This window comes from Pituophis catenifer, unplaced genomic scaffold, assembly GCF_029215685.1.
Source record: "Pituophis catenifer annectens isolate HBS135680 unplaced genomic scaffold, rPitCat1.0.hap2 SCAF_18, whole genome shotgun sequence".
Lineage (NCBI taxonomy): Eukaryota > Metazoa > Chordata > Lepidosauria > Squamata > Colubridae > Pituophis > Pituophis catenifer.
Genome location: NW_027256898.1, coordinates 4,294,323 through 4,366,411, shown reverse-complemented (window position 1 = coordinate 4,366,411; position 72,089 = coordinate 4,294,323). Strand labels below are relative to the sequence as shown.

Genomic DNA, 72,089 nt, shown 5'->3' with positions numbered 1-72,089 from the left:
CACATTCTAGCATCCGTTGTTACATTTGAGTCAAAAAAAATTTTTTGGTCCTGGGCAGTTTTTTTTCTGACCCCGGCATCACGCGTTTTCTTCCTCGGGCAGCAAAAACACTCAATTTTTAAAAACAGCTAATAATAACATTTTTAAGCATGGAATTCCACCCCGAATCACATTCTAGCATCCCTTATTAAATTTGAGTCAAAAGAAATTTTTTGGTCCTGGGCAGTTTTTTTTCTGACCCCGGCATCACGCGTTTTCTTCCTCGGGCAGCAAAAACACTCAATTTTTAAAAACAGCTAATAATAACATTTTTAAGCATGGAATTCCACCCCGAATCACATTCTAGCATCCGTTGTTACATTTGAGTCAAAAAAAATTTTTTGGTCCTCGGCAGTTTTTTTTCTGACCCCGGCATCACGCGTTTTCTTCCTCGGGCAGCAAAAACACTCAATTTTTAAAAACAGCTAATAATAACATTTTTAAGCATGGAATTCCACCCCGAATCACATTCTAGCATCCGTTGTTACATTTGAGTCAAAAAAAATTTTTTGGTCCTGGGAAGCTTTTTTTCTGACCCCGGCATCACGCGTTTTCTTCCTCGGGCAGCAAAAACACTCAATTTTTAAAAACAGCTAATAATAACATTTTTAAGGATGGAATTCCACCCCGAATCACATTCTAGCATCCGTTGTTACATTTGAGTCAAAAAAATTTTTTTGGTCCTGGGCAGTTTTTTTTCTGACCCCGGCATCACCCGTTTTCTTCCTCGGGCAGCAAAAACACTCAATTTTTAAAAATAGCTAATAATAACATTTTTAAGCATGGAATTCCACCCCGACTCACATTCTAGCATCCGTTGTTACATTTGAGTCAAAAAAAATTTTTTGGTCCTGGGCAGTTTTTTTTCTGACCCCGGCATCACGCGATTTCTTCCTCGGGCAGCAAAAACACTCAATTTTTAAAAACAGCTAATAATAACATTTTTAAGCATGGAATTCCACCCCGAATCACATTCTAACATCCCTTATTAAGTTTGAGTCAAAAGAAATTTTTTGGTCCTGGGCAGTTTTTTTTCTGACCCCGGCATCACGCGTTTTCTTCCTCGGGCAGCAAAAACACTCAATTTTGAAAAACAGCTAATAATAACATTTTTAAGCATGGAATTCCACCCCGAATCACATTCTAGCATCCGTTATTACATTTGAGTCAAAAAAAATTTTTTGGTCCTGGGCAGTTTTTTTTCTGACCCCGGCATCACGCGTTTTCTTCCTCGGGCAGCAAAAACACTCAATTTTTAAAAACAGCTAATAATAACATTTTTAAGCATGGAATTCCACCCCGAATCACATTCTAGCATCCGTTGTTACATTTGAGTCAAAAAAAAAATTTTGGTCCTGGGCAGTTTTTTTTCTGACCCCGGCATCACGCGTTTTCTTCCTCGGGCAGCAAAAACACTCAATTTTTAAAAACAGCTAATAATAACATTTTTAAGGATGGAATTCCACCCCGAATCACATTCTAGCATCCGTTGTTACATTTGAGTCAAAAAAAATTTTTTGCTCCTGGGCAGTTTTTTTTCTGACCCCGGCATCACGCGTTTTCTTCCTCGGGCAGCAAAAACACTCAATTTTTAAAAACAGCTAATAATAACATTTTTAAGCATGGAATTCCACCCCGAATCACATTCTCGCATCCGTTGTTACATTTGAGTCAAAAAAATTTTTTTGGTCCTGGGCAGTTTTTTTTCTGACCCCGGCATCACGCGTTTTCTTCCTCGGGCAGCAAAAACACTCAATTTTGAAAAACAGCTAATAATAACATTTTTAAGGATGGAATTCCACCCCGAATCACATTCTAGCATCCGTTGTTACATTTGAGTCAAAAAAAAAATTTTGGTCCTGGGCAGTTTTTTTTCTGACCCCGGCATCACGCGTTTTTTTCCTCGGGCTGCAAAAACACTCAATTTTTAAAAACAGCTAATAATAACATTTTTAAGCATGGAATTCCACCCCGAATCACATTCTAGCATCCGTTGTTACATTTGAGTCAAAAAAATTTTTTTGCTCCTGGGCAGTTTTTTTTCTGACCCCGGCATCACGCGTTTTCTTCCTCGGGCAGCAAAAACACTCAATTTTTAAAAACAGCTAATAATAACATTTTTAAGCATGGAATTCCACCCCGAATCACATTCTAGCATCCGTTGTTACATTTGAGTCAAAAAAATTTTTTTGGTCCTGGGCAGTTTTTTTTCTGACCCCGGCATCACGCGTTTTCTTCCTCGGGCAGCAAAAACACTCAATTTTGAAAAACAGCTAATAATAACATTTTTAAGGATGGAATTCCACCCCGAATCACATTCTAGCATCCGTTGTTACATTTGATTCAAAAAAAATTTTTTGGTCCTCGGCAGTTTTTTTTCTGACCCCGGCATCACGTGTTTTCTTCCTCGGGCAGCAAAAACACTCAATTTTGAAAAACAGCTAATAATAACATTTTTAAGCATGGAATTCCACCCCGAATCACATTCTAGCATCCGTTGTTACATTTGAGTCAAAAAAAATTTTTTGGTCCTTGGCAGTTTTTTTTCTGACCCCGGCATCACGCGTTTTCTTCCTCGGGCAGCAAAAACACTCAATTTTGAAAAACAGCTAATAATAACATTTTTAAGCATGGAATTCCACCCCGAATCACATTCTAGCATCCGTTGTTACATTTGAGTCAAAAAAATTTTTTTGGTCCTGGGCAGTTTTTTTTCTGACCCCGGCATCACGCGTTTTCTTCCTCGGGCAGCAAAAACACTCAATTTTGAAAAACAGCTAATAATAACATTTTTAAGGATGGAATTCCACCCCGAATCACATTCTAGCATCCGTTGTTACATTTGAGTCAAAAAAAATTTTTTGGTCCTGGGCAGTTTTTTTTCTGACCCCGGCATCACGCGTTTTCTTCCTCGGGCAGCAAAAACACTCAATTTTTAAAAACAGCTAATAATAACATTTTTAAGCATGGAATTCCACCCCGAATCATATTCTAGCATCCGTTGTTACATTTGAGTCAAAAAAATTTTTTTGGTCCTGGGCAGTTTTTTTTCTGACCCCGGCATCACGCGTTTTCTTCCTCGGGCAGCAAAAACACTCAATTTTTAAAAACAGCTACTAATAATAATATTTTTAAGGATGGAATTCCACCCCGAATCACATTCTAGCATCCGTTGTTACATTTGAGTCAAAAAAATTTTTTTGGTCCTGGGCAGTTTTTTTTCTGACCCCGGCATCAAGCGTTTTCTTCCTCGGGCAGCAAAAACACTCAATTTTTAAAAACAGCTAATAATAACATTTTTAAGCATGGAATTCCACCCCGAATCACATTCTAGCATCCGTTGTTACATTTGAGTCAAAAAAATTTTTTTGCTCCTGGGCAGTTTTTTTTCTGACCCCGGCATCACGCGTTTTCTTCCTCGGGCAGCAAAAACACTCAATTTTTAAAAACAGCTAATAATAACATTTTTAAGCATGGAATTCCACCCCGAATCACATTCTAGCATCCGTTGTTACATTTGAGTCAAAAAAATTTTTTTGGTCCTGGGCAGTTTTTTTTCTGACCCCGGCATCAAGCGTTTTCTTCCTCGGGCAGCAAAAACACTCAATTTTGAAAAACAGCTAATAATAACATTTTTAAGCATGGAATTCCACCCCGAATCACATTCTAGCATCCGTTGTTACATTTGAGTCAAAAAAAATTTTTTGATCCTGGGCAGTTTTTTTTCTGACCCCGGCATCACGCGTTTTCTTCCTCGGGCAGCAAAAACACTCAATTTTTAAAAACAGCTAATAATAACATTTTTAAGGATGGAATTCCACCCCGAATCACATTCTAGCATCCGTTGTTACATTTGAGTCAAAAAAATTTTTTTGGTCCTGGGCAGTTTTTTTTTCTGACCCCGGCATCACGCGTTTTCTTCCTCGGGCAGCAAAAACACTCAATTTTTAAAAACAGCTAATAATAACATTTTTAAGCATGGAATTCCACCCCGAATCACATTCTAGCATCCCTTATTAAATTTGAGTCAAAAGAAATTTTTTGGTCCTGGGCAGTTTTTTTTTCTGACCCCGGCATCACGCGTTTTCTTCCTCGGGCAGCAAAAACACTCAATTTTTAAAAACAGCTAATAATAACATTTTTAAGGATGGAATTCCACCCCGAATCACATTCTAGCATCCGTTGTTACATTTGAGTCAAAAAAAATTTTTTGGTCCTGGGCAGTTTTTTTTCTGACCCCGGCATCACGCGTTTTCTTCCTCGGGCAGCAAAAACACTCAATTTTGAAAATCAGCTAATAATAACATTTTTAAGGATGGAATTCCACCCCCGAATCACATTCTAGCATCCGTTGTTACATTTGAGTCAAAAAAAATTTTTTGGTCCTGGGCAGTTTTTTTTCTGACCCCGGCATCACGCGTTTTCTTCCTCGGGCAGCAAAAACACTCAATTTTGAAAAACAGCTAATAATAACATTTTTAAGGATGGAATTCCACCCCGAATCACATTCTAGCATCCGTTGTTACATTTGAGTCAAAAAAATTTTTTTGGTCCTGGGCAGTTTTTTTTCTGACCCCGGCATCACGCGTTTTCTTCCTCGGGCAGCAAAAACACTCAATTTTTAAAAACAGCTAATAATAACATTTTTAAGCATGGAATTCCACCCCGAATCACATTCTAGCATCCCTTATTAAATTTGAGTCAAAAGAAATTTTTTGGTCCTGGGCAGTTTTTTTTCTGACCCCGGCATCACGCGTTTTCTTCCTCGGGCAGCAAAAACACTCAATTTTTAAAAACAGCTAATAATAACATTTTTAAGCATGGAATTCCACCCCGAATCACATTCTAGCATCCGTTGTTACATTTGAGTCAAAAAAAATTTTTTGGTCCTGGGCAGTTTTTTTTTCTGACCCCGGCATCACGCGTTTTCTTCCTCGGGCAGCAAAAACACTCAATTTTGAAAAACAGCTAATAATAACATTTTTAAGGATGGAATTCCACCCCGAATCACATTCTAGCATCCGTTGTTACATTTGAGTCAAAAAAATTTTTTTGGTCCTGGGCAGTTTTTTTTCTGACCCCGGCATCACGCGTTTTCTTCCTCGGGCAGCAAAAACACTCAATTTTTAAAAACAGCTAATAATAACATTTTTAAGCATGGAATTCCACCCCGAATCACATTCTAGCATCCCTTATTAAATTTGAGTCAAAAGAAATTTTTTGGTCTTGGGCAGCTTTTTTTCTGACCCCGGCATCACCCGTTTTCTTCCTCGGGCAGCAAAAACACTCAATTTTTAAAAACAGCTAATAATAACATTTTTAAGCATGGAATTCCACCCCGAATCACATTCTAGCATCCGTTGTTACATTTGAGTCAAAAAAAATTTTTTGGTCCTGGGCAGTTTTTTTTCTGACCCCCGGCATCACGCGTTTTCTTCCTCGGGCAGCAAAAACACTCAATTTTTAAAAACAGCTAATAATAACATTTTTAAGCATGGAATTCCACCCCGAATCACATTCTAGCATCCGTTGTTACATTTGAGTCAAAAAAATTTTTTTGGTCCTGGGCAGTTTTTTTTCTGACCCCGGCATCACGCGTTTTCTTCCTAGGGCAGCAAAAACACTCAATTTTGAAAAACAGCTAATAATAACATTTTTCAGGATGGAATTCCACCCCGAATCACATTCTAGCATCTGTTGTTACATTTGAGTCAAAAAAAAATTTTTGGTCCTGGGCAGTTTTTTTTCTGACCCCGGCATCACGCGTTTTCTTCCTCGGGCAGCAAAAACACTCAATTTTTAAAAACAGCTAATAATAACATTTTTAAGCATGGAATTCCACCCCGAATCACATTCTAGCATCCCTTATTAAATTTGAGTCAAAAGAAATTTTTTGGTCCTGGGCAGCTTTTTTTCTGACCCCGGCATCACCCGTTTTCTTCCTCGGGCAGCAAAAACACTCAATTTTTAAAAACAGCTAATAATAACATTTTTAAGCATGGAATTCCACCCCGAATCACATTCTAGCATCCGTTGTTACATTTGAGTCAAAAAAAATTTTTTGGTCCTGGGCAGTTTTTTTTTCTGACCCCGGCATCACGCGTTTTCTTCCTCGGGCAGCAAAAACACTCAATTTTTAAAAACAGCTAATAATAACATTTTTAAGGATGGAATTCCACCCCGAATCACATTCTAGCATCCGTTGTTACATTTGAGTCAAAAAAAATTTTTTGGTCCTGGGCAGTTTTTTTTCTGACCCCGGCATCACGCGTTTTCTTCCTAGGGCAGCAAAAACACTCAATTTTGAAAAACAGCTAATAATAACATTTTTCAGGATGGAATTCCACCCCGAATCACATTCTAGCATCCGTTGTTACATTTGAGTCAAAAAAAATTTTTTGGTCCTGGGCAGTTTTTTTTCTGACCCCGGCATCACGCGTTTTCTTCCTCGGGCAGCAAAAACACTCAATTTTTAAAAACAGCTAATAATAACATTTTTAAGGATGGAATTCCACCCCGAATCACATTCTAGCATCCGTTGTTACATTTGAGTCAAAAAATTTTTTTTGGTCCTGGGCAGTTTTTTTTTCTGACCCCGGCATCACGCGTTTTCTTCCTAGGGCAGCAAAAACACTCAATTTTGAAAAACAGCTAATAATAACATTTTTCAGGATGGAATTCCACCCCGAATCACATTCTAGCATCCCTTATTAAATTTGAGTCAAAAGAAATTTTTTGGTCCTGGGCAGCTTTTTTTCTGACCCCGGCATCACCCGTTTTCTTCCTCGGGCAGCAAAAACACTCAATTTTTAAAAACAGCTAATAATAACATTTTTAAGCATGGAATTCCACCCCGAATCACATTCTAGCATCCGTTGTTACATTTGAGTCAAAAAAAATTTTTTGGTCCTGGGCAGTTTTTTTTCTGACCCCGGCATCACGCGTTTTCTTCCTCGGGCAGCAAAAACACTCAATTTTTAAAAACAGCTAATAATAACATTTTTAAGGATGGAATTCCACCCCGAATCACATTCTAGCATCCGTTGTTACATTTGAGTCAAAAAAAATTTTTTGGTCCTGGGCAGTTTTTTTTCTGACCCCGGCATCACGCGTTTTCTTCCTAGGGCAGCAAAAACACTCAATTTTGAAAAACAGCTAATAATAACATTTTTCAGGATGGAATTCCACCCCGAATCACATTCTAGCATCCGTTGTTACATTTGAGTCAAAAAAAATTTTTTGGTCCTGGGCAGTTTTTTTTCTGACCCCGGCATCACGCGTTTTCTTCCTCGGGCAGCAAAAACACTCAATTTTTAAAAACAGCTAATAATAACATTTTTAAGGATGGAATTCCACCCCGAATCACATTCTAGCATCCGTTGTTACATTTGAGTCAAAAAATTTTTTTTGGTCCTGGGCAGTTTTTTTTCTGACCCCGGCATCACGCGTTTTCTTCCTAGGGCAGCAAAAACACTCAATTTTGAAAAACAGCTAATAATAACATTTTTCAGGATGGAATTCCACCCCGAATCACATTCTAGCATCCGTTGGTACATTTGAGTCAAAAAAAAATTTTTGGTCCTGGGCAGTTTTTTTTCTGACCCCGGCATCACGCGTTTTCTTCCTCGGGCAGCAAAAACACTCAATTTTTAAAAACAGCTAATAATAACATTTTTAAGGATGGAATTCCACCCCGAATCACATTCTAGCATCCGTTGTTACATTTGAGTCCAAAAAAATTTTTTGGTCCTGGGCAGTTTTTTTTCTGACCCCGGCATCACGCGTTTTCTTCCTCGGGCAGCAAAAACACTCAATTTTTAAAAACAGCTAATAATAACATTTTTAAGGATGGAATTCCACCCCGAATCACATTCTAGCATCCGATGTTACATTTGAGTCAAAAAAAAATTTTTGGTCCTGGGCAGTTTTTTTTCTGACCCCGGCATCACGCGTTTTCTTCCTCGGGCAGCAAAAACACTCAATTTTTAAAAACAGCTAATAATAACATTTTTAAGGATGGAATTCCACCCCGAATCACATTCTAGCATCCGTTGTTACATTTGAGTCAAAAAAAAATTTTTTGGTCCTGGGCAGTTTTTTTTCTGACCCCGGCATCAAGCGTTTTCTTCCTCGGGCAGCAAAAACACTCAATTTTGAAAAACAGCTAATAATAACATTTTTAAGCATGGAATTCCACCCCGAATCACATTCTAGCATCCGTTGTTACATTTGAGTCAAAAAAATTTTTTTGGTCCTGGGCAGTTTTTTTTCTGACCCCGGCATCACGCGTTTTCTTCCTCGGGCAGCAAAAACACTCAATTTTTAAAAACAGCTAATAATAACATTTTTAAGCATGGAATTCCACCCCGAATCACATTCTAGCATCCGTTGTTACATTTGAGTCAAAAAAAATTTTTTGGTCCTGGGCAGTTTTTTTTCTGACCCCGGCATCACGCGTTTTCTTCCTCGGGCAGCAAAAACACTCAATTTTTAAAAACAGCTAATAATAACATTTTTAAGCATGGAATTCCACCCCGAATCACATTCTAGCATCCCTTATTAAATTTGAGTCAAAAGAAATTTTTTGGTCCTGGGCAGCTTTTTTTCTGACCCCGGCATCACCCGTTTTCTTCCTCGGGCAGCAAAAACACTCAATTTTTAAAAACAGCTAATAATAACATTTTTAAGCATGGAATTCCACCCCGAATCACATTCTAGCATCCGTTGTTACATTTGAGTCAAAAAAAATTTTTTGCTCCTGGGCAGTTTTTTTTCTGACCCCGGCATCACGCGTTTTCTTCCTCGGGCAGCAAAAACACTCAATTTTGAAAAACAGCTAATAATAACATTTTTAAGCATGGAATTCCACCCTGAATCACATTCTAGCATCCGTTGTTACATTTGAGTCAAAAAAAATTTTTTGGTCCTGGGCAGTTTTTTTTCTGACCCCGGCATCACGCGTTTTCTTCCTCGGGCAGCAAAAACACTCAATTTTTAAAAACAGCTAATAATAACATTTTTAAGGATGGAATTCCACCCCGAATCACATTCTAGCATCCGTTGTTACATTTGAGTCAAAAAATTTTTTTTGGTCCTGGGCAGTTTTTTTTCTGACCCCGGCATCACGCGTTTTCTTCCTAGGGCAGCAAAAACACTCAATTTTGAAAAACAGCTAATAATAACATTTTTCAGGATGGAATTCCACCCCGAATCACATTCTAGCATCCGTTGTTACATTTGAGTCAAAAAAAATTTTTTGGTCCTGGGCAGTTTTTTTTCTGACCCCGGCATCACGCGTTTTCTTCCTCGGGCAGCAAAAACACTCAATTTTGAAAAACAGCTAATAATAACATTTTTAAGGATGGAATTCCACCCCGAATCACATTCTAGCATCCGTTGTTACATTTGAGTCAAAAAAAATTTTTTGGTCCTGGGCAGTTTTTTTTCTGACCCCGGCATCACGCGTTTTCTTCCTCGGGCAGCAAAAACACTCAATTTTGAAAATCAGCTAATAATAACATTTTTAAGGATGGAATTCCACCCCGAATCACATTCTAGCATCCGTTGTTACATTTGAGTCAAAAAAAATTTTTTGGTCCTGGGCAGTTTTTTTTCTGACCCCGGCATCACGCGTTTTCTTCCTCGGGCAGCAAAAACACTCAATTTTGAAAAACAGCTAATAATAACATTTTTAAGCATGGAATTCCACCCCGAATCACATTCTAGCATCCGTTGTTACATTTGAGTCAAAAAAAATTTTTTGGTCCTGGGCAGTTCTTTTTCTGACCCCGGCATCACGCGTTTTCTTCCTCGGGCAGCAAAAACACTCAATTTTGAAAAACAGCTAATAATAACATTTTTAAGCATGGAATTCCACCCCGAATCACATTCTAGCATCCCTTATTAAATTTGAGTCAAAAGAAATTTTTTGGTCCTGGGCAGCTTTTTTTCTGACCCCGGCATCACCCGTTTTCTTCCTCGGGCAGCAAAAACACTCAATTTTTAAAAACAGCTAATAATAACATTTTTAAGCATGGAATTCCACCCCGAATCACATTCTAGCATCCGTTGTTACATTTGAGTCAAAAAAAATTTTTTGGTCCTGGGCAGTTTTTTTTCTGACCCCGGCATCACGCGTTTTCTTCCTCGGGCAGCAAAAACACTCAATTTTTAAAAACAGCTAATAATAACATTTTTAAGCATGGAATTCCACCCCGAATCACATTCTAGCATCCGTTGTTACATTTGAGTCAAAAAAAATTTTTTGGTCCTGGGCAGTTTTTTTTCTGACCCCGGCATCACGCGTTTTCTTCCTCGGGCAGCAAAAACACTCAATTTTTAAAAACAGCTAATAATAACATTTTTAAGCATGGAATTCCACCCCGAATCACATTCTAGCATCCCTTATTAAATTTGAGTCAAAAGAAATTTTTTGGTCCTGGGCAGCTTTTTTTCTGACCCCGGCATCACCCGTTTTCTTCCTCGGGCAGCAAAAACACTCAATTTTTAAAAACAGCTAATAATAACATTTTTAAGCATGGAATTCCACCCCGAATCACATTCTAGCATCCGTTGTTACATTTGAGTCAAAAAAAATTTTTTGCTCCTGGGCAGTTTTTTTTCTGACCCCAGCATCACGCGTTTTCTTCCTCGGGCAGCAAAAACACTCAATTTTTAAAAACAGCTAATAATAACATTTTTCAGGATGGAATTCCACCCCGAATCACATTCTAGCATCCGTTGGTACATTTGAGTCAAAAAAAAATTTTTGGTCCTGGGCAGTTTTTTTTCTGACCCCGGCATCACGCGTTTTCTTCCTCGGGCAGCAAAAACACTCAATTTTTAAAAACAGCTAATAATAACATTTTTAAGGATGGAATTCCACCCCGAATCACATTCTAGCATCCGTTGTTACATTTGAGTCCAAAAAAATTTTTTGGTCCTGGGCAGTTTTTTTTCTGACCCCGGCATCACGCGTTTTCTTCCTCGGGCAGCAAAAACACTCAATTTTTAAAAACAGCTAATAATAACATTTTTAAGGATGGAATTCCACCCCGAATCACATTCTAGCATCCGATGTTACATTTGAGTCAAAAAAAAATTTTTGGTCCTGGGCAGTTTTTTTTCTGACCCCGGCATCACGCGTTTTCTTCCTCGGGCAGCAAAAACACTCAATTTTTAAAAACAGCTAATAATAACATTTTTAAGGATGGAATTCCACCCCGAATCACATTCTAGCATCCGTTGTTACATTTGAGTCCAAAAAAATTTTTTGGTCCTGGGCAGTTTTTTTTTCTGACCCCGGCATCACGCGTTTTCTTCCTCGGGCAGCAAAAACACTCAATTTTTAAAAACAGCTAATAATAACATTTTTAAGGATGGAATTCCACCCCGAATCACATTCTAGCATCCGATGTTACATTTGAGTCAAAAAAAAATTTTTGGTCCTGGGCAGTTTTTTTTCTGACCCCGGCATCACGCGTTTTCTTCCTCGGGCAGCAAAAACACTCAATTTTTAAAAACAGCTAATAATAACATTTTTAAGGATGGAATTCCACCCCGAATCACATTCTAGCATCCGTTGTTACATTTGAGTCAAAAAAAAATTTTTGGTCCTGGGCAGTTTTTTTTCTGACCCCGGCATCAAGCGTTTTCTTCCTCGGGCAGCAAAAACACTCAATTTTGAAAAACAGCTAATAATAACATTTTTAAGCATGGAATTCCACCCCGAATCACATTCTAGCATCCGTTGTTACATTTGAGTCAAAAAAATTTTTTTGGTCCTGGGCAGTTTTTTTTCTGACCCCGGCATCACGCGTTTTCTTCCTCGGGCAGCAAAAACACTCAATTTTTAAAAACAGCTAATAATAACATTTTTAAGCATGGAATTCCACCCCGAATCACATTCTAGCATCCGTTGTTACATTTGAGTCAAAAAAAATTTTTTGGTCCTGGGCAGTTTTTTTTCTGACCCCGGCATCACGCGTTTTCTTCCTCGGGCAGCAAAAACACTCAATTTTTAAAAACAGCTAATAATAACATTTTTAAGCATGGAATTCCACCCCGAATCACATTCTAGCATCCCTTATTAAATTTGAGTCAAAAGAAATTTTTTGGTCCTGGGCAGCTTTTTTTCTGACCCCCGGCATCACCCGTTTTCTTCCTCGGGCAGCAAAAACACTCAATTTTTAAAAACAGCTAATAATAACATTTTTAAGCATGGAATTCCACCCCGAATCACATTCTAGCATCCGTTGTTACATTTGAGTCAAAAAAAATTTTTTGCTCCTGGGCAGTTTTTTTTCTGACCCCGGCATCACGCGTTTTCTTCCTCGGGCAGCAAAAACACTCAATTTTGAAAAACAGCTAATAATAACATTTTTAAGCATGGAATTCCACCCTGAATCACATTCTAGCATCCGTTGTTACATTTGAGTCAAAAAAAATTTTTTGGTCCTGGGCAGTTTTTTTTCTGACCCCGGCATCACGCGTTTTCTTCCTCGGGCAGCAAAAACACTCAATTTTTAAAAACAGCTAATAATAACATTTTTAAGGATGGAATTCCACCCCGAATCACATTCTAGCATCCGTTGTTACATTTGAGTCAAAAAATTTTTTTTGGTCCTGGGCAGTTTTTTTTCTGACCCCGGCATCACGCGTTTTCTTCCTAGGGCAGCAAAAACACTCAATTTTGAAAAACAGCTAATAATAACATTTTTCAGGATGGAATTCCACCCCGAATCACATTCTAGCATCCGTTGTTACATTTGAGTCAAAAAAAATTTTTTGGTCCTGGGCAGTTTTTTTTCTGACCCCGGCATCACGCGTTTTCTTCCTCGGGCAGCAAAAACACTCAATTTTGAAAAACAGCTAATAATAACATTTTTAAGGATGGAATTCCACCCCGAATCACATTCTAGCATCCGTTGTTACATTTGAGTCAAAAAAAATTTTTTGGTCCTGGGCAGTTTTTTTTCTGACCCCGGCATCACGCGTTTTCTTCCTCGGGCAGCAAAAACACTCAATTTTGAAAATCAGCTAATAATAACATTTTTAAGGATGGAATTCCACCCCGAATCACATTCTAGCATCCGTTGTTACATTTGAGTCAAAAAAAATTTTTTGGTCCTGGGCAGTTTTTTTTCTGACCCCGGCATCACGCGTTTTCTTCCTCGGGCAGCAAAAACACTCAATTTTGAAAAACAGCTAATAATAACATTTTTAAGCATGGAATTCCACCCCGAATCACATTCTAGCATCCGTTGTTACATTTGAGTCAAAAAAAATTTTTTGGTCCTGGGCAGTTCTTTTTCTGACCCCGGCATCACGCGTTTTCTTCCTCGGGCAGCAAAAACACTCAATTTTGAAAAACAGCTAATAATAACATTTTTAAGCATGGAATTCCACCCCGAATCACATTCTAGCATCCCTTATTAAATTTGAGTCAAAAGAAATTTTTTGGTCCTGGGCAGCTTTTTTTCTGACCCCGGCATCACCCGTTTTCTTCCTCGGGCAGCAAAAACACTCAATTTTTAAAAACAGCTAATAATAACATTTTTAAGCATGGAATTCCACCCCGAATCACATTCTAGCATCCGTTGTTACATTTGAGTCAAAAAAAATTTTTTGGTCCTGGGCAGTTTTTTTTCTGACCCCGGCATCACGCGTTTTCTTCCTCGGGCAGCAAAAACACTCAATTTTTAAAAACAGCTAATAATAACATTTTTAAGCATGGAATTCCACCCCGAATCACATTCTAGCATCCGTTGTTACATTTGAGTCAAAAAAAATTTTTTGGTCCTGGGCAGTTTTTTTTCTGACCCCGGCATCACGCGTTTTCTTCCTCGGGCAGCAAAAACACTCAATTTTTAAAAACAGCTAATAATAACATTTTTAAGCATGGAATTCCACCCCGAATCACATTCTAGCATCCCTTATTAAATTTGAGTCAAAAGAAATTTTTTGGTCCTGGGCAGCTTTTTTTCTGACCCCGGCATCACCCGTTTTCTTCCTCGGGCAGCAAAAACACTCAATTTTTAAAAACAGCTAATAATAACATTTTTAAGCATGGAATTCCACCCCGAATCACATTCTAGCATCCGTTGTTACATTTGAGTCAAAAAAAATTTTTTGCTCCTGGGCAGTTTTTTTTCTGACCCCAGCATCACGCGTTTTCTTCCTCGGGCAGCAAAAACACTCAATTTTTAAAAACAGCTAATAATAACATTTTTAAGCATGGAATTCCACCCCGAATCACATTCTAGCATCCGTTGTTACATTTGAGTCAAAAAAATTTTTTTGGTCCTGGGCAGTTTTTTTTCTGACCCCGGCATCACGCGTTTTCTTCCTCGGGCAGCAAAAACACTCAATTTTGAAAAACAGCTAATAATAACATTTTTAAGCATGGAATTCCACCCTGAATCACATTCTAGCATCCGTTGTTACATTTGAGTCAAAAAAAATTTTTTGGTCCTGGGCAGTTTTTTTTCTGACCCCGGCATCACGCGTTTTCTTCCTCGGGCAGCAAAAACACTCAATTTTTAAAAACAGCTAATAATAACATTTTTAAGGATGGAATTCCACCCCGAATCACATTCTAGCATCCGTTGTTACATTTGAGTCAAAAAATTTTTTTTGGTCCTGGGCAGTTTTTTTTCTGACCCCGGCATCACGCGTTTTCTTCCTAGGGCAGCAAAAACACTCAATTTTGAAAAACAGCTAATAATAACATTTTTCAGGATGGAATTCCACCCCGAATCACATTCTAGCATCCGTTGTTACATTTGAGTCAAAAAAAATTTTTTGGTCCTGGGCAGTTTTTTTTCTGACCCCGGCATCACGCGTTTTCTTCCTCGGGCAGCAAAAACACTCAATTTTGAAAAACAGCTAATAATAACATTTTTAAGGATGGAATTCCACCCCGAATCACATTCTAGCATCCGTTGTTACATTTGAGTCAAAAAAAATTTTTTGGTCCTGGGCAGTTTTTTTTCTGACCCCGGCATCACGCGTTTTCTTCCTCGGGCAGCAAAAACACTCAATTTTGAAAAACAGCTAATAATAACATTTTTAAGGATGGAATTCCACCCCGAATCACATTCTAGCATCCGTTGTTACATTTGAGTCAAAAAAAATTTTTTGGTCCTGGGCAGTTTTTTTTTCTGACCCCGGCATCACGCGTTTTCTTCCTCGGGCAGCAAAAACACTCAATTTTGAAAAACAGCTAATAATAACATTTTTAAGCATGGAATTCCACCCCGAATCACATTCTAGCATCCGTTGTTACATTTGAGTCAAAAAAATTTTTTTGGTCCTGGGCAGTTTTTTTTCTGACCCCGGCATCACGCGTTTTCTTCCTCGGGCAGCAAAAACACTCAATTTTGAAAAACAGCTAATAATAACATTTTTAAGCATGGAATTCCACCCCGAATCACATTCTAGCATCCGTTGTTACATTTGAGTCAAAAAATTTTTTTTGGTCCTGGGCAGTTTTTTTTCTGACCCCCGGCATCACGCGTTTTCTTCCTCGGGCAGCAAAAACACTCAATTTTTAAAAACAGCTAATAATAACATTTTTAAGGATGGAATTCCACCCCGAATCACATTCTAGCATCCGTTGTTACATTTGAGTCAAAAAAATTTTTTTGCTCCTGGGCAGTTTTTTTTCTGACCCCGGCATCACGCGTTTTCTTCCTCGGGCAGCAAAAACACTCAATTTTTAAAAACAGCTAATAATAACATTTTTAAGGATGGAATTCCACCCCGAATCACATTCTAGCATCCGTTGTTACATTTGAGTCAAAAAAAATTTTTTGGTCCTGGGCAGTTTTTTTTCTGACCCCCGGCATCACGCGTTTTCTTCCTCGGGCAGCAAAAACACTCAATTTTGAAAAACAGCTAATAATAACATTTTTAAGGATGGAATTCCACCCCGAATCACATTCTAGCATCCGTTGTTACATTTGAGTCAAAAAAAATTTTTTGGTCCTGGGCAGTTTTTTTTCTGACCCCGGCATCACGCGTTTTCTTCCTCGGGCAGCAAAAACACTCAATTTTGAAAAACAGCTAATAATAACATTTTTAAGCATGGAATTCCACACCGAATCACATTCTAGCATCCGTTGTTACATTTGAGTCAAAAAAATTTTTTTGGTCCTGGGCAGTTTTTTTTCTGACCCCGGCATCACGCGTTTTCTTCCTCGGGCAGCAAAAACACTCAATTTTGAAAAACAGCTAATAATAACATTTTTAAGCATGGAATTCCACCCCGAATCACATTCTAGCATCCGTTGTTACATTTGAGTCAAAAAAATTTTTTTGGTCCTGGGCAGTTTTTTTTCTGACCCCGGCATCACGCGTTTTCTTCCTCGGGCAGCAAAAACACTCAATTTTGAAAAACAGCTAATAATAACATTTTTCAGGATGGAATTCCACCCCGAATCACATTCTAGCATCCGTTGTTACATTTGAGTCAAAAAAAATTTTTTGGTCCTGGGCAGTTTTTTTTTCTGACCCCCGGCATCACGCGTTTTCTTCCTCGGGCAGCAAAAACACTCAATTTTTAAAAACAGCTAATAATAACATTTTTAAGGATGGAATTCCACCCCGAATCACATTCTAGCATCCGTTGTTACATTTGAGTCAAAAAAAATTTTTTGGTCCTGGGCAGTTTTTTTTCTGACCCCGGCATCACGCGTTTTCTTCCTCGGGCAGCAAAAACACTCAATTTTGAAAAACAGCTAATAATAACATTTTTAAGGATGGAATTCCACCCCGAATCACATTCTAGCATCCGTTGTTACATTTGAGTCAAAAAAAATTTTTTGGTCCTGGGCAGTTTTTTTTCTGACCCCGGCATCACGCGTTTTCTTCCTAGGGCAGCAAAAACACTCAATTTTGAAAAACAGCTAATAATAACATTTTTCAGGATGGAATTCCACCCCGAATCACATTCTAGCATCCGTTGTTACATTTGAGTCAAAAAAAATTTTTTGGTCCTGGGCAGTTTTTTTTCTGACCCCGGCATCACGCGTTTTCTTCCTCGGGCAGCAAAAACACTCAATTTTGAAAAACAGCTAATAATAACATTTTTAAGCATGGAATTCCACCCCGAATCACATTCTAGCATCCGTTGTTACATTTGAGTCAAAAAAAATTTTTTGGTCCTGGGCAGTTTTTTTTCTGACCCCGGCATCAGTTGACCTCACCAGTTCCAGTATTCACATCTGAGATGGTCTAACACTCACTTATGAGTAGTTACATTTAATAAACCTACTTTGCAGTAAGTACATTCTAGTTTGCAGTTTTCTTTGCAAGATTTTTCAAAAGTGGTTCTCATTGTCTCCTTCCGGGGGCTTGAAAAAGAGTGACTGGCCTAAGGTCACCCACTTGGCTTTGTGCTTAAGGCATGAATAGAACTCGTGGTCTCCTGGTTTCAGCTTGGTGCCTTAACAACTACACCAAAGTGGCTCAATATTTATTGTGTTAGAGATTAAAACTGAGAATGTTTATTATATTTATTTCAATTGACGCACCTCCTGAAAGGATCTCAGGGTTCCTCAAAACACACTTTAACAACTGCTGCTATAATATGTAATGCTTCTAAGGAATCACAAGGTACTCTTCAGTTGCCAACACAAACCTTAGAATGTCATTCCAGATTTCTCACCGAGATAATAACAAATGTGTGGATCAAAATAGTCCATCCAGGAAATCCTCTTTACTGATGAACAACCTTTCTTCCTCGGGCAGCAAAAACACTCAATTTTTAAAAACAGCTAATAATAACATTTTTAAGCATGGAATTCCACCCCGAATCACATTCTAGCATCCGTTGTTACATTTGAGTCAAAAAAAAAATTTTGGTCCTGGGCAGTTTTTTTTCTGACCCCGGCATCACGCGTTTTCTTCCTCGGGCAGCAAAAACACTCAATTTTTAAAAACAGCTAATAATAACATTTTTAAGCATGGAATTCCACCCCGAATCACATTCTAGCATCCGTTGTTACATTTGAGTCAAAAAAAATTTTTTGGTCCTGGGCAGTTTTTTTTCTGACCCCGGCATCACGCGTTTTCTTCCTCGGGCAGCAAAAACACTCAATTTTGAAAAACAGCTAATAATAACATTTTTAAGGATGGAATTCCACCCCGAATCACATTCTAGCATCCGTTGTTACATTTGAGTCAAAAATTTTTTTTTGGTCCTGGGCAGTTTTTTTTCTGACCCCGGCATCACGCGTTTTCTTCCTAGGGCAGCAAAAACACTCAATTTTGAAAAACAGCTAATAATAACATTTTTCAGGATGGAATTCCACCCCGAATCACATTCTAGCATCCGTTGTTACATTTGAGTCAAAAAAAATTTTTTGGTCCTGGGCAGTTTTTTTTCTGACCCCGGCATCACGCGTTTTCTTCCTCGGGCAGCAAAAACACTCAATTTTTAAAAACAGCTAATAATAACATTTTTAAGGATGGAATTCCACCCCGAATCACATTCTAGCATCCGTTGTTACATTTGAGTCAAAAAAATTTTTTTGGTCCTGGGCAGTTTTTTTTCTGACCCCGGCATCACGCGTTTTCTTCCTCGGGCAGCAAAAACACTCAATTTTGAAAAACAGCTAATAATAACATTTTTAAGCATGGAATTCCACCCCGAATCACATTCTAGCATCCGTTGTTACATTTGAGTCAAAAAAAATTTTTTGGTCCTGGGCAGTTTTTTTTCTGACCCCGGCATCACGCGTTTTCTTCCTCGGGCAGCAAAAACACTCAATTTTTAAAAACAGCTAATAATAACATTTTTAAGCATGGAATTCCACCCCGAATCACATTCTAGCATCCGTTGTTACATTTGAGTCAAAAAAAATTTTTTGGTCCTGGGCAGTTTTTTTTCTGACCCCGGCATCACGCGTTTTCTTCCTCTGGCAGCAAAAACACTCGATTTTGAAAACAGCTAATAATATCATTTTTAAGCATGGAATTCCACCCCGAATCACATTCTAGCATCCCTCATTAAATTTGAGTCAAAAAAATTTTTTTGGTCCTTGGCAGTTTTTTTTCTGACCCCGGCATCACGCGTTTTCTTCCTCGGGCAGCAAAAACACTCAATTTTGAAAAACAGCTAATAATAACATTTTTAAGGATGGAATTCCACCCCGAATCACATTCTAGCATCCGTTGTTACATTTGAGTCAAAAAAATTTTTTTGCTCCTGGGCAGTTTTTTTTCTGACCCCGGCATCACGCGTTTTCTTCCTCGGGCAGCAAAAACACTCAATTTTTAAAAACAGCTAATAATAACATTTTTAAGCATGGAATTCCACCCCGAATCACATTCTAGCATCCGTTGTTACATTTGAGTCAAAAAATTTTTTTTGGTCCTGGGCAGTTTTTTTTCTGACCCCGGCATCACGCGTTTTCTTCCTCGGGCAGCAAAAACACTCAATTTTTAAAAACAGCTAATAATAACATTTTTCAGGATGGAATTCCACCCCGAATCACATTCTAGCATCCGTTGTTACATTTGAGTCAAAAAAAATTTTTTGGTCCTGGGCAGTTTTTTTTCTGACCCCGGCATCACGTGTTTTCTTCCTCGGGCAGCAAAAACACTCAATTTTTAAAAACAGCTAATAATAACATTTTTAAGGATGGAATTCCACCCCGAATCACATTCTAGCATCCGTTGTTACATTTGAGTCAAAAAAATTTTTTTGGTCCTGGGCACTTTTTTTTCTGACCCCGGCATCACACGTTTTCTTCCTCGGGCAGCAAAAACACTCAATTTTGAAAAACAGCTAATAATAACATTTTTAAGGATGGAATTCCACCCCGAATCACATTCTAGCATCCGTTGTTACATTTGAGTCAAAAAAAATTTTTTGGTCCTGGGCAGTTTTTTTTCTGACCCCGGCATCACGCGTTTTCTTCCTCGGGCAGCAAAAACACTCAATTTTTAAAAACAGCTAATAATAACATTTTTAAGCATGGAATTCCACCCCGAATCACATTCTAGCATCCGTTGTTACATTTGAGTCAAAAAAATTTTTTTGGTCCTGGGCAGTTTTTTTTCTGACCCCGGCATCACGCGTTTTCTTCCTCGGGCAGCAAAAACACTCAATTTTGAAAAACAGCTAATAATAACATTTTTAAGGATGGAATTCCACCCCGAATCACATTCTAGCATCCGTTGTTACATTTGAGTCAAAAAAAATTTTTTGGTCCTGGGCAGTTTTTTTTCTGACCCCGGCATCACGCGTTTTCTTCCTCGGGCAGCAAAAACACTCAATTTTTAAAAACAGCTAATAATAACATTTTTAAGGATGGAATTCCACCCCGAATCACATTCTAGCATCCGTTGTTACATTTGAGTCAAAAAAAAAATTTTGGTCCTGGGCAGTTTTTTTTCTGACCCCGGCATCACGGGTTTTCTTCCTCGGGCAGCAAAAACACTCAATTTTTAAAAACAGCTAATAATAACATTTTTAAGGATGGAATTCCACCCCGAATCACATTCTAGCATCCGTTGTTACATTTGAGTCAAAAAAATTTTTTTGGTCCTGGGCAGTTTTTTTTCTGACCCCGGCATCACGCGTTTTCTTCCTCGGGCAGCAAAAACACTCAATTTTTAAAAACAGCTAATAATAACATTTTTAAGGATGGAATTCCACCCCGAATCACATTCTAGCATCCGTTGTTACATTTGAGTCAAAAAATTTTTTTTGGTCCTGGGCAGTTTTTTTTCTGACCCCGGCATCACGCGTTTTCTTCCTCGGGCAGCAAAAACACTCAATTTTGAAAAACAGCTAATAATAACATTTTTCAGGATGGAATTCCACCCCGAATCATATTCTAGCATCCGTTGTTACATTTGAGTCAAAAAAAATTTTTTGGTCCTGGGCAGTTTTTTTTCTGACCCCGGCATCACGCGTTTTCTTCCTCGGGCAGCAAAAACACTCAATTTTTAAAAACAGCTAATAATAACATTTTTAAGGATGGAATTCCACCCCGAATCACATTCTAGCATCCGTTGTTACATTTGAGTCAAAAAAAATTTTTTGGTCCTGGGCAGTTTTTTTTCTGACCCCGGCATCACGCGTTTTCTTCCTCGGGCAGCAAAAACACTCAATTTTGAAAAACAGCTAATAATAACATTTTTAAGGATGGAATTCCACCCCGAATCACATTCTAGCATCCGTTGTTACATTTGAGTCAAAAAAAATTTTTTGGTCCTGGGCAGTTTTTTTTCTGACCCCGGCATCACGCGTTTTCTTCCTCGGGCAGCAAAAACACTCAATTTTGAAAAACAGCTAATAATAACATTTTTAAGGATGGAATTCCACCCCGAATCACATTCTAGCATCCGTTGTTACATTTGAGTCAAAAAAAATTTTTTGGTCCTGGGCAGTTTTTTTTCTGACCCCGGCATCAGTTGACCTCACCAGTTCCAGTATTCACATCTGAGATGGTCTAACACTCACTTATGAGTAGTTACATTTAATAAACCTACTTTGCAGTAAGTACATTCTAGTTTGCAGTTTTCTTTGCAAGATTTTTCAAAAGTGGTTCTCATTGTCTCCTTCCGGGGGCTTGAAAAAGAGTGACTGGCCTAAGGTCACCCACTTGGCTTTGTGCTTAAGGCATGAATAGAACTCGTGGTCTCCTGGTTTCAGCTTGGTGCCTTAACAACTACACCAAAGTGGCTCAATATTTATTGTGTTAGAGATTAAAACTGAGAATGTTTATTATATTTATTTCAATTGACGCACCTCCTGAAAGGATCTCAGGGTTCCTCAAAACACACTTTAACAACTGCTGCTATAATATGTAATGCTTCTAAGGAATCACAAGGTACTCTTCAGTTGCCAACACAAACCTTAGAATGTCATTCCAGATTTCTCACCGAGATAATAACAAATGTGTGGATCAAAATAGTCCATCCAGGAAATCCTCTTTACTGATGAACAACCTTTCTTCCTCGGGCAGCAAAAACACTCAATTTTTAAAAACAGCTAATAATAACATTTTTAAGCATGGAATTCCACCCCGAATCACATTCTAGCATCCGTTGTTACATTTGAGTCAAAAAAAAAATTTTGGTCCTGGGCAGTTTTTTTTCTGACCCCGGCATCACGCGTTTTCTTCCTCGGGCAGCAAAAACACTCAATTTTTAAAAACAGCTAATAATAACATTTTTAAGCATGGAATTCCACCCCGAATCACATTCTAGCATCCGTTGTTACATTTGAGTCAAAAAAAATTTTTTGGTCCTGGGCAGTTTTTTTTCTGACCCCGGCATCACGCGTTTTCTTCCTCGGGCAGCAAAAACACTCAATTTTGAAAAACAGCTAATAATAACATTTTTAAGGATGGAATTCCACCCCGAATCACATTCTAGCATCCGTTGTTACATTTGAGTCAAAAAAAATTTTTTGCTCCTGGGCAGTTTTTTTTCTGACCCCGGCATCACGCGTTTTCTTCCTCGGGCAGCAAAAACACTCAATTTTTAAAAACAGCTAATAATAACATTTTTAAGCATGGAATTCCACCCCGAATCACATTCTAGCATCCGTTGTTACATTTGAGTCAAAAAAATTTTTTTGGTCCTGGGCAGTTTTTTTTCTGACCCCGGCATCACGCGTTTTCTTCCTCGGGCAGCAAAAACACTCAATTTTGAAAAACAGCTAATAATAACATTTTTAAGCATGGAATTCCACCCCGAATCACATTCTAGCATCCGTTGTTACATTTGAGTCAAAAAAAATTTTTTGGTCCTGGGCAGTTTTTTTTCTGACCCCGGCATCACGCGTTTTCTTCCTCGGGCAGCAAAAACACTCAATTTTTAAAAACAGCTAATAATAACATTTTTAAGGATGGAATTCCACCCCGAATCACATTCTAGCATCCATTGTTACATTTGAGTCAAAAAAATTTTTTTGGTCCTGGGCAGTTTTTTTTCTGACCCCGGCATCACGCGTTTTCTTCCTCGGGCAGCAAAAACACTCAATTTTGAAAAACAGCTAATAATAACATTTTTAAGCATGGAATTCCACCCCGAATCACATTCTAGCATCCGTTGTTACATTTGAGTCAAAAAAAATTTTTTGGTCCTGGGCAGTTTTTTTTCTGACCCCGGCATCACGCGTTTTCTTCCTCGGGCAGCAAAAACACTCAATTTTTAAAAACAGCTAATAATAACATTTTTAAGCATGGAATTCCACCCCGAATCACATTCTAGCATCCATTGTTACATTTGAGTCAAAAAATTTTTTTTGGTCCTGGGCAGTTTTTTTTCTGACCCCGGCATCACGCGTTTTCTTCCTCGGGCAGCAAAAACACTCAATTTTGAAAAACAGCTAATAATAACATTTTTCAGGATGGAATTCCACCCCGAATCACATTCTAGCATCCGTTGTTACATTTGAGTCAAAAAAAATTTTTTGGTCCTGGGCATTTTTTTTTCTGACCCCGGCATCACGTGTTTTCTTCCTCGGGCAGCAAAAACACTCAATTTTTAAAAACAGCTAATAATAACATTTTTAAGGATGGAATTCCACCCCGAATCACATTCTAGCATCCGTTGTTACATTTGAGTCAAAAAAATTTTTTTGGTCCTGGGCAGTTTTTTTTCTGACCCCGGCATCACACGTTTTCTTCCTCGGGCAGCAAAAACACTCAATTTTGAAAAACAGCTAATAATAACATTTTTAAGGATGGAATTCCACCCCGAATCACATTCTAGCATCCGTTGTTACATTTGAGTCAAAAAAAATTTTTTGGTCCTGGGCAGTTTTTTTTCTGACCCCGGCATCACGCGTTTTCTTCCTCGGGCAGCAAAAACACTCAATTTTTAAAAACAGCTAATAATAACATTTTTAAGCATGGAATTCCACCCCGAATCACATTCTAGCATCCGTTGTTACATTTGAGTCAAAAAAAATTTTTTGGTCCTGGGCAGTTTTTTTTCTGACCCCGGCATCAGTTGACCTCACCAGTTCCAGTATTCACATCTGAGATGGTCTAACACTCACTTATGAGTAGTTACATTTAATAAACCTACTTTGCAGTAAGTACATTCTAGTTTGCAGTTTTCTTTGCAAGATTTTTCAAAAGTGGTTCTCATTGTCTCCTTCCGGGGGCTTGAAAAAGAGTGACTGGCCTAAGGTCACCCACTTGGCTTTGTGCTTAAGGCATGAATAGAACTCGTGGTCTCCTGGTTTCAGCTTGGTGCCTTAACAACTACACCAAAGTGGCTCAATATTTATTGTGTTAGAGATTAAAACTGAGAATGTTTATTATATTTATTTCAATTGACGCACCTCCTGAAAGGATCTCAGGGTTCCTCAAAACACACTTTAACAACTGCTGCTATAATATGTAATGCTTCTAAGGAATCACAAGGTACTCTTCAGTTGCCAACACAAACCTTAGAATGTCATTCCAGATTTCTCACCGAGATAATAACAAATGTGTGGATCAAAATAGTCCATCCAGGAAATCCTCTTTACTGATGAACAACCTTTCTTCCTCGGGCAGCAAAAACACTCAATTTTTAAAAACAGCTAATAATAACATTTTTAAGCATGGAATTCCACCCCGAATCACATTCTAGCATCCGTTGTTACATTTGAGTCAAAAAAAAAATTTTGGTCCTGGGCAGTTTTTTTTCTGACCCCGGCATCACGCGTTTTCTTCCTCGGGCAGCAAAAACACTCAATTTTTAAAAACAGCTAATAATAACATTTTTAAGCATGGAATTCCACCCCGAATCACATTCTAGCATCCGTTGTTACATTTGAGTCAAAAAAATTTTTTTGGTCCTGGGCAGTTTTTTTTCTGACCCCGGCATCACGCGTTTTCTTCCTCGGGCAGCAAAAACACTCAATTTTTAAAAACAGCTAATAATAACATTTTTAAGCATGGAATTCCACCCCGAATCACATTCTAGCATCCGTTGTTACATTTGAGTCAAAAAAAATTTTTTGGTCCTGGGCAGTTTTTTTTCTGACCCCGGCATCGCGCGTTTTCTTCCTCGGGCAGCAAAAACACTCAATTTTGAAAAACAGCTAATAATAACATTTTTAAGGATGGAATTCCACCCCGAATCACATTCTAGCATCCGTTGTTACATTTGAGTCAAAAAAAATTTTTTGCTCCTGGGCAGTTTTTTTTCTGACCCCGGCATCACGCGTTTTCTTCCTCGGGCAGCAAAAACACTCAATTTTTAAAAACAGCTAATAATAACATTTTTAAGCATGGAATTCCACCCCGAATCACATTCTAGCATCCGTTGTTACATTTGAGTCAAAAAAATTTTTTTGGTCCTGGGCAGTTTTTTTTTCTGACCCCGGCATCACGCGTTTTCTTCCTCGGGCAGCAAAAACACTCAATTTTGAAAAACAGCTAATAATAACATTTTTAAGCATGGAATTCCACCCCGAATCACATTCTAGCATCCGTTGTTACATTTGAGTCAAAAAAATTTTTTTGGTCCTGGGCAGTTTTTTTTCTGACCCCGGCATCACGCGTTTTCTTCCTCGGGCAGCAAAAACACTCAATTTTTAAAAACAGCTAATAATAACATTTTTAAGCATGGAATTCCACCCCGAATCACATTCTAGCATCCGTTGTTACATTTGAGTCAAAAAAAATTTTTTGGTCCTGGGCAGTTTTTTTTCTGACCCCGGCATCACGCGTTTTCTTCCTCGGGCAGCAAAAACACTCAATTTTGAAAAACAGCTAATAATAACATTTTTAAGGATGGAATTCCACCCCGAATCACATTCTAGCATCCGTTGTTACATTTGAGTCAAAAAAAATTTTTTGCTCATGGGCAGTTTTTTTTCTGACCCCGGCATCACGCGTTTTCTTCCTCGGGCAGCAAAAACACTCAATTTTTAAAAACAGCTAATAATAACATTTTTAAGCATGGAATTCCACCCCGAATCACATTCTAGCATCCGTTGTTACATTTGAGTCAAAAAAATTTTTTTGGTCCTGGGCAGTTTTTTTTCTGACCCCGGCATCACGCGTTTTCTTCCTCGGGCAGCAAAAACACTCAATTTTGAAAAACAGCTAATAATAACATTTTTAAGCATGGAATTCCACCCCGAATCACATTCTAGCATCCGTTGTTACATTTGAGTCAAAAAAAATTTTTTGGTCCTGGGCAGTTTTTTTTCTGACCCCGGCATCACGCGTTTTCTTCCTCGGGCAGCAAAAACACTCAATTTTTAAAAACAGCTAATAATAACATTTTTAAGGATGGAATTCCACCCCGAATCACATTCTAGCATCCATTGTTACATTTGAGTCAAAAAAATTTTTTTGGTCCTGGGCAGTTTTTTTTCTGACCCCGGCATCACGCGTTTTCTTCCTCGGGCAGCAAAAACACTCAATTTTGAAAAACAGCTAATAATAACATTTTTAAGCATGGAATTCCACCCCGAATCACATTCTAGCATCCGTTGTTACATTTGAGTCAAAAAAAATTTTTTGGTCCTGGGCAGTTTTTTTTCTGACCCCGGCATCACGCGTTTTCTTCCTCGGGCAGCAAAAACACTCAATTTTTAAAAACAGCTAATAATAACATTTTTAAGCATGGAATTCCACCCCGAATCACATTCTAGCATCCATTGTTACATTTGAGTCAAAAAATTTTTTTTGGTCCTGGGCAGTTTTTTTTCTGACCCCGGCATCACGCGTTTTCTTCCTCGGGCAGCAAAAACACTCAATTTTGAAAAACAGCTAATAATAACATTTTTCAGGATGGAATTCCACCCCGAATCACATTCTAGCATCCGTTGTTACATTTGAGTCAAAAAAAATTTTTTGGTCCTGGGCAGTTTTTTTTCTGACCCCGGCATCACGTGTTTTCTTCCTCGGGCAGCAAAAACACTCAATTTTTAAAAACAGCTAATAATAACATTTTTAAGGATGGAATTCCACCCCGAATCACATTCTAGCATCCGTTGTTACATTTGAGTCAAAAAAATTTTTTTGGTCCTGGGCAGTTTTTTTTCTGACCCCGGCATCACACGTTTTCTTCCTCGGGCAGCAAAAACACTCAATTTTGAAAAACAGCTAATAATAACATTTTTAAGGATGGAATTCCACCCCGAATCACATTCTAGCATCCGTTGTTACATTTGAGTCAAAAAAAATTTTTTGGTCCTGGGCAGTTTTTTTTTCTGACCCCGGCATCACGCGTTTTCTTCCTCGGGCAGCAAAAACACTCAATTTTTAAAAACAGCTAATAATAACATTTTTAAGCATGGAATTCCACCCCGAATCACATTCTAGCATCCGTTGTTACATTTGAGTCAAAAAAAATTTTTTGGTCCTGGGCAGTTTTTTTTCTGACCCCGGCATCAGTTGACCTCACCAGTTCCAGTATTCACATCTGAGATGGTCTAACACTCACTTATGAGTAGTTACATTTAATAAACCTACTTTGCAGTAAGTACATTCTAGTTTGCAGTTTTCTTTGCAAGATTTTTCAAAAGTGGTTCTCATTGTCTCCTTCCGGGGGCTTGAAAAAGAGTGACTGGCCTAAGGTCACCCACTTGGCTTTGTGCTTAAGGCATGAATAGAACTCGTGGTCTCCTGGTTTCAGCTTGGTGCCTTAACAACTACACCAAAGTGGCTCAATATTTATTGTGTTAGAGATTAAAACTGAGAATGTTTATTATATTTATTTCAATTGACGCACCTCCTGAAAGGATCTCAGGGTTCCTCAAAACACACTTTAACAACTGCTGCTATAATATGTAATGCTTCTAAGGAATCACAAGGTACTCTTCAGTTGCCAACACAAACCTTAGAATGTCATTCCAGATTTCTCACCGAGATAATAACAAATGTGTGGATCAAAATAGTCCATCCAGGAAATCCTCTTTACTGATGAACAACCTTTCTTCCTCGGGCAGCAAAAACACTCAATTTTTAAAAACAGCTAATAATAACATTTTTAAGCATGGAATTCCACCCCGAATCACATTCTAGCATCCGTTGTTACATTTGAGTCAAAAAAAAAATTTTGGTCCTGGGCAGTTTTTTTTCTGACCCCGGCATCACGCGTTTTCTTCCTCGGGCAGCAAAAACACTCAATTTTTAAAAACAGCTAATAATAACATTTTTAAGCATGGAATTCCACCCCGAATCACATTCTAGCATCCGTTGTTACATTTGAGTCAAAAAAATTTTTTTGGTCCTGGGCAGTTTTTTTTCTGACCCCGGCATCACGCGTTTTCTTCCTCGGGCAGCAAAAACACTCAATTTTGAAAAACAGCTAATAATAACATTTTTAAGGATGGAATTCCACCCCGAATCACATTCTAGCATCCGTTGTTACATTTGAGTCAAAAAAAAATTTTTTGGTCCTGGGCAGTTTTTTTTCTGACCCCGGCATCACGCGTTTTCTTCCTCGGGCAGCAAAAACACTCAATTTTGAAAAACAGCTAATAATAACATTTTTAAGGATGGAATTCCACCCCGAATCACATTCTAGCATCCGTTGTTACATTTGAGTCAAAAAAATTTTTTTGGTCCTGGGGCAGTTTTTTTTTCTGACCCCGGCATCACGCGTTTTCTTCCTCGGGCAGCAAAAACACTCAATTTTTAAAAACAGCTAATAATAACATTTTTAAGGATGGAATTCCACCCCGAATCACATTCTAGCATCCGTTGTTACATTTGAGTCAAAAAAAATTTTTTGGTCCTGGGCAATTTTTTTTTCTGACCCCGGCATCACGCGTTTTCTTCCTCGGGCAGCAAAAACACTCAATTTTGAAAAACAGCTAATAATAACATTTTTAAGCATGGAATTCCACCCCGAATCACATTCTAGCATCCGTTGTTACATTTGAGTCAAAAAATTTTTTTTGGTCCTGGGCAGTTTTTTTTCTGACCCCCGGCATCACGCGTTTTCTTCCTAGGGCAGCAAAAACACTCAATTTTGAAAAACAGCTAATAATAACATTTTTCAGGATGGAATTCCACCCCGAATCACATTCTAGCATCCGTTGTTACATTTGAGTCAAAAAAAATTTTTTGGTCCTGGGCAGTTTTTTTTCTGACCCCGGCATCACGCGTTTTCTTCCTCGGGCAGCAAAAACACTCAATTTTTAAAAACAGCTAATAATAACATTTTTAAGGATGGAATTCCACCCCGAATCACATTCTAGCATCCGTTGTTACATTTGAGTCAAAAAAAATTTTTTGGTCCTGGGCAGTTTTTTTTCTGACCCCGGCATCACGCGTTTTCTTCCTCGGGCAGCAAAAACACTCAATTTTGAAAAACAGCTAATAATAACATTTTTAAGGATGGAATTCCACCCCGAATCACATTCTAGCATCCGTTGTTACATTTGAGTCAAAAAAAAATTTTTTGGTCCTGGGCAGTTTTTTTTCTGACCCCGGCATCACGCGTTTTCTTCCTCGGGCAGCAAAAACACTCAATTTTGAAAAACAGCTAATAATAACATTTTTAAGGATGGAATTCAACCCCGAATCACATTCTAGCATCCGTTGTTACATTTGAGTCAAAAAAATTTTTTTGGTCCTGGGCAGTTTTTTTTCTGACCCCGGCATCACGCGTTTTCTTCCTCGGGCAGCAAAAACACTCAATTTTTAAAAACAGCTAATAATAACATTTTTAAGCATGGAATTCCACCCCGAATCACATTCTAGCATCCGTTGTTACATTTGAGTCAAAAAAAATTTTTTGGTCCTGGGCAGTTTTTTTTTCTGACCCCGGCATCACGCGTTTTCTTCCTCGGGCAGCAAAAACACTCAATTTTGAAAAACAGCTAATAATAACATTTTTAAGCATGGAATTCCACCCCGAATCACATTCTAGCATCCGTTGTTACATTTGAGTCAAAAAAAATTTTTTGGTCCTGGGCAGTTTTTTTTGTGACCCCGGCATCACGCGTTTTCTTCCTCGGGCAGCAAAAACACTCAATTTTTAAAAACAGCTAATAATAACATTTTTAAGGATGGAATTCCACCCCGAATCACATTCTAGCATCCGTTGTTACATTTGAGTCAAAAAAAATTTTTTTGGTCCTGGGCAGTTTTTTTTCTGACCCCGGCATCACGCGTTTTCTTCCTCGGGTAGCAAAAACACTCAATTTTGAAAAACAGCTAATAATAACATTTTTAAGGATGGAATTCCACCCCGAATCACATTCTAGCATCCGTTGTTACATTTGAGTCAAAAAAAATTTTTTGGTCCTGGGCAGTTTTTTTTCTGACCCCGGCATCACGCGTTTTCTTCCTCGGGCAGCAAAAACACTCAATTTTGAAAAACAGCTAATAATAACATTTTTAAGGATGGAATTCCACCCCGAATCACATTCTAGCATCCGTTGTTACATTTGAGTCAAAAAAATTTTTTTGGTCCTGGGCAGTTTTTTTTCTGACCCCGGCATCACGTGTTTTCTTCCTCGGGCAGCAAAAACACTCAATTTTTAAAAACAGCTAATAATAACATTTTTAAGGATGGAATTCCACCCCGAATCACATTCTAGCATCCGTTGTTACATTTGAGTCAAAAAAATTTTTTTGGTCCTGGGCAGTTTTTTTTCTGACCCCGGCATCACACGTTTTCTTCCTCGGGCAGCAAAAACACTCAATTTTGAAAAACAGCTAATAATAACATTTTTAAGGATGGAATTCCACCCCGAATCACATTCTAGCATCCGTTGTTACATTTGAGTCAAAAAAAAATTTTTGGTCCTGGGCAGTTTTTTTTCTGACCCCGGCATCACGCGTTTTCTTCCTCGGGCAGCAAAAACACTCAATTTTTAAAAACAGCTAATAATAACATTTTTAAGCATGGAATTCCACCCCGAATCACATTCTAGCATCCGTTGTTACATTTGAGTCAAAAAAATTTTTTTTGGTCCTGGGCAGTTTTTTTTCTGACCCCGGCATCACGCGTTTTCTTCCTCGGGCAGCAAAAACACTCAATTTTGAAAAACAGCTAATAATAACATTTTTAAGGATGGAATTCCACCCCGAATCACATTCTAGCATCCGTTGTTACATTTGAGTCAAAAAAAATTTTTTGGTCCTGGGCAGTTTTTTTTCTGACCCCAGCATCACGTGTTTTCTTCCTCGGGCAGCAAAAACACTCAATTTTGAAAAACAGCTAATAATAACATTTTTAAGGATGGAATTCCACCCCGAATCACATTCTAGCATCCGTTGTTACATTTGAGTCAAAAAAAAATTTTTGGTCCTGGGCAGTTTTTTTTCTGACCCCGGCATCACGCGTTTTCGTCCTCGGGCAGCAAAAACACTCAATTTTTAAAAACAGCTAATAATAACATTTTTAAGCATGGAATTCCACCCCGAATCACATTCTAGCATCCGTTGTTACATTTGAGTCAAAAAAAAATTTTTGGTCCTGGGCAGTTTTTTTTCTGACCCCGGCATCACGCGTTTTCTTCCTCGGGCAGCAAAAACACTCAATTTTTAAAAACAGCTAATAATAACATTTTTAAGCATGGAATTCCACCCCGAATCACATTCTAGCATCCGTTGTTACATTTGAGTCAAAAAAAATTTTTTGGTCCTGGGCAGTTTTTTTTTCTGACCCCGGCATCACGCGTTTTCTTCCTCGGGCAGCAAAAACACTCAATTTTGAAAAACAGCTAATAATAACATTTTTAAGCATGGAATTCCACCCCGAATCACATTCTAGCATCCGTTATTAAATTTGAGTCAAAAGAAATTTTTTGGTCCTGGGCAGCTTTTTTTCTGACCCCGGCATCACGCGTTTTCTTCCTCGGGCAGCAAAAACACTCAATTTTTAAAAACAGCTAATAATAACATTTTTAAGCATGGAATTCCACCCCGAATCACATTCTAGCATCCGTTGTTACATTTGAGTCAAAAAAATTTTTTTGGTCCTGGGCAGTTTTTTTTCTGACCCCGGCATCACGCGTTTTCTTCCTCGGGCAGCAAAAACACTCAATTTTGAAAAACAGCTAATAATAACATTTTTAAGCATGGAATTCCACCCCGAATCACATTCTAGCATCCGTTGTTACATTTGAGTCAAAAAAAATTTTTTGGTCCTGGGCAGTTTTTTTTCTGACCCCGGCATCACGCGTTTTCTTCCTCGGGCAGCAAAAACACTCAATTTTTAAAAACAGCTAATAATAACATTTTTAAGCATGGAATTCCACCCCGAATCACATTCTAGCATCCGTTGTTACATTTGAGTCAAAAAAAATTTTTTGGTCCTGGGCAGTTTTTTTTCTGACCCCGGCATCACGCGTTTTCTTCCTCGGGCAGCAAAAACACTCAATTTTGAAAAACAGCTAATAATAACATTTTTAAGGATGGAATTCCACCCCGAATCACATTCTAGCATCCGTTGTTACATTTGAGTCAAAAAAAATTTTTTGGTCCTGGGCAGTTTTTTTTCTGACCCCGGCATCACGCGTTTTCTTCCTCGGGCAGCAAAAACACTCAATTTTTAAAAACAGCTAATAATAACATTTTTAAGGATGGAATTCCACCCCGAATCACATTCTAGCATCCGTTGTTACATTTGAGTCAAAAAAAATTTTTTGGTCCTGGGCAGTTTTTTTTCTGACCCCGGCATCACGCGTTTTCTTCCTCGGGCAGCAAAAACACTCAATTTTGAAAAACAGCTAATAATAACATTTTTAAGGATGGAATTCCACCCCGAATCACATTCTAGCATCCGTTGTTACATTTGAGTCAAAAAAAATTTTTTGGTCCTGGGCAGTTTTTTTTCTGACCCCGGCATCACGTGTTTTCTTCCTCGGGCAGCAAAAACACTCAATTTTTAAAAACAGCTAATAATAACATTTTTAAGGATGGAATTCCACCCCGAATCACATTCTAGCATCCGTTGTTACATTTGAGTCAAAAAAATTTTTTTGGTCCTGGGCAGTTTTTTTTCTGACCCCGGCATCACGCGTTTTCTTCCTCGGGCAGCAAAAACACTCAATTTTGAAAAACAGCTAATAATAACATTTTTAAGGATGGAATTCCACCCCGAATCACATTCTAGCATCCGTTGTTACATTTGAGTCAAAAAAAATTTTTTGGTCCTGGGCAGTTTTTTTTCTGACCCCGGCATCACGCGTTTTCTTCCTCGGGCAGCAAAAACACTCAATTTTGAAAAACAGCTAATAATAACATTTTTAAGCATGGAATTCCACCCCGAATCACATTCTAGCATCCGTTGTTACATTTGAGTCAAAAAAAATTTTTTGGTCCTTGGCAGTTTTTTTTCTGACCCCGGCATCACGCGTTTTCTTCCTCGGGCAGCAAAAACACTCAATTTTTAAAAACAGCTAATAATAACATTTTTAAGGATGGAATTCCACCCCGAATCACATTCTAGCATCCGTTGTTACATTTGAGTCAAAAAAATTTTTTTGGTCCTGGGCAGTTTTTTTTTCTGACCCCGGCATCACGCGTTTTCTTCCTCGGGCAGCAAAAACACTCGATTTTTAAAAACAGCTAATAATAACATTTTTAAGCATGGAATTCCACCCCGAATCACATTCTAGCATCCGTTGTTACATTTGAGTCAAAAAATTTTTTTTGGTCCTGGGCAGTTTTTTTTCTGACCCCGGCATCACGCGTTTTCTTCCTCGGGCAGCAAAAACACTCGATTTTTAAAAACAGCTAATAATAACATTTTTAAGGATGGAATTCCACCCCGAATCACATTCTAGCATCCCTTATTAAATTTGAGTCAAAAAATTTTTTTTGGTCCTGGGCAGTTTTTTTTCTGACCCCGGCATCACGCGTTTTCTTCCTCGGGCAGCAAAAACACTCAATTTTTAAAAAGAGCTAATAATAACATTTTTAAGCATGGAATTCCACCCCGAATCACATTCTAGCATCCGTTGTTACATTTGAGTGAAAAAAAAATTTTTTGGTCCTGGGCAGTTTTTTTTCTGACCCCGGCATCACACGTTTTCTTCCTCGAGGAGCAAAAACACTCAATTTTGAAAAACAGCTAATAATAACATTTTTAAGCATGGAATTCCACCCCAAATCACATTCTAGGATCCCTTATTTAATTTGAGTCAAAAAATTTTTTTTGGTCCTGGGCAGTTTTTTTTCTGACCCCGGCATCACGCGTTTTCTTCCTCGGGCAGCAAAAACACTCAATTTTTAAAAACAGCTAATAATAACATTTTTAAGCATGGAATTCCACCCCGAATCACATTCTAGCATCCGTTGTTACATTTGAGTCAAAAAAAATTTTTTGGTCCTGGGCAGTTTTTTTTCTGACCCCGGCATCACACGTTTTCTTCCTCGAGGAGCAAAAACACTCAATTTTGAAAAACAGCTAATAATAACATTTTTAAGGATGGAATTCCACCCCGAATCACATTCTAGCATCCGTTGTTACATTTGAGTCAAAAAAAATTTTTTGGTCCTGGGCAGTTTTTTTTCTGACCCCGGCATCACACGTTTTCTTCCTCGAGGAGCAAAAACACTCAATTTTGAAAAACAGCTAATAATAACATTTTTAAGCATGGAATTCCACCCCAAATCACATTCTAGCATCCCTTATTAAATTTGAGTGAAAAAAAAAATTTTTGGTCCTGGGCAGCTTTTTTTCTGACCCCGGCATCACGCGTTTTCTTCTCGGGCAGCAAAAACACTCGATTTTTAAAAACAGCTAATAATAACATTTTTAAGCATGGAATTCCACCCCGAATCATATTCTAGGATCCCTTATTTAATTTGAGTCAAAAAAATTTTTTTGGTCCTGGGCAGTTTTTTTTCTGACCCCGGCATCACGCGTTTTCTTCCTCGGGCAGCAAAAACACTCGATTTTTAAAAACAGCTAATAATAACATTTTTAAGCATGGAATTCCACCCCGAATCACATTCTAGCATCCCTTATTAAATTTGAGTCAAAAAATTTTTTTTGGTCCTGGGCAGCTTTTTTTCTGACCGCGGCATCACGCGTTTTCTTCCTCGGGCAGCAAAAACACTCAATTTTTAAAAACAGCTAATAATAACATTTTTAAGCATGGAATTCCACCCCGAATCACATTCTAGCATCCGTTGTTACATTTGAGTCAAAAAAAATTTTTTGGTCCTGGGCAGTTTTTTTTCTGACCCCGGCATCACGCGTTTTCTTCCTCGGGCAGCAAAAACACTCAATTTTTAAAAACAGCTAATAATAACATTTTTAAGCATGGAATTCCACCCCGAATCACATTCTAGCATCCCTTATTAAATTTGAGTCAAAAAAATTTTTTTGGTCCTGGGCAGCTTTTTTTCTGACCGCTCGTTTTCCTCACTCGTTTTTTCTGACCGCTCGTTTTCATCACTCGTTTTCTTCCTCGGGGAGCAAAAACACTCAATTTTGAAAAACAGCTAATAATAACATTTTTAAGGATGGAATTCCACCCCGAATCACATTCTAGCATCCCTTATTAAATTTGAGTCAAAAAATTTTTTTTTGGTCCTGGGCAGTTTTTTTTCTGACCCCGGCATCACGCGTTTTCTTCCTCGGGGAGCAAAAACACTCGATTTTTAAAAACAGCTAATAATAACATTTTTACGCATGGAATTCCACCCCGAATCACATTCTAGCATCCGTTGTTACATTTGAGTCAAAAAAAATTTTTTGGTCCTGGGCAGCGTTTTTTTCTGACGCCGGCATCACGCGTTTTCTTCCTCGGGGAGGAAAAACCCTCGATTTTTAAAAACAGCTAATAATAACATTTTTAAGGATGGAATTCCACCCCGAATCACATTCTAGCATCCGTTGTTACATTTGAGTCAAAAAAAATTTTTTGGTCCTGGGCAGCGTTTTTTCTGACCCCGGCATCACGCGTTTTCTTCCTCGGGGAGCAAAAACCCTCGATTTTTAAAAACAGCTAATAATAACATTTTTAAGGATGGAATTCCACCCCGAATCACATTCTAGCATCCGTTATTACATTTGAGTCAAAAAAATTTTTTTTGCTCCTGAGCATCTTTTTTTCTGACCGCGGCATCACGCGTTTTCTTCCTCGGGGAGCAAAAACACTCGATTTTTAAAAACAGCTAATAATAACATTTTTAAGCATGGAATTCCACCCCGAAACTCATCCTAGCATCCACTTTTACATTTAAGTCAAAAAAAAATTTTTTGCTCCTGATCTGCTTTTTTTCTGACCGCGGCATCACGCGTTTTCTTCCCCAGGCACCAAAAAGGCTTGATTTTTAAAAAGTGGAAGCAACACCATTTTTAGACATGGAATTTCATCCCAAAACTCATCCTGGGGTCCATATTTGCTTTTGGTTTTAAAGAAAAAAAAATGGCTTCAAAAAACATTTTGGTTCCTGGGCAGCATTTTCCTTACCGCGGAGTCACACGTTTTCTTTCTCAGGCACCAAAAAGGCTCGAATTTTATAAAGTGGAAGCAACACCATTTTTAGACGTGGAATTTCACCCCGAAACTCATCCTGGGGTCTGTTTTTGCATTTGGTTTCAAAAAAAAAAATTGGCTTCAAAAAACATTTTAGTTCCTGGGTAGCATTTTCCTGACCGCGGAGTCACGTGTTTTGTTCCCCAGGCACCAAAAAGGCTCGATTTTTTAAAAATGGAAGCAACATCCCTTTTAAACGTGAAATTCCACTCTCAATCTTGACGATTCTGTGCAGTACGGAGAACCCCCAAATCCCACTCCTGGCTTGCCTCACCCCCCAATCCCTCCCAGGAGTCCCCACACAGCCCATTTTGGATGCAGGTAAGTGCAGAACGTGCACGGAGGCTCGGGGTGGGAGAAAAACGGGCCTACCAGAAGTTCAGGAAGGCTAGCAACAGGCCCGTTTCTGGCCTCCAGAAGGCCGCTGGAGCCTGGGGAGGCCGTTTTCACCCTCCCAGAGGCTCAAGGAAAGCCTCCCGAGCCCGGGGAGTGCAAAATCACCCCCCCTCCGCCTTGCTGCAGGAGGCCCACTAGGCCACACCCACCATGGCCAAGCCCATCCTGCAACCGGGCAGAGAACCCCTTGCTAAATTTTTTGAAGCCCACTCCTAACTGGTTGGGTGTAATTTGTCACCCCTGAGTATTTTCTTTTGAGTTTGGTATTTTCTGGGCTAGGTGTTGTAAGGTCATGGTTGAAACTAAATCTGAATTATTTTCATTGCTATCTCACTGAAGCCTTGCACATGTAGGCCTCGACGTACTGCCATAATTGGGACCGCAGTTTCCTCTTCTAAGTAAGGCGGTTGTTCAGTGAATGATGACACCCCATTTTACAATCTTTTAAGAGCCCTGGTGGCGCAGTGGTTAGAATGCGTATTGCAGGCTGACTCTGCCCACAGCCAGGAAGTTCGATCCTGACCGACTCAAAGTTGACTCCGCTTTCCGCCCTTCCGAGGTCGGTAAAATGAGGACCCAGATTGTTGGGGGCAAGAGGCCGACTCCATAAACCACTTAGAGAGGGCTGTGAAGCACTGTGAAGCGGTATATAAGTCTAAGGGCTATTGCTATTTTTGTTATGGTTAATGAATTGTTGCAGTGGTTAAGTGAATTACCATACACTGCCATTAAGCGAATTCCAACTTTGTGTGTTAGATGCTGGCTGGGAAGGTCACAAATGAAGATCATGTATGGCTCACTTATTTCAGTGCACTTGTGCTTTCAAAAACATTCCCTAAACAAACAGTTGTAAGTCCAGGACTGCCTCTACATATGCCTCCTCACTGTCAGACTCAGCTACTAACTGTACAGGCCACTGACGGACCACAACACTCTGTAGGTATCTGGAAATCTCCTTGTTCCAATATATTTTAAAAATTCCTTCCGGCTGTAAAGTCAGCATATTATCCTTTTATCATGCACTTGACTGGATAACTGCCACTAGCACTGGAGATTCCACTCTGTTTTAATGTGTTGAATTAATCCTGCCCAAGGGTGAAATCGACTTATCTTCCCTACCAGTTCGGCAGTGCGCGCACTGCCATCGTCACATCCACTTTTTGACACTTTGCGCAGGGTTATGACAGGGTCAAAAACCAGGAAGAAATGATGTCTGGGCAGGTGGGCGGAGCCTCATGCTGTCACCACTACCAATTCACCGAACCATGCGCCGCTACCAGTTCGTGCGAGCCAGACAGAACCGGCAGGATTTCACCACTTATCCTGCCTATTTAAATCAGAATCAAGGCCCAGCATGTGCAAAAATCGTTTTAGGAAGGCAGCAACCTGAGTGTGCTAGCTGTTTTTCTGCCTCTATATATTTGCTTATTTCTTTATTTACTTCCGACAATTCCTGAGGTGTGAAAAAGAGATATTTTCCAAAGCTTATTACTTTTTCAGAGCAACATTACATACAAAATTGATTTCTAAAAAGAAAAGAAGGTGGGGAGGGAAAAATCCCCAATATTACAAGCTTCACCATCAAAATGCAAACCCACCAACTACCTTACGAGAATTAGAACTCGGTCCTTAATGCCGTCTTTTGTAACAGGTTAATCCTTCCAGGAGAATGTTGAAACATTAATAAGACTATAAATCAGACCGATATATTGGCGCACGGAAAGGATTGTGAATAAGTAACATTATTAAAGAAAACAGGGTTTTAGACAGGGCTCGGTAATTCACGGCTTCCACACGACGATAAAGTTTTAATAGAAGGGGGGAAAAGATTATTAAAAGCAAAATTGGGCAGTTTACACACTTGTCTGTGTAGCTGAAATATTTTTTTCCAAACCTTCTCCATATCTAGATTTTCCTTTGTGACGCCAAAGCGCGGTTGAGATGGACGGCGGATCCGTTTCAGAATAAATAAAATCCAACAATTAAAAAGCGGCCATCGTAAATAAAATCAAACAATTAAAAAGCAGCGACGATCAAATGAATCCATCCATAACAGCAATTCCTTAGCTAGATAATGACTGTTCTACCTTCTGCATGACATTTTGAGTTGTGTGAGCATTAGGCAGCATTTCCGAAAAGTCCCAAAAGTGCTTTTAAAAAAAAAAAAAAAAAGGCAACTGGACTTTGAAGACGTTTCACTTCTCATACAAGAAGCTTCTTCAGTTCTGACTGAATGGTGGCGGATGGGAAGATTTATATTCCTTGCAGACAGCCGGTCCTTTCCATTCTTTTAGAACGGGTGTCAAACTCAATTTTATTGAGGGGGCGCATTAGGGCTGTGGTTGACCTCGGGGGGGGGGGACTCGGTGGGTGTGGCCGACTTGGTGGGTGTGGCCGACTCAGTGGGTGTGGCCAACTGGCTGGGTTAAGATCTGTTATGAATATGACAACCATTCAGATTTTGCATTCATGCTAACGAAAATGGAGCCTCCAATTTCAGAGGCAGTCTAGCCCACAATCAGGTGAAGCCAACAGACAATTGATCGGAAACCTTTTCTTTCTTGCGGTGGTCTCTCGTCCATCACTCTTCCCCGCCTTTAAAACAGGGGGTGGGCGCGGAATAACACTCTGATATTTTCTCAGGTTTCTTTCTGCCTAATAAAATAAATGGGATGCAGTGGCTCAATGGCTAAGACGCTGAGCTTGTCAAGTTCAGCGGTTCGAATCCCTAGTGCCGCGTAACGGGGTGAGCTCCCGTTACTTATCCCAGCTTCTGCCAACCTAGCAGTTCGAAAGCACTTAAAAAAATGCAAGTAGAAAAATAGAGACCACCTTTGGTGGGAAGGGAAGAGCGTTTCCGTGCGCCTTTGGCGTTGAGTCATGCCGGCCACATGACCACGGAGACGTCTTCGGACAGCGCTGGCTCTTCGGCTTTGAAACGGAGATGAGCACCGCCCCCTAGAGTCGGGAACGACTAGCACCTATATGCAAGGGGAACCTTTTATCTTTACCTTTAATTTATAAATAACAATGATCGTTATTAATATTGAATACTGACCAACCTCTCCAAACACATTACAGACGTTGAACAAAAAGCAAATTTTATTTACCGATTATCTAATTGTTGTTATAGAAAGGCCTTAGTTTAAATGGGTATTATGTAAAAGTAAAAAAGTTGAGGTTTGATGTTCATGCTTTATTCTACTGCAAATAGGATATATATATATATATTCTTTTTTAAAATTAGGACAGGCAAGAAGAGGGAGAGGAGGAAAAGGCTGCAATTTCCCAGCAGAAGATGCCTCACCAAGGATCAAACCAACTGAGAATTTTTCTTCTGCTAAGCCAGCTTTCGAAACAAAACAAAACAAAACGAAAACTTCTGCATTTGTTCCTCTTCTCTCCGTTCCTTTGGCAGTGGCAAAACGGAAGGATCCCAGCTGGGAAAAGGCTGGGAAGTTCGTGTGGCTGGTTGCGTAGACACCCAAACTCTTTCTAAACTCATCTTTAATTTACAAATTGGCAGGAGCGACTTCCGTTCCTTTCCCAGCCGTCACCGTCATTCCTTCTTCGCCGCGATTCCGGTGGCAAAGGTTCAACCAAGGCAATTCACCAGTCTGTTAGTATCCTTTTTTTTTGAACAATTTTCTGTAAGGCATGAGAAATCCTAGATGGTTATAAATTTGCTGGCAAAGTTAATTTGGAACACAACAGCTACCTGGAAGCAAAACCAGGATAGAAAACCCAAATTATAATATTTTATTTTGCTCAAAAGTATTTATTCTTGGCCAGCTATATACGGAACTGGAGTTTAATTGGTCCAGTGGGACCGTCCATTCCTGTTACAGTTAAAGACGCTCTTGAGTTCATGCAGTTTGTAAGACATTTTTAATATATAGAGGCACGTCCCTGGTTTTCTTGGCGAATTGACGATTGTTCCAGGGGGTGAAATCCGTCGTAACTTTGGTCACTAAACAAACTGCCCTGAGTCCAGAACTAATGCTCCAACACTGGAGGTTTTTAAGAAGAGATTGGATAACACAATCTTAGGAGCCTTGGTGGAGCATTAAATAGCATTAACTAGCACTTAGTTGCCAGCTGCCTGCAATTAGTGCGAGTTCAAATCTCACCAGGCTCAAGGTTGACTCAGCCTTCCATCCTTCCGAGGTAGATAAAATGAGGCCCCGGATTGTGGGGGCAATAAGCTGACTTTGTATAAAAAATAGAACACCGCTTAGGGGGGGCCGAAATCCCTACTAAGCAGGTATATACAAAAGTATGAAGGCTGTTGCTTAATGCATTGTAAGCCACCCTGAGTCTCCGGAGAAGGGCGGCATATAAATCGAACCAATAAATAAATAAATAAATAAATAAACCCTTTGTCTGAAGTGGTTTCCTGCCTGAGCAGGGGGCTGGACTAGAAGTCCTCCGAGGTCCCTTTTCCGACTCTCGTCATTCTATTTCTCTTTCTACCTACCTGTAATTCGTATTTTGCTTTAGGACAGACTCCCTCTAGGGGCCAGGGAATAGCATGGAAATGTGATCGCCTTCATTTTGATGCCCTGAGCTCAGAAAACTTGATTTACGCAGGAGGATGGGAGACAGCGAGTTTTGAGAAAGCAGGGACAGATTCGTTCAGACAGCGGAGGGAAAAACAGCCCACGACCAACTGCCTCCCTTTCTAAAAAAAAATAAAAATAAAAATAATGGCATTAACTGTGATATTCTGCTTTTATTAGAAATAGAAATAACAAGAGTCGGAAGGGACCTTGGAGGTCTTCTAGTCCAGCCCCCTGCTTAGGCAGGAAACCCTACACCACTTCAGACAAAGGGTTATCCAACCTCTTCTTAAAAACTTCCAGTGTTGGAGCATTCACAACTTCTGGTGGCAAGTTGTTCCACTGGTTAATTGTTCTCACTGTCAGGAAAATTCCTCCTTAGTTCTAAGTTGCTTCTCTCCTTGATGAGTTTCCACTCGTTGCTTCTTGTCCTGCCTTCAGGGGCTTTGGAGAATAGCTTGACTGCCTCTTCTTTGGGGCAGCCCCTGAGAGACTGGAAGACTGCTATCATGTCACCCCCAGTCCCGTGATGGTGAACCTATGGCACACGTGCCACGCAGAGCCCACTCTGCAGGCACGCCAGCCGTCGCCCCAGCCCAGCTCCACCATGCATGCGTGCACACCTCCTGCCAGCCAGCTGATCTTCGGGTCTCTGCTGCACATGCGCGGGGGGTGAGGGGCATGCGTGGGGGGTGCAGTTTGGTGCAGGCGGCTTTCCAGGGGCGCGGGAGACCCGTACCCCATTTGGCTTCACAGGGCGCCCCCCCCCTGCGCCCCATTTTGAACCTGGAAAGTCTCTTGCACCAACCTGGAAGCCAAAATGGGACGCAGGGGAGCCCATGCACGGGGGACGCACTCACATGCGTGGGGACATGCGTGGCAGGGTGCCCACATTGCATTTTGGGGGTTCTGGCACACACGCATGCATTAGCACACGTGCACACACATGCTTTGGGCACTCTGCACCGAAAAGGTTAACCATTACTGCCCTAGTCCTCCTTTTCATTAAACTAGACATACCCAGCTGCCGCAGCTGTTTTTCCTATGTTTTAGCCTCCGGTCCTCTATAATCATCTTGGTTGCTCTTCTCTGCACTCTTTCTAGAGTCTCCACATCTTTTTTACAGCGTGGCCACCAAAACTGGACGCAGGATTCCAAGCGTGGCCTTATCAAAACATTATAAAGTGGTATTAACACTTCATCTGATCTTGATTCTATCCCTGTTTATGCAGATATGGATGCTGATAGACTGAGTTTTTGGGCAGCCTCCCAAGAAAAAAGCCAACCCTTTAAACGACTCCTTTAACAGTAACTGAGTTGGAAGGGACCTTGGAGGTCATCCAGTCCAACCCTCTGCTCTCGCAGGAGACCTGGACTAGGGATTCGAACCGCCGACCTTTCTGATCGACAAGCTCAGCGTCTTAGCCACTGAGTCATTACTAGTTACCCGCATGTCCGTAATTCCAAACTGGGGCCCCCCACGTGTTAGCCACGCCCCCAGATCGGTCATTATCTCAACATGAAAAACACGTCAAATTCGGTGTGCTTTTATTCAAGGCAGAGGGGAGAGAGGACGGAGTGAAAAAAAATATATGTATATATACAAAGCTACACGTTTTGCATTTGACACAACGGTGTGAAGGATTTTAAAAAACAAACAAACAACTTCTCTATTCCAGTGTTTTGGTTTCAATGGCTCACTTCAAAAAAAAATATGATTTTTTTCACCCTTTCTGATGAAAGAGCAAACACGTTTTCTCCCTCCCTCCCTCCCTCCCCCTCTACGGACGGTGCAATTCGGTCTGGGTTGCAATTGAAAGAAAAGGACAGTCTTGAAATAAGAAAAACAGGGTCAGCAATTCCAAAAAAAGCATCGGCTTTTGCTAAAATTCTATCTGGAGAGGAAATTTAAAAAAAAACAAACCCCCCCCCCCCAGCTAAAACAAGCCACGAATGCACCAAGGAAGGAGGAAAGGAGATTGGCTTCGGTGCGTAAGGAAATTGTGTGGTTTCATTGCATAGAATCTCGGTCAATTCAGAAGGAATTAAAAAAAAAAAAAAGAATCTCGGGACATCCACAGCAGTGGTGAGTCTCTACCGGTTCGTGCGAATCGGTAGCGGCGGTGGTGGGAGGCTCTGCCCATCGGCCCGGACGTCATCACGGATGCCCTGCGCGCTCACAGTTCTGAACCGGTAGCGAAGGTAAGTGAAACCCGCTACTGATCTACAGGCTCTTCCCAAGTCACTTTCCCCACACAACGGAGGATGGTTAACGAGCCGAAAGGAAGGAAAGGACCCTAAATTAATAACCATGCAACTTCGGTAACACAAATGTCACTTTTTTTAAAGGGATGGGAGGTGCATGTATCACGAGATTAAGGAAGCGGCGGTTGGCCGCGGGCTTCTGGATTTTAACTCCAAGACCCGGTGGTCTTCCGGGTGCGCTTCAAGGTTTTGGTTACCACCTTTAAAGCGCTCCATGGCTTAGGGCCTGGTTATTTACGGGACCACCTACTACCACCAATAGCCTCCCACCGGCCAGTACGCTCTCATAGAGAGGGACTCCTCCGGGTGCCGTCAGCCAAACAGTGTTGACTGGCGGCCCCTAGGGGGAGAGCCTTCTCTGTGGGGGCACCTACCATCTGGAATGAGCTCCCCCCGGAGATACGGAGGATCCCGGATCTGCGCTCCTTCCGCCGTGCTGTGGAGACCTTTTTATTCCATCAAGCGGGCTTGGCCTAATCTCTTCCCTTTTTAAATATGTAAATTTTAATCTGTTTTTAAATTATTGGGGTATTTCAATTTGTCTGGGCCAAATAATTTAATTTGATTTTATCGGGTTTTTAAATTTTGTGTATTTATGTATTTTAGTGTTGGCTGTTCACCGCCCTGAGTCCTTCGGGAGTAGGGCGGTATACAAATCAAATAAACTAAACTAACTAACTAACTAACTCCCACCGTAAACCCAGCTAGCGTGACCGACGCTAAGGGTTGGGATTGTGTATTCTGACAACTTCAGGAAGGGCCAAAAAAGGGGCCTTGACGGAAAGCAAGGCAAGGAAGAGAACACGACATCCAGTTTTAGGGGGAAAGACAGCTGCCTTCGGAGGGAAGGATTGTGACTTCTACAATGCCCCGTTTGGCTCCAACATTTGGAATCTAGATCCTAGTTTACTTCCCTTGAATCGAGATCAACTCGGAATTTAAAAAAAAACAGTTTAAAGCGTTCTTTAAAGAGTTAAAAGAAACCCTCCACGGAGGAATCGTTGGGGGGGGGGATTTAAAGTGGCTGGATTTCTTTGCATGGCCTTTGGAGAGTTTTAAGGACTGGCGTGCTTTGATTTGCATAAGGACGGACTCGAGTTAGGACAACTGCATGGGGTGCAGGGGGGAGAGAGGGAAAGTTCAGACGGGAAAGAGACACCCCCTCATCCAGGAAGATAAGTCACCACTACTGTTGAGTTTGGACCCTTTCTAAAAGGTGTAGATTTAGTTATTACAGAGCACCAAACTAGACGCCAAGAGAATACAGGCAGTCCTCGACTTACGACCGTAATTGAGCCCCAAATTTCTGTGGCTAAACGAGACGTTTCTTAAGTGAGTTTTGCCCCGTTCTGTGACCTTTCTACTCAACAGCTGTGGCTAGCGAATCACTGCGGTTGATAAGTTAGCAACTTGGTTGTTAAGTGAATCTGGCTTCCCCGCTGATTTTGCTTGTCAGGTTCACCGAGTTGGAAGGGACCTTGGAGGTCATCTAGTCCAACCCCCCCTCCCCGAAGGAGGAGACCCTATACCATTTCTAACAAATGGCAGTCCAATCTCTTCTTAAAAACTTCCCAGTGTTGGAGAATCCACAACTTCTAGTGGCAAGCTGTTCCACTGGTGAATAGTTCTCACTGTCAAGGAAATTTCTTCTTAGTTCTAGCTTGCTTCTCTCCTTGATTAGTTTCTATCCGTTGCTTGTAAAAATGGATCGTATGACCCCAGGACACAGCAACAGTCGTAAGTATGAATCAGTTGCCAAGCACCCCGTATGTAAGTCACGTGATCCCGGAGATGCTGCAAAGGTTGTCGAGTGTGAAAAGTGGTCGTAAGTCACATTTTTCAGTGCCGTTGTAACTTCGGTCACTAAATGAACTGTTGTAAGTCAAGGACTAGCTGTATTCCCAAGCACCCACCTTTCTCTCGCTGCTGGCGAGCGGAGAGCATGGGGTGAGCGGTTGACCCCTCGAAGAGCTAAGTCTGGGCTTCCAAGCGTGATTATGGGGAAGACGGGCCGGGCCTGTCCAAGTTGGGGTTTGGCCGCCTCCCCCCCCTCTTAAAAACTCAGGGAGCAGGCTAGGATTTTACTAAAAGGAAGGAAACCTGGCTGGGCCCTACTTGGGTGCGAAGAAGATTAAAAAGGGAGAATAAAACCTATCTGAACGCTCAAAAAACGGCAAGGCTGCCCTGAGCTTAAGGCCTCGGTCAAACTCTAGGAAAAAAAAAAAAAAACACCACAGGAAGAAGGGAGTGTGCTTTCTAGCAGCCTATCCCGCGTGTGAGAGAAACAACCCCCCCTCTGGAAAGCATTTTCGGTGCCATTTTGTTTCCAAAAAAAACACACCCAAAAAATATGGCACTTGAGTTTCCCTTGAAGCATGGCCATTTCCTCAAGGCAGTTGGTTCCTCGTTGGCTAGGAGGCCTCGATCCCAACCGCAGAAATCACAGGGTCCAGAGCAAAGAGACTTCTCGAAGCTGCTTGGCAACCAGGAAAGCTAAAATTGGCGTCCCATCCGGGTCGCCAGAAACGTCTCTCTCCTAAAGGTAACCAAACGTCCCCGTTTCCTGCCGATTGGAACGTGTCCACTCGTTGCTCGGAAGCCGTCTGGCCCCCCGTCGCCGATTCTCTTCTTAGGTGATTTCCCAGCGACTCAATGGCTGGCCTAGTATTTACAAGTCCTGATGGCTACACATTGCTGACCCGGGTCTCGGTGGACAAAGTCGTGCTGGTGGTAGAGGTGGCGAGCGAACGATCCCGTCGGACGTAACGAGGTTTCCGGACTGGAGTCAAAAGAGAGAGAAACACGGTTAGTTTCTATCCCGAGTCTCACCAAAGAGGCTTAAAATTCATTCAAAGGATTTCCACACTTTTCTCTTCCAACACTGGCTCATCCCATCCCATCACACACACACACACACAGATCAGGGTGGATAAAAATTGATGATTGTTTTTTTTTTTTTTTTATCAAATTTATTTTAAAAAAATCTATTTAAAGATAGTTTTCTATTTAAGTTACATTAATAATTTAATTTATTCAGCATGAAAATTATGTAGCATGAGGCTGTATATTCTGCAATATTGGGACTGTCGGTGAGTCAACAGCGGGTCAGAGGAGGAGCCGCTGCGGGACTGAGATGACAGTTTCTCTTTAAAAATTATGATTTAAATCGAGTCGATTTCAATCAAGCCTTTTTACTAGTGATTTAAATCGTGATTTAAATTCACCCAGATACAGATACACGTTTTTAAAAAAGGAAAATTAAAAAAAAAAAACTGGGAGGAACCCTCGCTTAAAAAAAAAAATGATATGCCAAAAGGACACAATATTTTGATTTGGAAAACAAGGGCTCCCTAGGGGACGGTGTAAGCCTCCTGACTCTACATGCTTATTAAGACAATTTTGTTGACGAACAGGCGGTAGAAAGAAATCCCGTCATTCCCCCCCTCCTCCCTCAACTGTAATTATTTTTTCTGCTCCAGTCGCCCGCCACCCGAAACGGCGCATGCATTTGCAGTCTGCAGAGACTGAAAATGAGCCACCTGGGATTTATTCAGGCAGATTGAAATGTTGGAGGCGCCCCGGAGAGGCATGCTCAAAAATGCTTCCCTCGCCGCCAAGCATTCCCGTAAAAATCTTGCACACTGCTCAGTCTGTTTTTGAAAGAGTGTCAGATTTCGGTGCTATCTTGAATAAACTTCATTCTCAAACGCAAACTCTAATGAATCACTTTTATTTTAAGAATAGCCGAGTCCGACATTCCTGATTTCATTTTGCAGCCAAACTGGCCCCTCCTTCCAACCCCCTCCTCTTCCGCTCTCCAACCCCAATGTCCCATTGGCCATCATGCAGATCCATCTCTACCTCCCGGCACGTTCTTTTCACAGGAATGTAGCCCCCATCCTCGTCTCCCAGGAAACACTATCTGTACATACAAAACTAGGTAAAAGTTCATCTTGTTATGTCAGCGCTGGAAGAGAGCCTAATTTGGAACGCTGACAAAGAGCTTAACTATTTAGGGTAGTGGAAACGGGGAGAGAACCATTAAAAGGGGTTGTAGTTATGCCTGGATCAGGGGGAACAAAGAGCTGCTTTGTGTTGAGAAGAGATTTCTTAGGATAAAATAAATCATCATCATCATCATCATCATCATCATCCCAGATTTCCAAAGCCATCCTATCTTCCTTTTCTGGATACAACTCAAAGGTGGTATTAAACTGGTTTGGATCGGTTCGCCCGAACCGGTAATGGAAATCGTGCAATTTGCAAACCGGTAAGGAAAATAAGTGAATACCATCCCTGATACAACTCGAGGTTTTACTCCTGCAGAAATAACCCTTGTTACCCAAGACACCTAGCTAAGGCATTTTGCACGAACGAGAGAACGAGAGATGCAAGAGAAAAATCCTTACTTGAAGAAGGTGGAGATAACATGGATGCCTAGGAAGAAAAAAAAAAAATCGAGATGAGATTTGGAAACGAGTCGGCCTTTGCGTTAAGATAACCACCCCCCCGGCCCTGTCCCGGTTTTCCGGGAAAATTGATCGTCGATTCTACCCGTTAATTGGGGAATAAACGGATTTATGGTGATCTCACATTGTCATTTCTCGCTGGAAATTCCATTATTGAGACCAGCGTGGTTCAAATGTGCCAACCTGGAAAGGGATGCGGACTTCAAACTTCCCAGAATTCCCCAGCCGTTCTGGCTGGGGAATTCTGGGAATGGAAATCCGTGCAATTTAAATTTGCGGGTTTGAAAAACGCCGGTGTAAGCATTCCAATATTCTGCTGTGTCTTCCTGGATTGCAAAACACCACCCCGAGTTTGCTAACAGACCAGAGGAAGGAGAGAGAGCAGGAAGGGGCCATCTGGGACCTTCCCGCCAGTGGCAGCTTCCCCACCCATCATCCTCAGCCGCCTTCTTGCCTTGTGAGGCTTTGCAATATCCTGGAAATCCCCAAAGGTGGATCCCGTACTTACTGATTCAGCAGACTGTACAATGGATCCTGGGAAACACAGAAAGGGATAAAAAAAAGAGAGAGAGAGAGAGAGAGAGAGAGAGAAAAAAGATTAACAAGAGAAGTCTGTTTCAATTATGCGCACCGACATCAAAAGGCTCTCTTCCCTACCAAGGGATCTGTTCCTGAACAGCCTGGAAGGATTCCTGACTGGGTTAAATAGCCAAAGAGAGAGGAATCTTAAATTCTTTCAATTCTTACAACCACCCGAAGGTGATTTCCCCCACCCCCGGGGGGGGGGGGGTTGGAAAACAGTATAACACAAGTGGAAGGGACCTTGGAGGTCTTCTAGTCCAACCCCCTGCTCCCGCAGGAGGCCCTATACCAGGGGTGTCAAACTCGATTTTATTGAGGGCCGCATCAGGGTTGTGTTTGACCGTGGGGGGCGGGGAGGGGCGTGGTCAGGGAGGGGCATGGCCAGCATGATGCCACTTGTGTCGGGGGGCGCCTGAGTGATTTGCCGGTGAAAACAGGCTCCTGAGCGCCATTTCCAGCTGCAACAGCCTCCTGTAACCCTCTTGCAGCGAAAACAGAGCTCGTGGGGGGAGACGTGCGGCGCTCACGAGCCCCGTTTTCACTGGCAGAGGGACTGTGGGCTGGTCCTTCGTTATTTTCAGGGCAGCCTCCCCAGCCAGATCTAAGCATCCCGCGGGCCGGATCTGGCCCCCAGCCCGTGAGTTTGACACTCCTGCCCTATACCATTTTAGACAAACGCTTCTCCAATGCCTTCCTAAAAACCTCCAGTGATGGAGCACTCACAACTTCTGGTGGCAAGCTGTTCCACTGATTTAATTGTTCAAACTGTTAGGAAGTTTCTCCTTAATTCCACGTTGCTTCTCTCCTTGATTAGTTTCCATCCGTTGCTTCTTCTCCTGCCTTCTGGTGCTTTGGAGAATAGGTTGACCCCCTACTCTTCTTTGTGGCAGCCCCTCAAATATTGGAACACTGTGTCTCGTGCCACCCCTAATCCTTCTATTCACGAGACTAGACGTACCCAGTTCCTGCAACCGTCCTTCATACGTTTTTAGCCTCCAGCCCCGCTAATCATCTTCTCCGCAACAGCCGGCAGACAAACCTACCTTTGCTTCTTCGATAGAAGAGATTGGGGAGTTTATTGGCACGTTTGAGGTAGAAGAAGGACGCAACACAGAGGATGAGGAAGAGGCTGATCAAGAAAGTGCCAAAAATTAGGGAAGCCGCGACTTCGGGACCTCCTATAGAAAGCCAAAACAAAAACGAAGAAGCGTCTCACAGAAGGAACATCTTTTTCCTAACCTTGCAAATTAATCCTTGAGATTGGCCAGCGAGTGTCTTGCTGACCGTCGCCCCTTAATTCCTGCCCCAGAATGTCCATCTTTTAATCTAAATATATAAAAATGGCTCTGTGTGTTTGTGTATGTTCCAGCATAACTCTGGAACGCCTCGAGCAATTTCAACCAAACTTGGTACACAGATGACTTACTCTCTGGAAAGAAATACTATGGGGGTAAGACACCCCTAACACCCCTTGCAAAGTCTGTTCGGCGTTACTCACCTATACCGAAAGTCTCTGGAGTTAGGGTAGTTAGGTTGATTAGAGGGTTCAATTCCCCAGCTGCATCTACAAAAAAAAAAAAAAAAAAGCCAGAAAGTTGGAGAAGAGACAAAGAAGAAGTTATGGCCAGAGCCAGCTGAATTTCTCAATTGCTGATTCCAAGAGAGAAGGACTTGTATTCAGGGGTGAGATTCAAAAATTTTAGCAACCGGTTCTCTGCCCAGTTGCTGGGTGGGCGTGGCCATGGTGGGTGTGGCCTACTTAGCTTGCACCACGGCGGGGGAGGGGGGAGGGAAATTTTTGCCCTCTGCAGGCTCTGGAGGCTTTCCTCGAGCTTCTGGGAGGGCGAAAATGGCCTTCCCCGGGCTCCGGAAACAGGCCCATTTCTGGACTTCCAGTAGGCCCATTTTTTGCCCTCCCCAGGCTCCGGAGGCTTTCCTCAAGCCTCTGGGATGGCGAAAACGGCCTCGCCCTGGCTCCGGAGGCCAGAAACGGGCCCGTTTCCAGACTTCCAATACTTCCGGTATGAAGTCCACCCATCTTTAAAGTTGCCAAGATTGCTCTAAAAACCATTTCCTTGCCAAAACATAACTGGAAATAGGAAATACACAGGGGTGGGCTTCAAAAATTTTAGCAAGGGATTCTCTGGTTGCTGGGTGGGCGTGGCCATGGTGGGTGTGGCCTAGTCGGCCTCCTGCACCACGACGGGGAGGTGGGGTGTTTTTGCCTTCCACGGACTCCGGAGGCTTTCCTTGAGCCTCCGGGAGGGCGAAAACGGCCTCCCCAGGCTCTGAAGGCCCGTTTCCGGCCTTCCTGAACTTCCAGTAGGCCGGTTTTTTCGGCTTCCCAGAGCCTCTACGTGGGCCCTGCACTTACATGGCATCCAAAGGTGGCCGCGTGGAGACTCCTGGGAGGGGCGGGGTGGGAGGGGCCAGCCAGTCCTTGCAACAACCGGTTCGGTGAACCAGATGTAAAAATTCACCCGAACCGGTCTGAACCAGCTGAATCCCAACCCTGTTTGTATTGCAAGTTATTTTCCCTGGCTCCATCGCTCGGATTTTGCTTTAATATGTTTAGGCAACAAGGCAAAAACCAGCCCAATCCCCAAAATTATGCGTTGGCATTCATCGTATGGGGTGGGATGGGGGGGGGGGACTTGCATTCCTACTGTCGTAAAGGCAGAAAGAAACAGTAGAGTCTCGAAGCTGGGAATTGCTCAACGAAAGACTAACCAAGGTAAAGAGCTGCCTTATACAGTAGCAGCCAAAATTGTGGAAACCTTTTGGGAAAAGTGTATTTTTTGAGGTTTGATGGCTAATAACACCATATATATATATATTTGAGTTTCAATCCTGGCCTGGGAATAGCCCAGACCTTCACCCAATTGAAAATCTATGGAGCCGACTAAAGAAACTTGTTAGTCAGAAGCGACCCAGCGATAAAACCCAGTTAATAGAAGCTGTCATTCAATCTTGGTTTCAACATTACAACAGCTGCAGAACTCAAAGACTTGGCTCACTCCATGGGAAGACGTTGTAAGGCTGTAATTCATGCAAAAGGTTACCCAACTCAATATTCACTGACAATGGTGATCATTTTTGCATGTCTCGTTTTTTCTACGTGTTTCACTTTTCTTCTTTAGACTGTCACTGCTATTCTAATAGCAAGTCCTTCATAAAAGTCATTGCATTACATTTTTGATTAAATTATCTTTCCATGGATATATAATTTTATGGTACTACTCCAAAAAAAAAAAAAAAAAAAAAGTGGTGTCATTAGCTAAGTTTTAGAAAATACTTTTCCCCAAAAGGTTTCCACAATCTTGGCCACTACTGTAGGTGAGAGGGCCTGTATATGAATTTAATAAATGAAATAAAAATAAGGTATCGATCGAGGGGCTTTTTCAAAACACGCCAAATCAACAAGGCACTCTTGTAACCGTGTTTGCTTTCTCCTCTTTAAAAAAAAGGAGGACTAGAACCTTGAGCTGTTTTCAATCCCAGGATCCCGAATCCTTCAAATGCCTCTCTTCCGCCCTCTGCTGGACGGGGAGGGGAAAAGCAGAGAGAGCATTCTTAACTCTGCCCCAAAGGCGAGCAGGATCGGAAATTCATCAGCGGACTCACTGTTTTGACAGTCTGTCAGGTTGTACGCCGGAGCTGCCGGGAGGGTCTCGTTCTCACATTTCACACAGGCGCTGCTGCCGTCTTCGTTCCACCGCCTGTAGCAGCCTGCGTGGTGTGAGGACAGGAGAGTGAGGAGAAGGAAGGAAGGAAGGAAGGAAAAAATGAATTGGAAATAAGGAAGGAGGGATAGATGGATGGAAGGGAGGGAGGGAGGGATAGATAGAAGGAAGTAAGTATTGGAAGGAGGGATAGATGGAAGGGAGGGAGGGAGGGAAGGAAGGAAGGAATTGGAAATAAGGAAGGACGGATGAGGGAGGGAGGGAGGGAAGAAATGAAGGGAAAAAAATGAATTGGAAATAAGGAAGGAGGGACAGATGGAAGGGAGGGAGGGATAGATAGAAGGAAAGAAGGAAGGAAAAAATGAATTGGAAATAAGGAAAGAGGGATAGATGGAAGGGAGGGAGAGATAGATACAAGGAAAGAAAGAAGGAAGGAAGGAAGGAAGGAAAAAATGAATTGGAAATAAGGAAAGAGGGATAGATGGAAGGGAGGGAGGGAGAGATAGATACAAGGAAGGAAGGAAGGAATTGGAAATAAGGAAGGACGGATGAGGGAGGGAGGGAAGGAAGGAAGAAATGAAGGAAAAAATTAATTGGAAATAAGGAAGGAGGGACAGATGGAAGGAAGGAAGGAAAAATGAATTGGAAATAAGGAAAGAGGAATAGATGGAAGGGAGGGAGGGAGAGATAGATACAAGGAAGGAAGGAAGGAAAGAAAGAAAAATGAATTGGAAATAAGGAAAGAGGGATAGATGGAAGGAAGGGAGGGAGAGATAGATACAAGGAAGGAAGGAAGGAATTGGAAATAAGGAAGGACGGATGAGGGAGGGAGGGAAGGAAGAAATGAAAGAAAAAATGAATTGGAAATAAGGAAGGAGGGATAGATGAAGGGTGGGAGGGAGGGATAGATGGAAGGAAGGAAGGAAGGAAGGAAGGAAGGAAGGAAGAAATGAATTGGAAATAAGGATGAGGGGGAGGGAGGGAAGGAAGGAAGAAATGAAGGAAAAATGAATTGGAAATAAGGAAGGAGGGATAGATGGGAGGGAGGGATAGATGGAAGGAAAGAAGGAATTGGAAATAAGGAAGGATGGATGAGGGAGGGAGGGAGGGAGGGAGGGAAGGAAGGAAGGAAGGAACACACACAGGCCTCCCCCTTCACCCCCAACTGAGCATCAATATTTTTTCATCTCCCCTTGTGCTGAAAATCAGCACTGCAATTTTATTGTAGTTTAGGAGAAACTTAAAGTGGCAGAAATAAACCCCGGCAGAGATTTTGGACAGCATTTAAAAAAAAAGAAAAGAAAGTAAAACAGAGAAAGTTCTCTTTTTCCCCCCTCCCTCTCTCTTTTTGATAAGTTAACCTTTGCAAGATACACAACATTAAAATGTTGACTTTGTGTTGTAAATGCCAGGCCCCTCAGCAAGATGGACAGCACATAAATTTAACGAAGAAACTAAATATTTGTTTCCTTACCGCATTAAGGCGGTAAGCGAGAAAGAGAAGGAGAAACGTGCTACTCTTTAGCTTTTAAGTCAACAGGAGTTGGCCATTTTGGAATAATGAAGGAGGAAGGGGCAAAAAACCCCACAGGAGCATACTGCCGAAAATGATCACTTGATTAATTTCAATCTTGACCCCAGGAGGGATTTTTTAAAAAAGTGGGAGGAAGCTCAAACAAATTAACGGGATAAGACTTTCACAATGATTAAGTGGGCGGAAGGCTTAAAAGCTGCGGTCTCCTTGCCGCTGGAAAGGAGACCACAGAGAAAGCCATCCAACCTCGGGATCGGCTTCTCCGGATGTGAAAATGCTTTCTTTGCAGGCCCAAAACCAGGAGTGGGTTGCTGGGGGTTCGGGAGAACCTCTAGCTAAGATTCTGTGCAGTTCGGAGAACCCCCAAATCCCACTCCTGGTTGGCCCCACCCACCCCACCCCTCCCAGGAGTCCCCACGCGGCCCGTTTTGGATGCAGGTAAATGCAGGGCATGCGTGGAAGCTCGGGGAGGGCAAAAAATGGGCCTACCGGAAGTTTGGGCCTCCGGAGCCTGGGAAGACCGTTTTCGCCCTCCCGGAGGCTTGGGAAAAGCCTCTGGAGCCTGGGGAGGGCAAAAATGCCTCCCGCCACCGCCGTGGTGCAGGAGGCTGACTAGGCCACGCCCACCCAACAACCGGGCAGATTTTTGAAGCCCACCCCTGTAACTGCCTACCTGGAGTGCACTGGCTGTTGGCGAGACAGGTGCTATTGGCTTCCATCGTATCGACGCAGCATTCTGCATCCGATTCCTAGTGTAAGGAGAAAAAAAACAACAAACAAAAAAAAACACACATTTTTTTCCAAAATTTATTTGCTTAGAACTCCGTTTTGTAATCTCTCACCCCCACGTGAACACCAAACTGCAATGCAATCGCCCTTACGTGGCCCCACCTCGTCCGAAGCACCAAAATAAATAGCAGGAGAGAGGAGAGACCACGACTGTGGCTGGGGAGAACGAAAACGACATCTGGGTTCAGTTCGAAGCAGGGAGAAAAACACTGGAAACATGGAGCCTGATTGGAAAGATGGTTTAATGGCGAAGCACATGGTCCTGGTGCAAGTGACCACACATGGAGTTGAGAGTGAGGGTTATTTATACCCTCTTTTGGGCTTTGCACTTGAGCTTCCTGTTCCTGTGGCAAGGGCATGTATTCTATTAGTTGTTGCAGGGGTCATAGAAGGAACACGGTGGCCCAGTGGCTAAGACGCTGAGCTTGTCGATAGAAAGGTCGGCAGTTCAGCGGTTCGAATCCCTAGCGCCGCGTAATGGGGTGAGCTCCTGTGACTTGTCCCAGCTTCTGCCAACCTAGCAGTTCGAAAGCGCGTAAAAAATGCAAGTAGAAAAATAGGGACCCTCTTTGGTGGGAAGGGAACAGCGTTCCGTGCGCCTTTGGCGTTGAGTCACGCCGGCCACATGACCACGGAGACGTCTTCGGACAGCGCTGGCTCTTCGGCTTTGAAACGGAGATGAGCACCGCCCCCTAGAGTCGGGAACGACTAGCACGCATGTGCGGGGGAACCTTTACCTTTACTTTTAGGGGTCATTCTGTAGGTTGTCCGAATCACTGCAGTTGTTTATTTTATTTATTTTATTTTAATTTGATTTATATGCCGCCCTTCTCCGGAGACTCAGGGCGGCTTACAATGTGCTCAGCAATAGCCTTCATCCTTTGGTATATTTATACAAAGTCAGCTTATTGCCCCCACAAACTGGGTCCTCATTTAACCTACCTTAGAAAGGATGGAAGGCTGAGTCAACCTTGAGCCTTGGAGAGATTCGAACCAGCAGTAAATTGCAGTAAATTGCAGGCAGCTGTGTTAATAACAGGGTGCTTTAAACCACTGTAGTACCAAGGCTCTTAAGTTAGTGTTAAGTTAGTAACACGGTTATTAAGCGAATCTGACTTCTCCGTTGACTTCACTTGTCAGGTCGCAAAAGAGGATTACATAAATACGAGTCAGCTGCCAAGGGTCCGAATGTTGATCCCTTGATCATGGGGGTACTACAACGGTGGTGTGAAAATGGTCATAAGTCATTTTCTCCAGTGTCGTCGTAACTGAACGGTCACTAAATGAATTGTTGTAAGTCGAGGACAACCTGTAGACCATATTTCTCGGACTAAAGCATTTAAAAATCCCCAAATACAGCTCTCATCTCTCCGGCTAAAAACTCATCCGTGTATAAATAAATATTGGATTCAATTCAATGTCTGCTAAAGGTGTCTGCTAACACTGGGAGTGTTTAAGAAGAGGCTGGACAACCCTTTGTCTGAAGTGGCGTAGGGTTTCCTGCCTAAGCAGGGGGTTGGACTAGAAGACCTCCAAGGTCCCTTCCAACTCTTGTTATCGTATAATTCTATAAAGTGGGAGGAATCTCTGCAGGAGGGGGAAAAAAACGGGGTGCAAATCTCAAGGTCAGCCCCTCCCGGATCGGCTGATGCATTTGATAAATAAATAAATAAATTTATTTGCCCGCCGGAGCAAAAACCCATCCAGTCTCCATCTTGAACTGTCGGTGGTTTCCTTTTGACTCCCTGCCCAGAGTCATTTGGCTGGACGCCATCCCAGCCAGCTCGCCACGAAACGTTTAAAAAGCACATTTTCTGTTCCCGCAAAATATTCCGCGCCGGGCTCTCCGCGTTCCTCCGGTAGTTCCACTTAGGAAAGCTGCTGTTTTATTTACCATCTGGAGCCCAATTTCCCACAGGAGAACACGGTGGTCTTGCCTTGTATGTGAGGTTTGCGGCTTGGCCAGACTCCAAGCCCAAAGATTGGTGGGATCGATTCGGAAAAGCAGCCCTTTTAAATGAGTTGTCAAGAACACGACCGCCCTGCGATCTCCAGCCAAGCTTTTCACGTAGACTTATTGTCTTCCTGCCAAGCTTTGGTCGCTCAGATGTTTTAAAGCCTGCTGATCTTGAGCTGTTATTTTTCTTCTTCTTGAAGTTGTAGCATGCCGTACGGCCCGCGGGCTCTGGAATTGATCGATGGCGCGGACAAAAGAATAATTCAACCCCGGGCGCGGCGCTGGGTTCGGGATTTCAAAGCGGAGGGAGATGAAGATATACTGGCCTTTCCCAAGATAAACATGGGAAAAACTTGACGTGAAGAAGACAGACAGTTCTCGAACGTACAACCGTTCATTTAGCGACTGTTTGCAGTTACGACAGCCGACAGGAAACCTCCGACAGTTCAAGAGGGAGACTGGATGGGTTTTCACTCCGGTGGGAAAATTAATTTATTGATTTATCAAATGCCGGAAGGGGCTGACTTTGAGATTTGCACCCCGTTTTTCCCCCCTCCTGCAGAGATTCCTCCCACCTTATAGAATTATAGAATAACAGAGTTGGAAGGGACCTTGGAGGTCTTCTAGTCCAACCCCCTGCTTAGGCAGGAAACCCTACGCCACTTCAGACAAAGGGTTATCCCACATCTTCTTAAAAACTTCCAGGGTCAGCAGACATCTTAGCAAACATTAATTGAATCCAATATTTATTTATACATGGATGCAGAGGTGGTATTCAGCCGGTTCGTACCGATCCGGGGGAACAGGTAGTAGCCTGCCCGGACGTAATGCCGTCCTATTTAGCCATGATTTTTAGGCCGGGCACATCCATGAATGGCGCACGCGCAAAGCGAGCATGCGCACGCGGGGCGAACCAATGGTAAGAATATGTGGAACCCATCGCTGCATGGATGAGTTTTTAGCCGGAGAGATGAGAGATGCATTTGGGGGATGTTTAAATGCTTTAGTCCCAGAAATATGGTTTACAGGTAATCCTCGACTTACAACAGTTCGTTTGGGGACCGTTCGAAGTTACAACGGCCCTGGGAAAAGTGACTTATGACCATTTTTCACACTTACGACCGATTGCAATGGGAATTGCAATCCTCCAAATCTGGACGGCTTTGAGCTGGGGAGTTCAAAGGTTGCTGGGGATCGTATTTGGAGATGGATGGATGGATGGATGGATGGGGCAGAGGGAGAAAAGAAAGTAGCTCTACCAGGCCAGGAAATTCTGACAAGGAAAGAAATCTTTTCTTGTCTTTTTAGAGGGGGAAAAAAAATGAGAGCAAGTACTGTTCAGAACAGACTGTAAGTTACCGGCTTTGGGAATTCTTGCCTCGAACAGAAATCTTAGCTGCCCTGATTTGGAGATGCTCTAAATCAAGATTAATGCAGTGAGTCACCTACGAGCAGGTGGAAGGGATGAAAAGTAAGAAGAACATATAGTTCCGCCTTTGTAAATCATACTTGGTGTCAGCACTTCAAGCTGCATTTACTCTAGTGCTGACATAAGAAGGAGAAGCGGAGGCATCTGGAAAGGGACGTTTGACTTTTCACCTACTTATTTTCCCTGGAGATAATATCCCCTAGGAGATGGGAGGGGAGGGGGGAAATTCCTTTGAGCTGGAGCAATAGTTTAGGGGTAGAGTGACTTGGAAGATGGCCAATGAGTGCAGGGGAGTGGGGAAAGGAAAGGGAGGGTTTTGGGTCAGGAAGTCAGTGTTGGCTACGATGGAGTCGGAGTTAGAATGTCGTGCTTAATAAATGGGAGTTTTTCATCAAAGACTTTGTTTGAAATGCAATTTATTTGAGACGACCTCGAAACCTGAGACTTGGAGGGATTAAGTCAGGCTTTGTCCGTGTGGAACAGTGTTTTTCAACTTTGGCAACTTGGAGATGTGTGGACTTCAACTCTACACATTCCCCAGCCAGCCATGATTGATTGATTAAAATAATGCTGTACATAAGAGTCTCCTTCTTGAGCAGGGGGTTGGACAAGAAAACCCCCAGTCTGGAAGTTGGCAAATGGGCTGTTTCTGGGCCGTTTTCGCCCTCCCCAGACTCCTAGAAAGGCTCTGGAGGCTGGGGAGAGAGAAAAACGGGCCTTCCCCACCAACCCACGAGGTCCTCCAGAGGCAGGAAACAGCCTGTTTCCCTACTTCTGGTGAGAACAGAAGGCCCGAAGATCAGCTGGAGCTGAGCTCGCGTGCCCGATATGGCTCTGCGTGCCACAGGTGGCACGCGTGCCACAGATTCGCCATCACAGCCACAGACAAATGGTTGTCCAATCTCTCCTTAAAAACCTCCAGTGATGGAACACTCACAACTTCTGGTGGCAAGCTGTTCCACTGGTTAATTGTCCTGTTAGGAAATTTCTCCTTAGTTCTAGGTTGCTTCTCTCCCCGATTGATTTTTCATCCATTACTTAATTAGATTACATTACATTAGACACAGAGATGGTATTCAGCCGGTTCGTATCGGTTTGGGAGAACCGGCAGCGGCGACTGTGGGTGGGCCTGCCTCCGCCCACGCCGGCATTATGCCATCCTATTTAGCTACGTTTTCGAGGCTGGGCACATGTGTGGAAAACTGGGCGCACGCGTGGAAGGCAGGCGTGCAAAGCGAGCGTGCGCACAGCAAACCGGTGGTAAGAATTTGTGAATCCTGCCGCTGATTTAGACACTCTACCATGAAAAATCTGGTATGGAAATCCTTCTGAAACAGGGACCCGAGTTGTCTGGTGGATCAACAGAATATATCTTTAATTTACAATCCGGAAACAAATTCCTCTTTTATTCACATAAAGACGGCAGAGGTTTTTTACAGAAAACAGGTTTGTTTGGGTTTTTTTTTTTGTTTAAAAACAGCGTTCTCAATCACAAATCCAGGCTGATCCGATCTACCGACTAATATCCTTTGGAGTGATCAGTAATCACAACTGGAAATCAGGATTAAGACGCTGCGGTCTTCCAGAGCCACATCAGGGACACTCGCTGGATGAACAGATGGCTTCCCGGGCTGAACCTCCCTCGTAGCATCCTCAGAGTAAGGAAACAATGAATCTAATGTGGCTTGTTAGAGCCGTAACTTACCCCGGGAGTAGGGCCGTCAATGAATTCACGGGCCAATGAGCCGGCAGCGGTTATGCTACTTATAAAATTCCTGTGTCCAGGTCACGAGGTTCAGCGGCTAAATCTCAGCCTCTCCCTTTGATTTTTTTAATCCCTTCCTTTTGAGTTTAGATTTCAGCCAACAGCCGCAAGCCATACCTACCAAGCTGTCAGTGGATTTGCTGGTGACTTCTGCTCCCAGCACAGTTAGAAGGAAGACGCAGGGCACCGCCATGTCTGAGATGGAGCAAAAGCCTATGAAGAAAAGAAAAGTATAGATAGATACGTAGATAGATAGATAGATAGATAGATAGATAGATAGATAGATAGATAGATATCCAATATTCAGACTTTCCCCGCTGCAATTTTACTCCCTCTGGACCGCTAAATAGCAGTACAGAGGCAGAGCGGTAAAGATGTGCCTTGCCTGTCCTTGGGAATACAGATCGTTCTCGACTTACAACAGTTCGTTTAGTGACCGTTCGAAGTTACAACGGTCCTGGGAAAAAGTGACTCATGACATCTCACACTGACGACCATTGCGGCATTCCCCCTATGGCAGTGATGGGAGCACGCTCGTCAGGGCCGCGCTCCAGAAAAGCCGTGCTCCAGAAAAGCCCGACAATCAGTTGGCCGGCGCCCATGCGTACACCCGTTTTCAGCACTACCGCACGCGCGAAGGACAGCTGATCATCGTGCACGCATGCACACCAGAAACTCAGAAGACAAACAGGCAAGACCCTGCGTGCCAGGCGACATGGCTTCGCGTGCTACTTTGGGCATGTGTGCCATCGGCTCGCCATCGCAGCCCTATGGTCACGTGATTTGCATTTGGATGCTTTGATCACCGATTCACGTCTATGACGGTCGCTGTGTCTCCCGGGGGGGCGGGGTCACGCGATTCCCCTTTGGCGACCTTCTATCAAGCCAAGTCCACGAGGAAGCCAGATTCACTTAACAACCGTGTTCCTAATTTAAGAACGGCCGTGATTCAACTTAATCGACGTGGCAGGAAACGTCATAAAACGGGGCGAAACTCATTTAACGAATGTACCTGTTGAACAATATAAATTTGGGCTCAAAAAAAAAATAAATCAAAAACGGCTGTACGTCGCGGGCTACCCTGTAATGGAAATGCTGTAATTTGGACAGGCTGGGGGAAATTGTCACCGCCAAAGGAGTCACAGCACATTTCTGCACCTGCTGACAGGTGTGCACAGTTGCTAAGCAACCAGGAACCTTGTCGGTGGGTTCAAAAGACAGCCAATCAATGCCAGGCCCAGGATGAAAGGAATCGAGGTTGGAGATAGAATAGAATAACAACTTTATTGTCACTTTGAATGTACGCTAATCGGCATACGTTAAAGTGAAATTTTGTTGCATGCAGCTCTCCGAGAGTCACCATCTCCCATCATCATCATCATCTAACGACCCCATAATCCCTTGCGGGGTAGAGTTTGGGCAACTGAATGGAACTAGCAGAGTGTTTACTGGCCGGATGCTCTTCCTGACGCCGATGCGGAGTTTAGTTCGGCAGATATATTTCTCATTGGGTCACCGCCTCCGATATACACCACATAATATAACAGAATAAATAAATAAATACAGATAAATACAGAATTATGTATATACCCTCGTATATTATATGTCCCCGATGGGAACTATGGTGACATGACCCCCTCGGTGAGAAAATGGCGGAAACGAGTGGATCAATATAAAAAATGTGGATGCAGAAAGGAAGAACAGAGCATCAATAGCCAAGATGATGAGGGGACTGGAGGCTAAAACATACGATGAACGGTTGCAGGAACTGGGCCTGGCTAGTCTAGTGAAGAGAAGGACCAGGGGAGACAGGATAGCAGTCTTCCAATATTTGAGGGGCTGTCCCAGAGAGGAGGAAGGGGGTCAAGCTATTTTCCAAAGCAAAAGGAAGGAAGGAGGGAGGGAGGGAGGGAAGGAAGGAAGGAAGGAAGGAAAGAAAGAATAAAGGAAAGAGGAAGGAAGGTGGAAGGGAGGGAAAGAAAGAAAGACAGACAGAAAAAGAAAGAAAGAAAGAAAGAAAGAAAGAAAGAAAGAAAGAAAGAAAGAAAGAAAGAAAGAAAGAAAGAAACGAAAAGAAAGAAAGACAGACAGACAGACAGACATATAGACAGACATCTGAATAAACCATCAATGGACAGAAGACATGGCTAGTCTAGTGAAGAGAAGGACCAGGGGAGACAGGATAGCATCTTCCAATATTTGAGGGGCTGCCACAGAGAGGAAGGGGGGTCAAGCTATTTTCCAAAGGAACTGAAGTTCAGACAAGGAATAATGGATGGAAACTGACCAAGGAGAGAGATTCAACCTGGAAATAAGGAGAAATTTTCTGACGGGGAGAACGATCAACCCATGGAAGAGAAGTTGCCTTCGGAAGTTGTAGGAGCTTCATCACTGGAAGCTTTCAAGAAGAGACCGGACTGCCATCTGTCGGAAATGGTGTAGGATCTCCTGCTCAGTCCCTTCCAACTCTGTTAATCTGCTAAATAGCTTCTTGCACCTCCATCCACACATAGCCTGGACATGCAAACGTAATAATAATAATAATAAAATCTACTTTTACCAATTTTGTATGAATCAACTTTGGGAACATCCCAAGGAGGCAAAATTTCCCGGTTGGGATTAGTAGCTTTATACCGAAGTTTTATGAAAAGCAATTTTGAGAGGGCTGAAAAATCCTGGTTATTTGGGGCAAGGAGAAATCTCTCCCCCCACCCCCCCGGGTGATGAGGGGGAATTTGCAAGCAACAGAAGCCAAGGTTTATGAAACCAGGATCTTCCGCCCCCTCTCTCCTGCCTTAGCAACCAAAACGAAGGGACGTAAAATGAGTTACTACCGTCTGATGAACTCCGAGAACGATAATAACTTTTATGAAGCCATTCGCGAGGCTGTATTAAGTTCTAATTTGGCATGCACAATTGGGAGAAAACTCCAGCGCAAACATAAAAGGCAATTTTGATCAAATTAAAAGGGAGGAGGGCGGGCGGCTTAAAAAAAACAAAAAAAAATTAAAATAAAAGCGAAAAGGAATCCGACGAAGTACACAAGAACAAATTGGCTTTTTTGATCTGCCCAAATTGGAAAAAAGATGCGCCTCCTTCAAGTGATAATTGAACGTCTTTTTCTCACCCATCTTTAGAAAATGAAGTATCTTTTTAATCTCAAAAAAAAAAAAAAAAAAAAAAAACCTAAATACAACTTGCGAAGCACAGAGAGAGAAGGAATGAAAGCTTTTCGCATCCGTCAATTTCAATCGCAAACGGAGCTTAGTTGTTTTATTCCTGGGAATTTATCGCAACAGGAACCAAGCGAATGTATTAAGGGAGAGTGAAAAACTGATAGAAAATAGACTATTTCTTCTCCTCGCATCACAGACACATCAAAGCTTTGTGGCCTGTGAAAGCTGAGGGGCTTGTAAGGCTTCCTATTATCGGGCGATATCAAACTAAGAGGCATACAAATTTTCATTTTACAAGCCTGCCGGAGAATGAGAAAAGGGTCCTTGATAACAACCAATTGGCTTGGATTATTATTTTTCTTTTAAAAAAGTCAATCCTAGGATCAGAGGGCCACTAGCTCTGATCCGACTTACATCCGATCGTGACATGTCGGTTTAAATAGATGAGCATCTCTGTTTTAGGAGTCAACTGTCCACATCTGGAAGATTTTTTTTGCAAGAGGGTGTTGCGGAGCGGGGGGCAGACTCAAGACAGAGAGGAGGTTGGGGAGGAACATGGGCCAGTCCTAGAGTCTGGGGAGGGCTCTGACGAGGGCTCTGTGTCGGAGGCAGAGAGGAGGCCAGGGCCGTCTGACAGTTGTCAGCTGCCTTCGGAGTCGGACATCAGTGGGCAGACGAACAGCTGGAGCCTGTTCCCAGTGTGAGCTGCCAGCAGAAGGGAACAGCTAAGGAACAAGGGTCAACTCAGGAGTAAAGCCACAGGTGGACGGCGAATGGCCCCTCCCAGAGGGAATTAAAAAGGAGCGAAAGGGGAGTTTGCAGGAGACAATTAGTTCGCTTAATTGGTTCCTGACTCTCTGAGACTCCTTGTCAAGTTTTGAAGATATCAGCCTGGCAGCTCTCCAAGCCAGTCTTCCAATATTTGAGGGGCTGCCACAGAGAGGAAGGGGGGTCAAACTATTTTTCAAAGGAACTGAAATCCAGGCAAGGAATAATGGATGGAAACTGATCAAGGAGAGAGTCAATCTGGAAATAACTCTGTTAATCTGTTAAATAGCTTTTTGCCCACCCATGATTTCTGCTACCGGTTCCAGTGAACCGGTCCGAACCGGCTGAATACCACCTCCGATGATGGCCTTTCTACAAACGTCTGTGTTTTGTCAATATCAGCGGGAAAAATTTAAAAATAACCTTCATTCCTTCCAGCTAGCCAAAAATCATTGAACTGAGCTACTCAGTGGCCTGATGAATCCTTCTCCAAATCTGGAATTTAACCAGCCAGCTGCGACTGTCTTATTTGGGGACAAGATGGTTTATTTTTGAAACCCGGGTTTCTTTTCTTTTTAAACCAGCCAGGCTTGGCTGAAAAACGAGGAGGCCATCTCAAGGGAATTGGCGACCTACCCGTCTTATCCATCTCGCGCCGGCGGCTGTTAACGCGGTGCCAATAATGGATCTATCCTCCTTCTCGTTTAGAAAAGAAGAAAAACTGGAGCCCGTCTAGAAAGATGGGGGTTAGTGAGATGGGTCACATCCCCACCCGCCCGGCTCGTTCGATCCTGTCCTTATCAACCAGACAAGGATGATTTATGGAACGATTTTTCTCTGCTGCCACAAATTTGTAAGATGCTCGGAAGAACGTTTGCTCTCTTGGCTGCTGGGCTGGCATTTATCTGCCTTTACGGCCCAAGAATTGATCTGTCTCCTTTCAAGATTGAACTGCTGATGTTTTTATCCCGGCTAAGCCTATATTTCTTTCGCGCCTTCGAGGAGACGGACTCGCTTGGCAGAACGGCTGCCCGGCTTAGCGCAGGAGTGGAATTGAATGCTTTAGATGAACAAAGTTGGAAGGGACCTTGTAGGTCATCTAGTCCAACCCCGTCGCCCAAGCAGGAGACCCTACACCATTTCCGTGCGTGCGTGCGCGCTCCCTTTTCGGCACTCGGCGCGGAAAAGGTTCGCCATCACTGGGCTAGTATCTCGCTTGCCACTAGTCAGTTTCAGGAAGATAGTATACGGCGAAATGAAAAGAGAACGTGCTTCGAATCCCAAACAAATCATCTTAACGTGCAAATTTATAAATTAGACCGTTCGCGTCGACCCTTTTCTCTTTTTAATAGTCCCCCGAACCCACTGAATTGGCAACGAAGACGGGAAAGTTATTCCAACCGAGTTTTCACAAAGGAGCCCACCGCTCCTGCCTCCGCGCTTCCCCCTGCCCCATCAGTGAAACCCACCCATTGGGCTTACATTCTCCGGCGCTGCTACTCCGCTGAGCTGCGTGCGAGCAGGGGTAAAGATTTCTTAATACTTTAACAGTTAAGCTGATTAAAGAGGCAAGGCGATCAAAGCAGGCTATTAATCGGGATTGTAAAGGCAAAGAATGGCTTTTGAATGGCTTGTCAATTAAAAAAAAAAAAACTGGCAGCAACTCAGTTTCTATAAAATAGCTTTACCCGAACGTGCGTTATAAGCTCAAGCCGGAGCAGGAAGCGAATATTTCCAAGGATCCAGACACGTGTCGGATTACCGCTCCGACTTCTCCAAGCCCCCCCCACCCCACCACCGTATGGGTTGGTTCAGACCAGGGGTCGCCAACCTTTCAGACCTCAGGGACCACCAAATTCATAATTTTAAATCCCACGGACCACTAATACGATCTGCCTAAAGACCGGCTGGGTGAGCGTGGCTAGGTGGTCATATGACTGGGTGGGTGTGGTCAACTCAATGTCACTCATGTCGAGGGGCGCCTCGCCGGCCTCTATTCACCCCGCCACTCTCAGCTACTCCTCGCCTCCCCGCCCAGGCTCCTTAGGGCCCCAACAGGAAGCAGTTGTTGAAGCTAAGCGGAGAAAGAGTTGGCAAAACAGCCGGCTCAGTTCAAATTGGATCTGACCGAGAAGGAGGCTCAGAAGCACCTCACTGAGGACTAGGAGCATAGGCTTTCCAAGCAGAGGGAAGACCTGCGGGAGTGCAAGGCACCTGGAGGCTCAGATGAGCTGAGATGGTCAGCCAGTTCCAGGCCATGATGCAGCCCCACTGGAACGAGGCCCTCTGGCTCTTCGCCACCAGCGGCACTTCCCTCCAGCCTTCGCCCAAAGTCCCACACCAGGAGGCTGAAGCAGACCCCCAAGTCGGAATTCCTGCCCCCCTCCGACCCACACAAAAAGACACTGAAGGGGAAGACTCTCTGCAGTAACACAACCGTTCATTGCATGTATCTGTCCCAGGGACCATAGTCTGAGGACTTAGTGCAATACAAAAAAGGCAAATAATTTTTCTGTGGACCACCAAAATTTTCTGGCGGACCACCAGTGGTCCATGGACCACCAGTTGGTGATCGCTGGTTCAGACAACCAGGCGCAGCAAAATTGTGGTTGGGAGATCTCTGCTAGGCATGGCACAAGGCCAGCTGTGTTGGTGTAGCACATTATTTGTGCAGGAATCTCGTTCTTCACTCTGTACTAGTGTGTGTGTGTGTGTGTGTGTGTGTGTGTGTGTGTGAGGCCAGATTGAAGTGTACCTCAAGCATTTCTCACACGCTGGAATTCCTGCTCTCTCCTTCCCACCTTCACTTCCTTCCTCAGTAGCCTTCTGCACGTTCTCAGGGTCCCTCTTCCCACTACCAAGGCTTGCATCCCCCATGGATGAGGTGGATGCATCCTTCATCTCTTCCTCCCCCCCACACACCACCACAAGGAGACTCACAACTCTGAGCTTTTTAACCGCTTTTCACATCAAAGCCACTGCTTTTCAAAACTCCACACCAAAAAAAACCTTCCTTTGAGAAGCCCCCTTCATCGTGCACCGCAAAAACTCGAGGGAATTAATCAGAGGAAAGAATATAAACTGATTGGATATATAAATTTAATTTGGAATATAGATGAGGGTCATTAGCGCCAGGGCCCAAGAGGATAGCACGGCCCCGAAGCTTCATTCAACGGCTTTTCACCCCTCCCTCCCCCAATTCTGGATCTTAAAAAAGACAAAAAAACAACAACAGCAACCTGTTCCCCAAATCTTTTCAATTTTCTAGCAAAAGTTGTCAAAGGCACAAGTAATCCCTCTGGGCCACGGCTGGTCTTCTTCCTTAATGACCGGAGGACCAAGCCTGGATAGCTCAGCAGACTAACGCATTGTAACTTAACTCCAGCTGTCTGCAATTAGTAAGTTCGAATCTTGCCAGGCTCAAGGTCGACTCAGCCTTCCATCCTTTCTAAGGTAGGTAAATTGAGGACCCAGTTTGTGGGGGCAATAAGCTGACTTTGTAAAAATATACAAAAGTATGAAGGCTATTGCTTAACGCCTTGTAAGCAGCCCTGAGTCTCCGGAGAAGGGCGGCATGTAAATCAAATTAAAAAATCAATTGGAAAGTTTGCAAAAGTTTGTAAAAGCCGCAGCTCACTTTGCCAAATTCCTAGGTAGCCGAGCGTTAATCAGGAACGATCTACGCCGGTACGTGGGGTTTTTCCTGGAAAATTATTCTCAGAGCCACCCACGGGGTGATAAAATAGCTGAACAAAGAAAAAAACAACAACAACCCCAGCTCCATTTATTAAAAAATAAGAAGAGGTGAAGCAGCTATTGGTACCTTCAACCAACTGTTAGAATTGGAGGCAGGTTGGAGATGATGTCCTTTCCCTTACGACGTTTGGCCAGACTTCCAGAACCTACCAAACTGGTTACCCTGCCCAGATTTTTTGACTCCTCGCCTTCCTTGAGTCATTCCAGGAATGAGTTCAAAGGACACCGAGAACTTCGCTCTTGTTCGCCCTCAAAGACACAAAAACGTCAATGAAATAATAGAGGATTTTCCCCAAGAAATTTAGAAAAGCGATAAAGACCCTTGTTACGGAAATGTATCTTGGGTTTTATTGTCCCTTTGGGCTATGGGGTGACATGATAGCAGTATGGCAGTATTTGAAGGGGCTGCCACAAAGAAAGAGGGGGTCAACTTATCTTCCAAAGCACCAGAACGCCAGACAAGAAACAACGGATGGAAACTCACCAAGGAGAGAAGCAACCTGGAATTAAGGAGAAACTTCCTAACATGGAGGACAATTAACCAGTGGAACAGCTTGCCACCAGAAGTTGTAGGTGCTTCAATTTAAAAAAAAAAAAAATTGGATAGCCACCTGTCTGAAATGGTACGGGGTCCCTTCCGGCTCTTGATACTTCTAGTTTGCTAATTTCCACAATTTTTCCTCTCTGGATGAGACCAAACAGCATTTCTTTTGACCAATTCAGGAACTTCGTTCCCTGAAGGAAAAAAATGTCCATTTTAGCCGGTAATTCTAAAGGGGAGCCGAATACATAGCACTTTTAGAAGATAGGATGTTGTTCCCACTCCTTTTTGACAATTAGAAATGTCACGCTGAAGACAGTCCAGTCCACCCAGCAAAGTCGTGACCGGCTACCTGGAGACCCTGTGTCGTTCTACCCGGCGGGTTTGCTCCTTCTGGTTGCTAGTTCTCATGAAGGCAGGGAAGAAGGAGGCAATCTTAAAAACTCCAGCTTACCTACAGATTTTTGACCGTCCCCCGCAAATGAAATAGATGGGGCAACTGTTCTTTGAGCAGACTCAACCAGCATTACACAGATCCTGTGAATGGCATTGCTTGATTGTTTCCTTAGAAAACTGAAGCATTTTACGAAGACACCACCCTAACTTTACAGGAAGTCTGGTGACATCTCCTTTAAGGTGCCCTTTGGCCACATAAGGGAAAGGAAGTGTAACTTTGCACCCTTAGGATGCCAGTTGTACTTTTGGGGAATTTTTTTTTCATGTTTCTTGCACCTGGTTATCTAGTTCCTTTCTGTTCCTGCTGCAAAGGGTCAGTCACTCTCCAGCGTGACTGACCCTTTGTCATCTGCACCTCTATAACTGTCTGGTTTGGTTCTGCAACCCAACAAGACAGACGCAGGCTTCAGAGGATAATTAGAACTGCGGAAAAAAACAATAGCTACCAACCTGCCTTCCATGGAGGACCCGTATACTGCACGAGTCAAAAAGAGGGCTGGGAAAATATTTACAGACCCTTCGCATCCTGGACATAAACTGTTTCAACTCCTACCCTCAAAAAGATGCTACAGAGCACTGCACACCAGAACTAGACACAAGAACAGTATTTTCCCCGAACGCCATCACTCTGCTAAACAAATAATTCCCTCAATACTGTCAAACTATTCACTAAGTCTGCACTACTATTACTATTAGTTTTCTCATCGTTCCTATCACCCACCTCCTCCCACTTATGACTGCATGACTGTAACATTGTTGCTTGTATCCTTACAATTTATATTGATTGTTTCCTAGTATGATTCAATTGCTTACTTGTACCCTATGACTACCACTAAGTGTTGTACCTAATGATTCTTGATGAATGTATCTTGTCTTTCTATATACACCGAGAGCATATGCACCAGAGACAAATTCCTTGTGTGTCCAATCACACTTGACCAATAAAAAATTCTATTCTATTCTATTCTATTCTATTCTATTCTATTTCTCCTATTCACTCTTCTCTTCTCTGTTCTATTCTATCCACTCTTCTCTTCACTCTTCTCTGTTCTATTCTATTCTATTCTATTCTATTCTATTCTATTCTATTCTATTCTATTCTATTCTATTCTAATTCTCCTATTCACTTTTCTCTTCTCTGTTCTATTCTATCCACTCTTCTCTTCTCTTCAGTCTTCTCTTCTTCTCTATTCTATTCTATTCTATTCAACTCTACTCTACTCTACTCTACTCTATTCTACTCTACTCTACTCTACTCTCTATTCCATCTTCCTGTTTCTGCTTTTTCAGCCCAAACCAAGTTTTAGAGCAGCTCAGGTGGCTGTGAGTAGGGGGATCCCACCCCCCTTTCCTGGCCTCCTCCTCCTCCTCCTCATTCCATATAGGAACTAAAAACTGGACTCCAAATTAAAAATCGCCAAAGACAACCGAGGAGAAGAACCGAGTTCCCAAGCAACAATCAGAGACATAATGTTACACGTGTGAATAGTAACTCCCGGGTCAGCCTGGCTGGGAGCGATGGGAAATGTACTTCTGGTTGGGCCCTGAATGGGAAAGCGGAGGAGGGCGGCCCAGGCCTTGCCGATAGGGGATGATGGGCAGAGTGGTCTCACCTTCCCCCAAGAAAGTAACACGCTTCATAACCAAGTTGGTGGGGGATGGTAGGCATTGCATTCCCCCAGAACTGGAAGGCACTGCATCGAGACTGGCTGGAAGGGGAGGATGGGTATGGTAGTCCCACTGATCTAGAAGGCATGGCTTTGGGAAAGGCGGGCAGGGGAGGATGGGTGCTAGGCTTTAAGTGGGCCAAGCAGGCAGGGGAGGATGGGTGTTAGGCTTTAAATGGGCCAAGCAGGCAGGGGAGGATGGGTGCTAGACTGTAAAAGGGCCACGCAGGCAGGGGAGGATGGGTGCTGGGACTTTAAAAGGGCCAAGCAGGCAGGGGTGGATGGGTGCTAGGCTTTAAGTGGGCCAAGCCGGCAGGGGAGGATGGATACTAGACTTTAAATGAGTCAAGCAGGCAGGGGACGATGGGTGCTAGGCTTTAAAAGGGCCAAGCAGGCAGGGGACGATGGGTGCTAGGTTTTAAAAGGGCCAAGCAGGCAGGGGAGGATGGATACTAGATTTTAAATGAGTCAAGCAGGCAGTGGAGGATGGGTGCTAGGCTTTAAATGAGCCAAGCAGGCAGGGGAGGATGGGTGCTGGGACTTTAAAAGGGCCAAGCAGGCAAGGGAGGATGGGTGCTAGGCTTTAAGTGGGCCAAGCTGGCAGGGGAGGATGGATACTAGACTTTAAATGAGTCAAGCAGGCAGGGGACGATGGGTGCTAGGCTTTAAAAGGGCCAAGCAGGCAGGGGACGATGGGTGCTAGGTTTTAAAAGGGCCAAGCAGGCAGGGGAGGATGGATACTAGATTTTAAATGAGTCAAGCAGGCAGTGGAGGATGGGTGCTAGGCTTTAAATGAGCCAAGCAGGCAGGGGAGGATGGGTGCTGGGACTTTAAAAGGGCCAAGCAGGCAAGGGAGGATGGGTGCTAGGCTTTAAGTGGGCCAAGCCGGCAGGGGAGGATGGATACTAGACTTTAAATGAGTCAAGCAGGCAGGGGACGATGGGTGCTAGGCTTTAAATGGGCCAAGCAGGCAGGGGAGGATGGGTATTGATTCCTACGCATGTGCAAAGTCTTGCATAAGGGCGAAGGCAACGATTTCTGCATGCCTGTTTGGCGGGGATCAGGAGCCCCATACCCTGGAGGGGGGCAGGGGATGCTGGGTGCTGTAATCCCGCGCCCCGCAGGCGAAACCGACATGCCATCCCATCCCCAAGGCCAGAGCTGGACACCTGTCCCCATAAGCCACTCCAGGAACCCCTGGGACCCGCGCTCCCCCCCCCACAAAGGGCGGGGCCGCCGCTAGCCCCGCCCACCGCGCTCCCCCCCCCCCCCTTCGCGGCCTTACCTGAGCGCGCGGGCGCAGAGAGCAGCCGTTGGCGGCGGCCGCCAACCGCGCGACCGTCTCCCGTTCGTACCCCCCGCCCTGAGACGGCGGCCCTACCTCGCGTCCGCCCGCTCTTCCCTGGGATTTGTAGTCCCGGCGGCCCCTCCGCGGCCCGCCCGCGCATAGGGCGGGAAACTACCCTTCCCGTCGACCCCCGCGGCGACGCCTCTCACCTCGCCCAGGTAGACGCCGTCCCGCCTGGCCCCGCTTCCTTCGTCCCCCCGCGGCGCCTCTCGGGAAATGTAGTTCCGAGTTGGGGCGCCATGCTGAGAGTCTTAGGCCGCGGAGACTACAAGAACCAGAGATCCGCCCGGTGCGGGGAGGCCATCTTGAGGTTGCTAGGAGACCAGACGCCCCTAGTTTGAGGCAAAGGGTTCAGGTGAGAGGAAAAAAAAAGGGGAGGGGGGAGTTATGTGTGTTTGTGTATATTGGGGTGGGGGTGGGGGGGATTTCTGTGCCTCATAAATTCACCTCAGCTTTAAATCACAATATAATTTCAAAGCTCTG

The 72,089-nt window shown here is 42.7% G+C and overlaps 1 protein-coding gene across 1 annotated transcript; it reads right to left on the bottom strand.

Annotated features, from left to right (window-relative positions):
• Window positions 1–42,952: 42,952 nt before the first annotated feature.
• CUNH1orf159 (chromosome unknown C1orf159 homolog) lies at window positions 42,953–54,685 on the bottom strand. Its single transcript, XM_070956063.1, has 7 exons — window positions 54,628–54,685; window positions 52,362–52,466; window positions 50,236–50,301; window positions 49,781–49,915; window positions 48,664–48,689; window positions 48,096–48,123; window positions 42,953–46,465 (listed from the first exon to the last, which is right to left on the bottom strand). Exons 1-7 carry the CDS (start codon window positions 54,671–54,673, stop codon window positions 46,371–46,373), a joined length of 501 nt encoding a protein of 166 aa, XP_070812164.1. The 5' UTR covers window positions 54,674–54,685; the 3' UTR covers window positions 42,953–46,370.
• Window positions 54,686–72,089: the final 17,404 nt, after the last annotated feature.

What these genes read in the sequence shown, in the direction of transcription:
- CUNH1orf159 (XM_070956063.1), bottom strand. Translation starts at nt 54,673, where the DNA reads ATGGAAGCCAATAGCACCTGTCTCGCCAACAGCCAGTGCACTCCAG. An exon ending in CAACAGCCAGTGCACTCCAG is followed by an intron (nt 52,467 to 54,627) that starts GTAGGCAGTTAC and finishes CACACCACGCAG; the next exon opens with GCTGCTACAGGCGGTGGAAC. An exon ending in CCTGACAGACTGTCAAAACA is followed by an intron (nt 50,302 to 52,361) that starts GTGAGTCCGCTG and finishes TTTTTTTTGTAG; the next exon opens with ATGCAGCTGGGGAATTGAAC.